The sequence below is a fragment of the Ursus arctos genome, unplaced genomic scaffold, assembly GCF_023065955.2.
Source record: "Ursus arctos isolate Adak ecotype North America unplaced genomic scaffold, UrsArc2.0 scaffold_4, whole genome shotgun sequence".
NCBI lineage: Eukaryota > Metazoa > Chordata > Mammalia > Carnivora > Ursidae > Ursus > Ursus arctos.
The window spans coordinates 18,642,232-18,704,475 of NW_026623056.1; the positions used below are offsets into that span (position 1 = coordinate 18,642,232).

At 45.9% G+C, this 62,244-nt stretch overlaps 2 protein-coding genes and 1 long non-coding RNA gene across 4 annotated transcripts in view; 2 read left to right on the plus strand and 1 right to left on the minus strand.

The window, feature by feature from the left end:
• Nucleotides 1-2,409: 2,409 nt before the first annotated feature.
• Nucleotides 2,410-10,225, minus strand: LOC123000933 (uncharacterized). Its single transcript, XR_006409347.3, has 3 exons — nucleotides 8,937-10,225; nucleotides 8,378-8,448; nucleotides 2,410-7,598 (listed from the first exon to the last, which is right to left on the minus strand). It is a non-coding gene; the product is annotated as an uncharacterized LOC123000933 (long non-coding RNA).
• A 2,977-nt stretch (nucleotides 10,226-13,202) lies between these two features.
• AHSG (alpha 2-HS glycoprotein) lies at nucleotides 13,203-21,098 on the plus strand. Of its 2 annotated transcripts, XM_044383512.3 has the most exons (8): nucleotides 13,471-13,838; nucleotides 16,088-16,198; nucleotides 16,555-16,639; nucleotides 17,008-17,171; nucleotides 18,447-18,548; nucleotides 19,684-19,767; nucleotides 20,376-20,717; nucleotides 20,871-21,098. In XM_044383512.3, exons 1-7 carry the CDS (start codon nucleotides 13,626-13,628, stop codon nucleotides 20,709-20,711), a joined length of 1,095 nt encoding a protein of 364 aa, XP_044239447.3. In that variant the 5' UTR covers nucleotides 13,471-13,625; the 3' UTR covers nucleotides 20,712-20,717; nucleotides 20,871-21,098. The 2 variants fall into 2 exon arrangements, with proteins under 2 accessions (XP_026352812.3, XP_044239447.3); XM_026497027.4 differs by having other exon boundaries at nucleotides 13,203-13,838; nucleotides 20,376-21,098.
• Nucleotides 21,099-59,029: 37,931 nt separating this feature from the next.
• Nucleotides 59,030-62,244, plus strand: part of FETUB (fetuin B) — a 12,568-nt gene continuing 9,353 nt past the window's right edge. The window contains exons 1-3 of the mRNA XM_026497016.4: nucleotides 59,030-59,460; nucleotides 59,796-59,906; nucleotides 61,596-61,683. Coding sequence (XP_026352801.3) covers nucleotides 59,239-59,460; nucleotides 59,796-59,906; nucleotides 61,596-61,683 — 421 coding nt within the window. The 5' untranslated portion in view covers nucleotides 59,030-59,238. The remainder of the gene's footprint in view (nucleotides 59,461-59,795; nucleotides 59,907-61,595; nucleotides 61,684-62,244) is intronic.

The following is a 62,244-nucleotide window of genomic DNA, read 5'->3' on the forward strand; positions in this document are numbered from 1 at the left end:
CACTTTGGAAAACAAACAGGAGCATCGCTGAAGGATTTCTGCAGAGAACCAACTGGAACTGGCACTACATTCTCAGTCAGCTCCCGGCGCACAGAGGAAGGTGCTAGGAGGGACATGTCCTAAGTAGTAAACGGTGGAAAAAGCAGAACACCCCCAGAGCCTTACAGGAGATAAAAGCAGGTGTCTCCAGAACCCACCTGGACAAGTGCCGACCGGCAGGGCATTTACACAGCAGGAAGCCTCGGGTCTCTTGGGCCTTCGCTTCCGCAGCTGTGACAGGCAAGCCCCAAAGTACGTGGTGTGACTCCCATCAGCACTGGGGTGACCAACTCCTCCCTATTTGCCTGGGCACTGGAAGTCCCACATCCCAGAAACCCCTTAGTCTCAGGCAAACCAGGATGGTCGGTCATGCTAAGGTCCAGCACTGAAGGGGCAGCTGGCACAGAAGCCTCTGCAGCTCATGTCATTTATGTCGTGGGCCGGTACAGAGGGACGGCTGAAGGGACCGGAGGGACTAGAGCCAGGCTGAGTCCGGAGAATGCTCCCTGAAGGCGCAGTCCATGAGAAAAGTGCACGGAGGCCCAGGGAAGCAGGGCCAAGGTCAACTAGTACGGGGCAGGTGTGTGCAGGGGCCGGCCAGTGGCGTGCCCCTCCCGGGCCTGTTCAAAGATAGGCATGCCTTGAAAACTACATTCCACTTTGGATGATTATATAGGAAACGGAGAAAGTGACTTTCTTTCATAAAAGTTATATATTCACCTGGTCTATTACATTGACGATAAAGGAATAAATTGTAAACGTCATTGTCTTTCATTTCCCAGTTTTCCATTTCTTTTAATCAATAACTTTATCCGTTTATGCCAAGAATATAGGCCTCTTACGTGGTGCTGGGCTTAAAGTCCTCTAAAAATATCTTTTTAAAATATTTTTTCTGATTGTATGTTGGTGCAGTTCTCCCACTTTCGCTTGTTTTATTCTCTTTTCTGTTTGTTGTGTGGTTGTTTTGTGAGTCTTGATCCAGGCATCTGCTTAAGACACATATTAAGGGTTTTAATTTCATGTAATGAAATACAGTAGCTGTTGCTGGGAACAGTGTTATTGTGTTTAGAACAGCAGCCCGCTCTGATTGCTGACGCAAGCGCCGGGCTTGCGGGTTGGTCTTAGAGGCCCGGTGGCCGTCTGAGCTTGCGGGCACCTGTTACAAAAACCCTCCAGAGGGGAGAGCCCAGCACCCGCAAGGTTTCTTCATTTCCACGGGAGGGCGCTGTCTACCGCGGGGGGATGGGGCTGTGGTACCGCCGGAGGACTAAGGAGTCGGGCCTGGAAATTCGGACTGACTGGCTGCCATTGTTTCCAGTTTGTTCTAGGTCATTTTAGCTGTCCTGCCCCGCCCCGTGAGACCCCGGCAGGGGCTGTGTGTGCTCTCGTCAAGCCCGAGACAAGCCCACTGGTGTCTGGTGGCGAGAAGGAGTGGGCAAAATTACATGCAAGGGAGAGAGCGAGCTGGATCGCGGAAGACTTCACAGACCTCATTTGGTATAAAAACAATTAGGACTAATTGCAGGCTTTGTCCGAGGGAAACAGGAGAGGAAAACAATATTGATTCATTACAGTTATTAAGGAGCTACTGTATACATGAGGACCTTTGGAGGCCTTGGGGCGCAGGCACGGTCAGGGGCCAGCCCCTGGAGGAGGAGACCCAGCCATGGAGGGTGGGGGTGCAGGCTTGTTCCCTCCACAGCCTCCCCACTGAGCCTCAGCTCAGACTCCCCGCCAACACAGAGCTTCCCCGGGAAGGGAGGGGGCGTGCCAGTCCCCAAGGGCATGGGCACACAAGGAGGCACCTTGGGCCAGTGTTTGCTGAAGACCATTCAGCTTCTGGGGAAGACCGTGCCTAATGACACACTGAGTCCGCTCCTGGACCATGGCCTCCATCACCCGGTCCCTCCTCCTTCTTTGAAAATGGTATTGCGTGCCTCTCCTGTGTGTGGCTCAGAGCTAGACCCTGCCACTGCCTTTCACGGCACAAAAAAGCCTCCCTGGGGGTACGGCTGTTCTCTTCACCCCAGTGGGGACATGGGCTCCGGGGCGTTCCTGACACCATCAGAGGGGCAGAGCGAGGCGGGACGGAGGCTCGCAGGCCCTGCGGGGTCACACTGCCACTCAGCAGTGGGGCTCAGGGGGGCCTGACTGAGGCGAGACGGAAGGCGGCTGACATGTCACGAAGTGGAACTCACGTCGCATTTGATGGCCTACAGAGGAGACCGCAGTCAGGCCTATCAAAGGAAGGGGGTCGCTGATGGAGGTCAGGCTCTGCCCCCCACCCTCCCTGTCTCAGGCTCTCTGGTCAGTAACTTTCCCCCGCACTCGTCTCTGAGCCCATGGACAGAAGACGTATGAATAACAAACTGACTTCCGACCTACATTTTATTACATCAGAAAGTAAATCAGCCTTGAACTGTTAGTTTTGGATTTTATACAGAGAGATAATGCAGCCACCCCCTCTCTCTCCAGTGTCCTGGTGACATGCTCTCTGTTGGTTTAAACTGCCCTGGGTAACCACTTCCTATTCCTATTCCTTTTTAAAGGAATGTGATACTCCCACATGTCTTTTGTTAAATATCATATTGTTTGTCCACTTCTCAAAACATACCGTCTGATAGTGATTTGGAGTGAGTGGACATTGTTTTCTGACAGTGATCCAATGACACGGGCTCTGAGAGAGCAACACTCTTCTGCAAGACACCCCCCCTAGCACCGCTGGCCCCCAGGCACCACTGGCCCTCTTTCGGGGCACCCCAACTGCTAGACACCAGCCTTTCCTGCTCTCAGCTCTGTTCTGGGAGCATCCAGGGCCCCAGTGAGTTCTGGGCAGGGTAGGAAGATCTCTTTGCTCTTCTGTGTTACAGGCTGTCAACAGGCATCAAAACAGAAATGCTTGAACTTCCTGAGGTCTTCTGGGGACAGCCCCTCTTCAGTTCTTTCTCATAATAGGGCTCAGACAATGAGTTCAAAGCAGGACCAGGCGGAAGACAGAGCTGACTGACAGACAATATTTTGTTGTTCCCTTTGACCAGGGAGGAAGCTTCAGTACCAGGCAGGCCTTTCAGTCCTGGCTCTGTTCCAGGGAGGTGGGCTCAGTTGGCCCCAGAAGGCCCCCCACCCCTCCTACAGATGGTGTCCTGTTGTCTGTCCCACCAGTCTTCGGACAGCCTGGGAGAAGGCTGAGGCTTTGGGGCCACACGGAACCCACGAGCTATCTATGGAACTCTTTCCCATTGAACTTGAGAGAGAAACCTCCAACTTTTAGAAATCATGGGCAAAGAAAAATCAAAAAATCAATCAATCAATAAACAAAAAATCAAAGCATGTTGATCAAGGGGCAAACTTTAGTCTGTATGCAAATCACACTGGAATACTGCAAAATGTATATTGGCATGTCATTCATGATCCATATGTTAACAGAAATAAAATTTTAAATAAATGCCAATTTTAGGGTAGTAAGGTTGAGGACGAGACAGAAGTTTAAAAGAAAACACGTTTTTCCTTTCGTGTTGTCCCTTATCTGTGTCGTGGCAGGACTCTAGGTGATTTTATACATGCCAACACCTGCATTGTTTCTGGACCACTCCAGGCTTCTCGTTGGGGCAACCCGTTGCTATGGAATGAAATGGGGGCCATGGCCGTGTGGGGTAGTGGGCAGAGGACAAGACATGGACCCTGGTCAGAATTCCTCCTCCACCATTAGCCTGCTGTGCAAATGCCCCCGCAGAATTTGCATTATAAAAGACGGAAGACAAGTTAGACAGCGGGGATTCCAGATTGGATTTTCTCTTGGTCTGTATTTGATCTATTATTTTACTTAAGTATTTTTATTTCTATAACCATACTTTTCAATTACTAGTTTCTATTTGATTATTTGTTATATCTGCCTCTCCCCATTCCTGCCTCTCCCTTGCTTTCTGGTTCCTACGAATAACATGGCTAGATTTCGTTTACTGGTTGGACATCCTGCTAGATAGCAGAATGGCGTTTGGAGGAAATACTAAGAAAGGCCTCGGGGAAAAGGCTGCCCCTGAAAGACCAGCTGAGCGTGGCACTGCCCCTAGGAAGAGGCGCTCCGCATTTACAAGGGTTCTTACCATTCCCTGCACACAGCCCATCCGTCTCCACCTCTTGACTTGGCCAGTATACTTCCAACCAGACAGCCATACTCTCATTTCTACCTGTCTGATCCCTGTCCATCCTTCAGGGTCAGACTCAAAATGTGTCCTCATCCATGACTCCTCCTTTCCTCTCCCCTGCCCACCCTCAGCTGGGAACGAGTCTCCCCTTCTCCCGTGAATGCTGATAGCACTGGGTTCTCCTTATGTCCGACTTACCGTTAATAGGCCCGGCTGCACGATTTCATGGCTCGATGTGAAGTGAAGGTACAGGGCCCCTTGTTCAAAACTCACTAAGACTTTTCCGGAGGGCTGCAGCAGAGTATTATACCGAGGGCAGGGCCCTTCGAAGTGCTGGTCACGTGCCACTGTACCGGATTCTCGCCCAGCTAGCTGGCCCAATGATGACTGGGACTCTCTAGGGGAACCTGTGACGCCCACTGGACAAACGTGATTGTTTAAATGCCCATTCAAATCCCCCCCAGGGAACTCCTGAGCTGTCTGCCTCCCTGAGCTCGGTGTGGCGCCCCAGCACCTTCCTGCCTGGCTCTCCGCCTCTCCAGCACTTAGCCGAGGGCACTGCTCCCTGAGCCCCCCCAGCCACTCTGTCCTATGCCTACTGCCCTGGTCCTTCAGTCCTGCCTCGTTGACTTCCCGGGTTGACCACTAGCACCTGGAACGGGGAAGAATCCATTGGTTATTTTCCACAATACCACTACGTCTCCCTGTCTCTTTCCCTTCCCTCCTGTTGTCAGAAGTTGCCAGCACACACTCTCTCTGCCAGCATGCTGGGGCAGAAACGCAGTCACACTCTTCCACCTGTTCTTATTTTTTTTTTTTTTAAGATTTTTGTATTTGTTCATCTGAGAGAGAGAGAGAGTGAGAGCACGAGCAGAGGCAGAAGGAGAGGGAGAAGCAGACTCCCCGCTGAGCAGGGAGCCCCAGGCGGGGCTCGATCCCAGGACCCTGGGACCACAACCTGGGTGGAAGGCAGCTGCTTAACTGACTGAGCCACACAGGCGCCCCCCAGCTGTTCTATTTCTTTACTCTAAGTGATAATATAGATACTTACCTGCTGCAGGAATGTGACGTGTACTGTCTCATTTAATGATCTTAATCCTTTGAAGTATGTGCTGCTGTTATTATGCCTTTTACAGATGAGTAAACCAACTCAGAGAGGTTAGGCAACTTCCCAAGATGATAAAGTTAAGGAGTGCTTACTCTTAGCCACTGGGCTGCCTCTGTGTAGGCTAATTGAAGGCAAAGACCATATCTTGGTCTCTTTTCCCCCACGGCACCACTTTTTGCATTCAGTGGGCTATTGGGGGTTATTAAGAGCCCCCATTTATTGATAGTTCCCCGTGCACTGCCCTAGGCTGAGAATTTGCAAATGTTCTCATTAAATCCTTAGCACATCTCTACTAGCCACGTTTTACTGCCCACATTGCACAGATGGAGAAGCTAAGGCTTAGCAAGATTAAATCTCTCGTTAGGTCACATCACTAGTAAATCGTGGCACTGGGGTCGGTCCTGGCTTCAAAGGCAGGGCTCCTGATCAAGCTAAGCTGCTCCCGTGTCTTCCCCTCCCTGCTCCCTGCCAACCTGGCCCCTCTCCACTTTACTCAGCCTTACCTTCCTGCTTGTATCCATCCTTACATGACTCAGCCTCCATTAGAATCTGAGTCCATTAACCCGCCAAATGATTTGGCTGCCTGTTGCAGAATCCCAGCACAGAAAGAGAACGTTGCCCACATTACCTGCCCCGGCCATAGGATCAGCACCTTCTCTATTTCAAGTTGTGGCCTTCTAATGTTCGAACAAGAACGCCAGAAGCAATGACGTTCCATATCACCACATGACTTCTAGAGATCTAGATAGCGAGTGGTGAAGACCTGCTACCAGCTGAGAGCTTTGTCAGATTCAAGATGAATGGAAACTCGTTCCCCTCTTCCAGGCCCTCCACTAACTAACCTCATACAGTTTCCCTCTCAACTTTCAAGAAGTCTAATCAAGGCAATCTATGGAGAAGAATGGCCTCTCTGTTTCTTGGTCTCATGCTAACTCTTTTTGAGAGTCCGGATTAAGTTCCCGGAAACCAGGAGAAATCCTCCTGTCATATGAGTGGCTAGTGGCCTCTCTCCTTGCCTAGTAATTGCCGAACTGTCCTTCACCTGTGCACACAGGTTCATGCACAAGTCCACCCCCACTCAGATCTCTATGAAATTCATTTGACCCCCAATCACAGGACGATTCATCCTATTTTTAACCACTGGTGCCAGGCTTGCCTCTCCAATAAGATGATGAGGTGGTCTCAAAACTAAGTCACCTGAGAAGTACCTGAAGAAAGAGATGATGGAGGTCAGAGAAGGGTAGCGGGATACAACATGGATGCTTCTAAATGCCTAAAGCCCAACAGATGGACCAGAGAACTGACTTAGTCTGTGTAGATCCTGAGGGGAGAATCTGCATCCGTTGGTGAGGTTACAAGGTAAGCAGGTGTTGACCCAATATGAAGGAAAGGCTTCCTGGTAACTAGAGCGATTCTGTCATTACCAGCATGGCGGAGAGATTCCTGTATCTAAATGCCCTCAAGCAGACACCACACAGTGGAGGGTGCCTCTGAGCTGAGTGGGAAGCTGCCCCAGTGCCTCTTGGTCAGCAATCATGTGTGCGAGCCCAGTCTGCGCTGGGCAGGTGGCAGGAGGCGGGTGGCAGGGATATGACATTTAAAATCACGTAGACACTGCTGTCCTGTGAGAACCTTTCCAATTCAGGGATTGTGTTCCTTGGGATTTAATGCAGGCTGAGGGCAGGAACAGCTTACGTTTCTCTTGTGTGTTCATAATAACCAACGTGGTCCTATAGAGCCAGACCCAGCGGTGATCAGCTGAGGACAAGAATTGTATCTCCCATCTGTGCATCCTTCGCACGTCGCACAATGTAAGTGTCCAAGAAATTGCTTTGAAGTTAATGAATGTGTGTCATTCATTGAGTGCCCTTTCTTACTGTTCACCGTGGTCTTGAGTGCCCCACTTTTTCCATACTGAGTGCCACAACACCCCCACACAAGGCAAGAAATGGATCCACAGAATCTAAAATATTGACTCACTGCTGAAAGGACTCATTCCAAACCCAGTAATCTACATGATAGATAAAGAAACGCCCCGATTTTCTAAGGTGCGATGAGTTACTTGACTCCAGTGGCCTCACTCGAACCACCTGACCCTCCAGTGGTAAAGCACAGCTCTTCTGAGCATGTCCATTTCCAAGAGCCCCAGGAAGCACACCGTGGGGCCTGTTAGAAGATGGCCATTTCACCTCTCACCTTCCGTCTCATCTGAAAGTACCACTCACCTTGTTTTGAAGATATCAAAAGTTGATGACAGAAACCAGCAGAAGCGATGGATGTGATTTCCTCCATGGACTCACATTCCCCTGGAAAACATTTAACCAGAAATAATGTAATATCTTACCTTTTATTTACCTTCTAAGCCTGAAGTCAAGATAATTTCAACACCAGCTGAGTCATCACTTCAGGCAATAGGTCAAAGTCTCTTCTGCAAAATTGATTTCCAGATATTTTCCACCGACTGAAATTATGGGAATAACCTAACTACTTATTCTTTTCATTGTTAATCAAACTCAGTAGAGTTTTCTATTTTTTTCACCTTTCTTCAACTACAGTACACAGCCGGGTTTTCTACTATTAAAAATAATGATTTGCTCACTTATAAGCAAGGCACAGCGGCCAACCTTCCTAGCTCTCTTTGGCCCTCTATTCTTTTGGTTTGGGGTTAATAGAGGAAAAAATGATTGGGCTAAATCCAGGCTTCATCACTGTGTGATGTGGTCAAGTTGCAGAACCTCTCTGAGCCCCTGTTTCTTCCTCTAAAGGAGGAAAGATGAGAATAGTACAGCTCTCAGGAAGTCATGGCGATTAAAGCACAACGCTCTCTCCGCAGAATAAGGAGTCACTAACATTAGCGAGGATGATGACATTTTCCTGAGGAAGAGCTATTCCGTCCAGCCTCAGAAAGCCCAATCTCCTGATCCTTCCTTTAACCCTACAGTGGTTAACCCTGCCTCTTGTGAGACAGGACGTTTGCATGGGTGTCAAGCCCACAGTGAACAGTAAGAATGGTAGGAAGTCTTCCTTTGAACAAAAGAGAATGGAAGGTTCGCCAGAGTTCCTTTTGTGATAATGACAATCTTACCGCAAGGATCACTGTGCTTGAGGCAGATTTCACACACTGCATCACCAGACCGAAGGATACAAGAACTTTCCCTGAAAGAGTAGAGAGATGTGATGAGGTATAAACTTCTCTTTCTGTCCTGGGTTTAGATTAAGCCTCTTCCCCAGGGTTGGGACTAAAGTGTGACACAGGCAAGGCCTAGGGCATAAAATTGAAGGAGATGCCACCCTGAGAACGAGCACCTCCTTAAACTGTGCACCTCTCCCTTGCCCCACCCTAATCCAGGCCCTACCCCCCCCCCCCCCCCCCCCCCCGCCGCCCAGTGGTCCCCTCAAATACAATTTCTTCTCGGGATTTAGATCTGCAGAGGCTGGTCATGGTTATGAGAGCAGGATTGGGGGAGAGCTCGTAGAACCCTTTCTCCACCCAAAGAAAGGGAGTAATTAATCACCTCTGGTCACTGTGATTTAATAATTTTGGCCATGCTGTAGTCAGGTCCACATCTCCCAATTCTGGTGGGCTGGCACCAGATACAAAGAGCTTTTCCAAATTACTCCCAGGGCAACTGGGGCTAAGTTACCTTCACAAAAAACCTGATGGGTCCTTGGACAGGGGTAATTTGCATTCCATTGACCGACGTTTTTACATTGGAGAAATAAATTCCAGTCTGTCTCCACAAGACAAATGTTATGATAATTTTGTATAAGAATTTATAGTTCTTGGCTGGTCAGACGTTGCTGGGCCACATGAGTCCAGGTGAGCTCCTTTAGGGCAGATGGTGTCTTCTTCTCACTCTGCGCCCAGGCCCCTGACATCACAGGTAGTGGGTGTTCGATAAACATTTGTTCAATGCCCATATGAATGAAGAAACACCAGGATTATCAGAAATTAATGCTCAGCCTCTCAGGGCCTAGGCCCTTTAAGTACCAAGAAGGGCAGAGCCAGAAATCCAGCCCAGGGATTAAAGCACCAACCACTGTGACTTCCTCTCTGCGAAAACCAATTGTCCCTCTGGCTTCTGCTGACGTCCACTTGTCATGTTCTGTCCTATGAGAGGGTGCGTTTCTAGCTTTCACCTCCGTTCTCAAAGCTTGACTTGGTATTGTAGCCCCTTCTAGGTCTACACTTCCTCTCTAAGACCCGTGTCTGCCTGCAGGGCCCCCAACATGACTGACCCCCAGCAACTCCGACCCCAGCTCGCCACAATCCTTCTCTTCTTGGCTTCTGATTGGTAATTCTAAACACAGAGTCAGCCTCAGAAGAGTTCACATGCATCGCTGCCCTTGTGGAGAGCCCTACTTTTGACTTCAGAGGACCTGGTCCCATCCTCAGCTGCCATCTTGAGAACTCCGCCATCAGCCGCATGGGGGCTCCAGCCAGCAAGCTCTGCCCAGCGCCCTGCGGTCATGTCCTGCAGGTTGTTGACCCTCTTCTGGCCCTCGGGCCCTTGGGCCTGGTCTCCTCAACCAGCTTGAACAAACTTCTGATATCCTCAATACATTCAGACATAGTGTAAAGGGAGGGATTATTGCTTCAGTACACTGATGTGGACCTCACAGATAAATGCACAGAAAAGGAATGAAAATTGTGAGACTAATGAGCAGAAAATGGAGTAAATGCCTATCTCCTGCTGGCATGCAAAGAAGTTGGAGCCAGGTGGATGAAGCTAACCCAAGATCACTTACAAGAGCCTGCATTCGGCATGCGAGAGTCTTCCCCAGTTTGAAATCGGTGCCATCAGGCACAGCGAGTACCTGTAGCCTCCCTTGGACACCCTTTGCTACAAGTCTCTTGGAAAACATACCAAAATAGTGTCTATTTTCTTCTTCATTGTCAGTAGGTCAATGGCAACATTTTTATCTAAGGAAACCGAAAAAAAAATTTAAGGGACAATTTTATTCAGCTTGACTCTAAAGGTATTTCAGTTTCTATGTATTAGACATATGGAGTCGTTGAGATATAACCAAAGATACTCATAAAATACATTTAAAAAGAGTTTTGATGATTTTCCCATATCTGAGTTCCCACACAAATCAGTATGGAAAGAGTAGCAGAGAAAAAGAGACAATACCCAACGTGACCTACGCCAGTTGAACGGTAGAGACCTAAATCGGCACGGTCTTTCTGATCACAGGCAGTGATTGGGCCAGAAAAACCGAGAGCTTTAAATATGTCCAAATTATTTGAATCGATGATTCCACTAGTAAGAATCCATCCTGCAAAAAGAACTAGATAGCCAAAGATTCCGAGTACAAAAGTTCATTGCAGTTCGTATGTGATACTGATCAGCTGAGAACAAAGAAATACCCAACAATAAGCAATAAGCAAGTGGTTGCATACATTATGACACACACGAGAGAATCCTAGGCAGTCATTACGTTTTCAAAGTCAGTTTCATGACGTGGGAATATATTCAAGTTACAATGTTAAATGAAAAAAAGAAGACAAAGTTGTATGTGCCGTGTGATCTAAATTATATATAAAATAATTCTTTGCATAGAAAAAAAAGACAAGATGGAAAAAAAGACTATATAACAGACCACTGACACCGTTAAAAAAGAAAGAAAAAGAAACATGGACGTCGTTACCTCTAGAAGATGAGATTGTGGATGAGCGCTGTTCATATGGGATAGGGTGGCAGGTGAGGTATCAATTACTCTTTACTACGGGCTTTGTTTTTCTAGCATCAGTGAAACAAAACAATACCTTGTGCTTTAGAAACTGTCACCCGTGGAAGATCTAAGACCAAAGATACCAAAAGAAAAAATGAGCAAAAAGAATGATCAAAGGGAACTCTTTTCTCCCCCCTCTCCACCCTTAGGTTGGGGTGGCAGCGGAGTCCCAAGGCAGAGGAGACGTGAACCTCGCTTCAGAGGTGGGGGGCAGTGGAGGGGCGCATGGGTAGCGTGGGGAGACATCCCAGTGCAGGGATAGCAGCAGAGCAGTAGGGGGGCCACGACTGCAGTGTCTGCGTGGATGGGCTTGAATGCAGCTTCATGAAGCCCCTCACGCCTGGGGTGGGCACAATAGCCAAATTTTCCAAGGTTTAAGAAGGAGGTGGTACTTAGCTGAAAAAAGGCCTTTTTTGGTCTAGAAAGTGTCCCAGGGCTGAGATAAAGGGACCCCTGATTAGAGGATGCAGGAGGGATGTCTTGCTATAGACCAGATGGGGGCAAGCAGGACATTAGCTTGTGGGGCCAGGGGGACATGTCAGGTGGATATACTCGAGCACCAGCAGAGACGGTTACCTGGCAGAAGGGGCCAGCACAGACCCCAGCCGCACAGGCAAAGGCAGACACCACTCTCTGCCCCACTAAATACAGTAAAGTGGTATTTGCATACGTCTCCCCCTCCCCACTCCCCTCCCCAGGCTTCCTTCTGACCCCAGGGGGCCAGCCTAAATGGGACTGGATTGCAACCAAACATCTGGGAGATAAGGTTACCTATAAGTGACTAGATTAAATTTCACAGAAGAGGGCTCAGACTCAGAAATTCAAGTGTGTGTGGAAAATAAAGGTGTATTTTATACACCTGAGCTTATGACCTCTGAAGTATGTACTCCCTGCATATATTTTTGTGACTCCCAAATTTTTAGTCATGACCACATTTTATATCTTAAAAGATTACTTTAAAGAAAAGCATTGCATCCACACCAAGGTGCAAAAGGATGGAAAGTCACCGTGTGTCCTGAGGGTCATCCTGCTAGACGGCCAGAGCTTGTGGGTCCCGAAGAGCCAGGAAGTCACTCTGAGAGAGAACCTGGAGCCCCAGCCCCAGGTGCTGAGCCTCCGTCCTTAAGATTCCAGATGACCATAGGAGCACCTGCAAGTAAATATGAAAACAGTCCTCCCATCTACCTCTTTGGCCCATTGCACTTCCCCCTTGCTTACCTTTCGGCTCCCAGCAAATCAATACGATGACACCTTCTTGTAGAAAGTGTCCCTCTTTTTTTCAAGATGCAATATTATTCTCAATATCAGAGAACAGAACAAGTCCATCTACGCTCAATGGTGACCTCTAAATCTTTGAAGAACATGTGGGACTTCATGTTAGGGCTTCTTTGCTCCCGGCTAAACCAAGCCAGGTCCTTCTCTGATTTTTTCCAAGCCTCTCACTATCCTGCCCACCCTCCTGTACGTCACACCTGGGATTGTCAAGGGCCACTCACAAGCCGTGCCTGGAGCCAACACTCTGGCCCCTTGCTCGGGCCGTGAAGACTCACTCTAATCCTGCTAGGGCTTCGAAGGGCATTGCGGAGGCCTTCGTGTTCTTAGCCGCCCCCAGAGCATCTCAGTCTGCAGTGAAGGACTCGAACCCAGAGCTTTGCTAAGGGAGTGGCTTTTGGACCAGGGCCCCCCTCTGCTGCACTGATGGGGGGCACCAATCACACCCAGCCATCCAGCAGACCCAGGTCAGTGCCCGTCTGTGCAGAGGCCCCGGCAGTGTGGTCTGCGGGAGCAGAGCAGCCCACCCAGCCCTGCCTCGGGAAACTCCTCCTCTCACCCCTGTTCCACACTTCAGGCAGAAATCTCCTTCCTTCCTTCTTTTCTTCAAGGCTCTTACCCAAGATCTTAGCATCCCCACTAGCTCTGTCCTGCTTGCTCTAGACATCTGTATCTTTGCTACATTGGCGGGCCTTGTTTTCCCTCCAGGAGGAGATCATTCTTCCTTCCTTTTTTTTTTTATTTAAATTTTTCATTATGTTCAGTTAGCCAACATATAGTACGTCATAAGTATTGGTTGTCATGTTCAATGACTCATTAGTTGCGTGTACCACCCAGCGCTCCTTCTTTCTGACGTTAGAGGATTTTATCAAATTGCTGCCTCTCCCCGCTCTCCCCTCACAGACCCTACGGCGTGCCCTGGTCCCAGCAGGGGCCACTCCCTCTGCTGCCCACGTCACAGCACGACAGGCTGGCCGTGGCGGCCCCTCCTCACCGTGGTGCACACTTTATCCCCTCCATGTTCCAAGCCGACTTTGCAGCACCTCCCCACCCCCACTCCACCTGCCCCCAGCAGCATTGACTTTGGCAGATTTCTTGGGGACCCATGATGTCCTAACCTGTTTGCTTTTCCAGAGCTGATGATTGCAGGGGTTTACTTGGAACCAGAACAGAAATCATCCCACGTCCTGATGCAATTCCTCCAGCAGGCTCCTACAGATAAATAAAGCCCTCGGCCCGGCACCAGCCTACTTTTTGGAGCACCTGGGTTGGTTTCTGAAGCTTCCAGCCATCTGCCCAGCTGCTAGGGCCTCTCTGGAGCAGCCATGAGGTCCCTCGCCCTGCTCCTTTGCCTGGCTCAGCTCTGTAGCTGCCGTTCTGTCCCACTTGGGCCAGCTCTGGCTTATAGGCAACCGAACTGTGACGACCCAGAAACCGAGCAAGCAGCCCTGGCGGCCGTGGATTACATCAACAGCCACATGCTTCAAGGCTATAAGCACACCTTGAACCAGATTGACAAAGTCAAAGTGTGGCCTCGGGTAAGTGATCCTGCTGTGCCTGAGCCCTGGCTGCGTGCAGAGCTCCGCTGGGTGCCTCAAAGATCACATCTCCCAGTACCAGGGACCTGCGGAGGGGCAAACTCTCTGGTTTCTTCCCAGGAGGGAGGGAGGGAGGGAGGGAGCAAGGGGGGCGGGGGACAAAGAGGAGACGTTCTGGGCTGTAGTCATGGGTCTCAGGAGGGTGCTGGACATGGGTGAGGACGTGTGCAAGACAAGAAAAGGCTTCAAATGATATTTTGAACACCACAAATAGAAAGTGTGGCTTGCTGGAAAACCGTACGCACAAGATACGGGATTCTAGCTGACTGGAACTCACTTCTCTTTTTTTCTTCTGTTTATCTGGATGAAGACTGAGAGTGAATGGAACTAGCATTTCACAACCACCTACTAAGTGCCAGGCCACTCCTCACACACCATCTCCTTGCCCCCTCCCGTCCCCCGGTCCTGGGTGGTAGGTACTGTCCTTGTCTCCCATGAGACGAGACCAAGCCTCTGACATACTAGGACGTTTTGTTGCTGTTCAAGATCTATAATTTGGAAGCATCGGGCCGGGATTTGATTCTAGACCCATGTTTCTTCCTCTACACAAGTTACCTCCCAAAGAGAGGGACCCACATCCCAGAAAGAAACCTCAGCCTGAATGGGGTTTACCTCTTCACACACTAGACAAGTAACCAATGTAGTCTGGAGCCCGTGATAATAAAGATTAAGCTGGAAAATATATATGCCTTGGGGGTCAGTTGAGAGCTTTGGAGCAGTGAGGAAACGTGTATGTCTACTGCCGACTTTGAAATTCGATTTTATAGCTGATGAGGGGTAATTCTTTCAGCAAACATTGATGACCAGCCTTCCATGGGTAAGAACCGTGTCGGGTGCCACGAGAGATATTAAGGTGAACCATATGAAATTGCTATTTCTGTGTATTAGATGCAGTCCAATATTGGCATTTTAATGGTTCGACCTGATACAAAAGTGAGAAAGACATAGTGCCCACAAGAAATTTACGGTCCAGAGGGGAGAATAAGGTAAACATCAGGACGTCTGGACTAACATCTGATCTCACAATGGGACAAAAAATTTGAAATCAGTGTGGATTTTAGGAGTGCTGCAACCATCCTGTAGCCCAGGAGGGGGGTTTGGAGGAGACATCTGTTAATTTGGGGAGGGGGGGGACATACACAACAGGTGTATTTGCGGGAAAGTCATGAACGGACATTGCAATTTTCGCTGACGGCAGAGCTTGAGAGGTGCTTTTCTAGAGAAACCAGGAGTACCTGGTCCTAGTCACTGCAGCTGTGAGTGTTCTCAGGGTTTAACCTGGGCATGTCTGCACATCATAAACACAGCTTCCTCCTTGACTACCCTTCCTCGGGTACTAGTAAGAACCTGAATAAGAGGCAAGCAGAGCTGAACTAAAAGAAAAACCACAACAACAACATACTTGTAACTTCTGGATTTTCCAGGCTTTGGAGAGGATACAGAAACAGATGAATGGCCAAGAACAACGACAAGGATTTACCAAGCTCCCCTGTCTCTGCCTTCCCTGCTACTCTTCCCCAACTCTACCAGTGACTTCCAGTTTCAACTCAGGGTCAAAGGGAGGCGCGCTCTGCCCTCTCGTTCCCAGCAGGGGACAGCAGAGAGCAGCAACTTTGCCTCCAGGCATCTACAAGCCCAAAGACAAAAAGCCAAGGACAGCCTTTCTGTTTAGGAAGGAAAAGAAAATGGGGAAGGAGGGAAAGCAGACGATGAGAGGGAAGGCAGAAAGAAGTAGGGGGGGGGGGTGGAGAAGACGAAGAAGAGGCACTAAGATATTAACCTACATCACCCGACTTTGCCACTTGACTGAAAAAAAGAAAAATCCAAAGCTGATTTTTGCAAAGCACTGTTTGAAGGGTGAAATTTTAAAAATTAAGTAACAGTGCTCATTTTTAGCTTCCAAAGAGAGCTCAGAGTGATGGCTGTGGTTCCATCGACCCATGGCCCTTTCTTTCTTGCAAACACCATCCAGAGCTTGCCCAGCCAACAGGAGAAGCCCTGAGAAGCCCTGGCCATCGTCCTGTCCACAGGCCAGGGCAGAGCTGGGGGGAGGTGCCGCCTAACGGGAATGACTGTTCCCTCACCTCTCCGACAGGGCCAACTTCAAGCCCAGTAGGGGCTCCCACTTTGACCGGCTCAGCGGGACCGGAGGAATAGGCTGCTCACCGCTTCATTCTGTGTCTCCACAGCGGCCAATGGGAGAGGTGTTTGAGCTTGAGATAGACACGCTGGAAACCACCTGCCACGTACTGGACCCCACCCCCCTGGCCAACTGCTCCGTGAGGCAGCTGGTGGAGCATGTGAGTGCCCCTCCTAGGGTGACTGCAGGGGGCGCCCCAGTCAGTTCCCCGGTGGTTCTGCGAAGTGCAGGCCCATTTTACCCAGCTCTCCCTACATGGCTAGCCCGTGTGCAGTTGCTAAAATTACCATTTGATGCTGACTGCCCAGGGGTGGATTTTTACAACAGTGCAGCTTTCGTGTAGCCCTTTCTGAAACCAGAGAGCATCATGTTTCAGTATCACTCAGTCAAGGTGATTTCACGAGGCTCATCTTTGACAACATGTCTGAGGGACCCCCACCCCCACCCCCGGACTCCCAGTGAGCAATGAAAGGCCAGTCCCCCTCCCGAGCCCTCACTGTGGGTTTATTTCTCCAGGCCGTGGAAGGGGACTGTGATTTCCGGGTGCTGAAACAGGATGGCCAGTTTTCTGTATTGTTTGCAAAATGCGATTCCAGTCCAGGTAGAGATGATGATTATTATTTTTATTTTTACCCTGCGGAGAGAGTGAGGAAGGGACCTGAACTGTTTTCAGTGTAAGCAGTTTTAGCCACTCTGCTGGCGAGGAAAAGAAGGAGCCCAATTTCCGGGGATCTGGAATTGTAAGACTGTTTTGGTAAGGAGCTGTTGTCGTAGGAGGTGAAAATTCCCGTCGATGAGAGGGGCTCCTGCAGAAATGTCTGCAGGACAGGAGCCACCTGAAAGTTTAGTAAGAAGCAGAGACAGCAGCTGAAGCCATTTGGAGCATGTCCTAGGCCTTTCAAAATAAGCAGAGCCGGGGTGAACGCCGTGGAGAACGACGACCCACGTGCCTTTCTTCTCGGTGCGCAGACTCCGCGGAGGACGTGCGCAGGTTGTGCCCAGGCTGCCCCCTGCTGGCCCCGCTGAACGACACCAAGGTAGTGCACGCCGTAGACGTCGCGCTGACCGCCTTCAACGCTCAGAGTAACGGCTCGTATTTCCGGCTCTTGGAAGTCTCTCGGGCTCAGCTTGTGGTAAGACTGAGACCTTTGGACAGACCCTTGGGCGGTTTGGTGGCACCTCGGGAATGGGGGTGGTCAAACAGCTGTGGGGGACAGAGCAGGTGCAGGGGCAGCGACAGGAAGGCAAGGCGGGCGGTGGGAGAAAAGGGAAAGATGGGGGCCTTAGAGGTATGAGCGGTAGGAGGACACCGAGTGTCACGAGGATCCAGAAGGAACCCTCAGCACCACACGCATGTGGAGTCACCCCAACATAAAACAGCCAGCCGCTGCCTGTCCCGGGTTGCTCGGCTCTCGTCACCGCCAGGGCTCGCCGGGCAGCAGGTGGGAGTTCGGCATCATCCAGAAGCACGCGCTGTAATTCACGGGTTTGCACGTGCGTGTCGTGCACCACCACGGATCGTCAGCACGCTCATAACTGATACTTGTAAAGGCGTGAGCCTACTTAGAGATAGGCAATAGTGGCAGGACCCTAAAGTGCCTTTTGGATCATTGAAAAAAAATCGAATTGTATAGTGGATTATTTAGCACATTTGACTACAACAGAATTCTAATATTTAAGAAAACCGGTCTTCTGGATACCAGACATGGAATACTTGGAAATGCACTGTACGTGTAGCTGGTGATTCTGACGAACCAGAGTGAGGGATTCTCAGAAACCCCCACCCCAGACGATTTTATTGTTGTAAGCATCCATATACTACAAGAAAGAAAAGCGCAAGTGTCTTCTCTACTTTTCTTTAGATTTTTCATTTGATCCTGCTCTCTATGATACCGTAGGTGGGAGAGGTGTTAATCTCTTCACTTGCCCACCCCATCTTGGAGTAACCTGAACCTTAGGACTCAAATTGCAGCCCCGAGAGGGAAGGCCGTGTATCACAATATTGTACACCTGAAACTAATATTACACTGTATGTTAAATGACTGGAATTAACAACAGCAACAAAAAAACTTAAAAAAAAAAAAAAGAGGGAAGGCCAGAGGAGGGTGGGGCCCTGGGTTCCCACTCAGGTCTGTTAAGGTGGGTGCTCTGGACTCGTCTCTGCTCGGAAGGGTGGGCCGTGGATCCTTTACCTCCTTCAGCTCTGTATACAAGCACTTCAGAGCACAGTGCCCCAATAACTGGCCTGTGGCAGCCGCTGGGGCCGAGTTTCCTGGCCACTCGGTGTGTTCTAGGGATACAGCGCTCCCTGGAATGCGCAACCCCAGTGCCCTTGCTCCTTCCCTCCAGCCTCGCCTTCCCTGGTGAAGTCGTGTTGCCTCATAAGCATTTTCCTTCATCCTCCTCAGCCTCTTCCATCTTCCACGTATGTGGAGTTTGCCGTGGCTGCCACTGACTGCGCTGCTAAAGACGTCACAGACCCAGCCAAGTGCAACCTGCTGGCAGAAAAGGTGAGCAGGCCACGCCATGGGGGCAGCCACACTGGCCGTAGAGCGGGGCGGCCTTACAGCGAGTTAGTATGTTGGGGCTTCGGAGAAGAGATGACAGTGAAAAATCCCCACTCCCCGTGGGGCTGGGTTATGCCAGGCCTTCCTCCCCACTCAAGAGCGGCCACCAAGTCATCTCCCCACTGGAGGCCCCTGGAGTTTGGAGAAAGACAGAGGCTGTTTCCTAATTAGGCCAAGTCATCCCCAGGTCCCAAGAGTGCATTGTAGATTTTCTAGATACACCTCTAACATGAAATCTTTGAAGTCCTTGGTGCTATAATGTCCATTTCTAGAAATCTGGCCTAAAGAGATCATCAGAGATGTTTGACAGAAATATAGCTAATGAGATGATTTATTATTGATTCAAAGTGGCCCAAAAGAGACCCAAATATCCAACAGGAGGGGGTCATGAATACAATATGGTACATCAATAAATAGAAAATTATATAGACCCTAAAAATTATGTTTTGAAAGAATAAAGAGTGATATAAGGTGTCATCATATTATAGTGAGTGAAAAACACAGGGTATGAAATGGTATAGTCACAATGATCCCAATCTTTAAATGATTTTTAATATGTTTAAAAATAAAAAAGAAATACATGTATGTTAACAGAAGTTTTCCTGGGTCACCACAATTTCTGGGATGATGGGTGATCTCTCTCTCTCTCTCTCTCTTTTTTTATAGATTTATTTATTTGAGAGAGACAGCATGAGCAGGCGGGTCAGGGGGAGGGAAAGGGAGAGAATCTCAAGCCGACTCTCCACTGAGCGTGGAGCCCGATGAGGGGCTCAATCCCATGACCCTGAGCTCACAACCTGAGCCGAAACCAAGAGTCAGCCACTTAACCGACTGCACCACCCAGGCGCCCCTCATGGGTGATCTCTCACGACCCCAAAGCCTACTTGTATTTTCTGCCTTGTATTTAGAATTACATATTGTAATAATCTTCTCTAAGCAGAAACTAGAAACTTTAGGGAAAGAATTTTTTTAAGGAATTAAGAAAGTTTTTTGTCTTCAACTTGGAGTATCAGTGAAACTGGGGGACAAAATCCACTCTTCAAACCAGTGCAAATAACTCTTCTCTTTCTGTGGGCAGCAATATGGCTTCTGTAAGGCAACCCTCACTGAGAAGATTGGTGGGGAAGATGTGGCCGTGACCTGCACCGTGTTCCAAACACAGGTAAGGTCATCGTGGATACAGTTGCCCTCATCCTCAGAATACAACGATCCTTTAACATGTATGCAGTGTGTTGACAGGGCATGCTGCCCTGTCCTTCTGAGCCCCACATATACCCAGAGCTCTGGGTATATGGAATGGTCAGCAAGTGAAAGGATACTTCCGCTCCCGCGAGCTAGTGGCTGCAGGGAAGAGCCAATGCTAGTGTGAGGTTGACAAGTCCATCTTTCTATCCGCAGGGGGCGGGGGTGGAATTCTGAGTTGCACAGGTGGCCAGACATGCCCGGCAGCTCCCCGTGGCTGCAGGTGTAGGTGACAAGCAGGCGATGCTGCTGGTGGAAGCTATAAGGGGGGGTGCTTTTGCTCGTGGGATGTATGTGTCAGTCCACCGATCCCAAGACCACTGGTGAGAAAGGGGCTACCACAGGCCAGTGACCCCTCCCTTCTGGCTCTGATGACAATCCTTTGCACCCAGGTGGTTCTTTTTTGCCAGACTCCTTGCCAATAAAAATTATTACTGTGAGAGAATTGGGTGGGGCTCCATCCAGAAGCATGAGTGGCCTTGCCTGTGAGGAGAAAGGTAGCTAACCTGGACATGGTCCTCTCTCCAGCCTTTGCTCCCGCAGCCCCAACCGGAGGGCCCCGATGTAGTGGCCGTCGACCCCGGGGCAGACCCAGCGGTGCCTGTGCCTTCCCCGCCTGACGTGCCGGTAGCCTCCCTGGTGGTGGGACCCATGGTGGTGACGGTTCCCAAGGCCCTCCTACCGGGGCACCGGACTCACTATGACCTGCGCCACGCCTTCACGGGGGCGGCCTCCGTGGAGTCGGCCTCAGGAGAAGCAGTGCACGTGGAGAAAGGCCCCACGGTGGTGCAACCTGGCATTGCTGTTGTTCCGGATCCAGTGCTCCGCCCTTGCCCAGGGAGAATCCGATACTTCAAGGTCTAGCTGGAGGTCAGAGATGAGAAGGTTTGGCCCAGGAACACAGATAGCCACCATTTTGTCTAAGTCTGGGTGTGGGAGGGGCCTCGTTTGCTATCAAAGCAGGTGCTACACAGGTCTAGATGAATATCAAGTCTTCAATTCCAACTTCTCTTCGTTCTTCAGGGGATGGAAGCAGAGGGGCAGTGGTAGGTCTCACGGAAGGTATAAGGCTGGCAACTGGATGGCCGTTGTTTCGATGCTAAGTCCCCACCGTTGTGTCCTCTGCCGTCTTTGACCTCACAAAAACAGTTGGGACTGGGACTTTGAGTGGTGCTCTTGCCAACCTCATATTTTCTTGTTAATAAAAGTGACTGAAGGACCTTCCTTAATAAAGAAGGTTCTAAGCTGAAATGTGATCTTGATTGTTGCTTATTCCCTCCAAGCTCACACGTGATCTGTCTTCAAAATAACCATATCACAAATGTCCCTAAGCAAAATCTAAGTGAAAATAGAAATAAAATGGAACAAAAATCAGCTGTATTATTATACATAGGGGGAAAAAATTAGACCAGGATCTGCTCACAAGCCATAAAACGAGCCCATTTCCTTAAGAGAAAATCCTTCTTTTCATTTCATGAGGGTCAGAAAATATTGTGAAAGGAGGACACAGTGCCTGAACTTTGTACAAACCAACCGTTGGTTTTCCCCAATATCCAGGTAAGGGGGGGATTGGTAATTAACACAGGAGCCTCGCTTTAATTATATCCCTTCATTACGTATGTTTACAAAAACTGTTGATTGTATTGTCTACACTTCATTCCATGATAGAGGATTGGTCTTTCTAGCCAATCCATTTTAACACCTCAAGTTCAAGCTCTGGTTTAGAGTATGAATAGAGGAGGGCTACACAGGTAAATCCAGTGGACATTTGTAGGTGCTCAGATAGCATAAAGGAATAAACAGCTCCTAATATAGAATGGTGTCCAGACAATTTTACTGTTGGGCAACTAACATGAAGTTGTTCTGAGCAACCTAAAGGATAGGCCCTTTCAGACGGAAATTTGAAGAGGTGGGACTAACAACCAGTCGACTGGGTTCAGTTGAACCAAGGGTCAAGTGCTGATACCTGATTACTGTCACCTAGAGGTTTTGCCAATATTCCAGTAACCAGAAGGAATGACCAGGAAGGTAGGACAACCACTAGGTATCTCAGAAGCCAGGACAGATGAGGAGGTATGGTCGGCTGGGCTAAATGCTGCTGAAGGAGCAATGAGAACGAGGACTGAGCAAAATCCATGGGTTAGTTGACTGATCTGGAGGTCATGGCAGATGCAGTTTCACTGGGAGGATAAGAGCTACTTGCAGGGCGTTAACTGGTGGTAGAGGATGAGGAAATGGAGGGGCTCGTGTGTTCTCCTCTTTCAAGCAGTTTGATGGTGGCTAGTAGGAGAGAGAGGATGGAATCCAAAAGGATAACTGGATCCAGGGAAGATTTCCTTTTCTGGAAAGAGGATTTTTAAGCATACATAGAGCAAAACATGGGAAAAGATGGAAGAGAAAGAGAGAGGAGATGATGGAGCAGGATGCTGGGAGAGATAATTTAGTAGAGAGCTGGAAACGGGAGGGTTTGAGCACCTCTGGTCCTTCCTTCAGGGAGCTCGAAAGAAGACCCTGAAAAGGCAACTTTCACCCAGTACTAAAAGAGACTCATGCGCTTTGCCCTTTGCGACACACAGGTGTCCATGAACACATGGAGTATTAGTCTGAGTGTTTTTGAGGGCAAGTGGGAATTCAAATAGATGAGCCCTACCTAAGGCACAGCCAGATCCAGGAGTTCGAAAGATATCATCTCTCTCCCATCTCCATCTCTCAGCAAGGCCTGCCTTCAGTCTTAGCCAGGATGGCCACTGGCAGCCTCACACCTCCATCAGCATTAGAGCCTAAGCCTGGAGAAAGAGAGAAGGGCCAATCAAGAAGAGCCAAAGGAGGAGCTATTCCAGGGGACCAGCAGGCACAAAGGCCTAGAGGCAGGAGATAGGTTGATGTGGCCAAGGATGAGAAAGGAAGCTGGGCCAATGCAGGTAAGAGGAGAAGAAGGAGGGTTCTAGCAGATGAGGTTGAAGAAGTAGGTGGGGCCAGGACACGAACAGCTTTGCCATCCCCGGAAGGAACTGGGATGTTATTCTCAGTGCAATGCGAAACCCCGAAAGATTGTAAGCAGGTCAGTGACATAATCTGATTTATGTTAAAAGATCACCCAGCCTCCATGGATCTCAACCTGGTGATGGGTGAGGTGGGGCTGACTGGTATCACCTTTCCCCCAGAGCGACATTTGGAAGTCAGTGGAGGCACTCACTTGGGGGGCTACTGGACGGAGGCCAAGGATGCTACACACTCTGAAATGGACAGGTCAGCCCCAGTAATGAAGCCTCAACAATGAATAATGATTAGCTAATGCCCCAAATATCAATAGCATTTATTTATTTATTTATTTATTTTTTGCTGTAGGGAAAATGGGTTGTAGCTGGGATAGGAAGAGGACTAGAGCTTTCTAGGGGAGGGATAAGTGTGTACTTTAGGCAGGAGACGTGGTGAAGCCAGGATATAATTTTCAGGTAGAAATCCTAGCAGCTCCTGACGGGTTTGATGCGGGGGTGAGAAAGAGGGAAGGGAAAGATAACTCCTGGATTTGTGGCTTTGCAGACTGGGTACGTGGTGGTGCCATTCACTAAGAGAGAGGACACGGATTCATTTCATTTGAGTTACCTTTCCTTCTCTCCTCTCTGACTTGAAATTGTGCAGTTGGTTCTCCTTTCCTTTCCTTTCCTTTCCTTTCCTTTCCTTTCCTTTCCTTTCTTTTCTTTTCTTTTCAAGATTTATTTATTTATTTTAGAGAGAGAGTGTGTGTGCGCGGGCACATGGGCGAGCACAAGCGGGGGAGGGGCAGAGAGAGAGGGAGAGAGAGAATCTCAAGTAGACTCCCCACTGAGCACAGAACCTGACTGGGGACTCCACCCCAGGACACTGAGATCATGACCTGAGCTGAAATCAACAGCTGGCCCCTTAACCGACTGAGCCACCCAGCGCCCCTGCAGCTGAGTTTTCTCTGTCAGGCTTACCCATGCCTTGATCTCATGCCTCTCAAGGAAGCATTGAATCCAACAGACTTGAGTGACCTGGGTCGAACTGCTTCACCTCTCGCTTCTCATTGCCCTCATTCTACAACCAGGTGTATGCAGCAGCCTGGCAGGGCGACAGCAAGGATTCAATGAGATGCCAGAAGTATATGCTTGGGACTTTCTTGACATGTGCTAGGTTCTCAGTAAGTGTCCTCCCTATCTGCCTCCTGTCCTCTGATTTTGGTGGCTTCAGAAGATTATGTGCTTGACCTTCTCTTAAAGGTGTACTCTCTCCTGAACAAGTCTCATGATTTAAACTCTCAGTCTTGAACAGATAACATCCAACTCTACAGCTCCAGTTTGGGTCTCTTTTTTGAATTCCAACATTGCGTTTCCAGAAGTCTCCAGGATTTCCTCACTTGAATTTACCAAGAACAATTTCCTATGTGATTTATTTTATCTAAGAGATGCAGACCTGAAGACTCAGCATTATTCAGAACGTGCACATTCTAGAAAAATGTCTTCACAAGAATAAACACAAATTGGAGAGGATGAGTTATGGAGCTGTGAAGTCTCCTGCACTTATAGCACATTTTTTGCATTCACGTTGCTCTATATTTTCTCAGCACTCTCTTCAATATTTTGCAGACGGCTCTCTCCTAAATTATAGCATTGCATGCGTCTCACTTACTTGCCATCTTAGTGGCTTTTTAATCACATCTAACTCTTGTTCCAAGGTTATTGAATTTCAGGTGTATTTTTCAGTACTGGTGCCACCACCACGAATTAACAATGTTTGGTGAATATTAGGATGATACCAATATTTGCAACTATGATAACATTGAACATTAGAATAAATGAAGAGCAGTCATCAAAATCACTCTTCGAAATTTTGCTACTCATGGAAAAAGTGTGGTTCCCATGATACTGACAAAGGGTGCTGGGTATTTCTCTTCCATGGGACAGTCATACGGCAATGTCATAAATAAGGCTTACAATGTACTTACTTAAAAAATACTCAATCTTTGGCTAATTTTTTTTATCTTTTAAAAATAATTTTTTTGAAAGGCAGAGAGTGCGTACACATGCGTGAGCCAGGGTGAGAGGTGGGGGGAAAGCCAGAGGGAGAGGGAGAGACAGCATTTTAAGCAGACTCCATGTCCAGTGCAGAGCCTGACACAGAGCTCAATATCATGACCCTGAGATCAGGACCTGAGCTGAAATCAAGAGTCAGATATTAAACTGACTGAACCACCCAGGTGCCCCAATCTTTGGCTAATTTTTAAAATTGGGGGAATTCAAGTTGTTTCTAATTTTGTATATAAGGTGAGACTTTATTGCTATTTTAATATCCCACTGCTGAAAATTTGCATGATTCAAAATCATGCGATGTCACTATCATAAGATATAACTATTTCGTATGTGCAAACTTCAACCGGTCCATTTCTCTTCCAAACTGACTCCCATCCCTGCATCTTTCCCATTTTGTTTCCTAACACCTAGTCACCCAACAATTAAAATTTTATTCATCAAAAGGTAAATTCTGGTTTTTTTAGTCTTTAAGATTTAGGGCAAGTATATGTAACCTATATAATATAGCACTCTTAACATTGTTTCCCAGTTAATTGCTTTCATAAAATATTGCTGGTACTAGCATATACTGCTCCTCCTGCTTCTAGCCCTTTCCCTACCCACCCCTACCCAGGCCCCCAAGCCCCCAAGGACCACTAGGAATATGTGAAATACAATGCTGACTTACTAGCATTCTAATCACTATATATATAGAGAGAGAGAGAGAGAGAGAGAGAGAAAATAAAAAGGGTTCATTCAGTAGGTGGTGACTCTAGCCCTCCTCTCATGGCCTTCCCGAGCTGAGAATATTCACAGTGTTTATCACAGCATTATTTGAAAAAGCAAAAATTGTAAACATCATACATTTTCTGTAATGATGACTGACTAAATTTTGTTACATCCATTCCATGGACTACTACACAGAAATTTAAAATCATGTTACCAAAACATAACAATTCATATAGGAAATTATTCATTATATATTTTGAAATCACAAGGCAGTTTTTAAAATTAGGATCCTAATTTTGTATATAGGCATAATCATATTTACACACAGGCGTGAAAATTACAAAATAACTGAAAGAAGAACACTAAAATATTAATAGTGATTGAATCTAAGTTATGGAATAATGAGTTGTTTTTCTTTATTATATTCTTTTCTATAGTTTCTAAACTTTCTATAATGCTCATGTATTAATTTTATAGAAAAAACTTTTTATTTTATTTTGTTTGCTTAGAGTGGGGGTTAGGAAACTTCTATCAAGGACCTGCTAGTACATGTTTTAGGCTTTGTGGGCCATATGGTCTCAGCTACTTGACTGTGTTGTTGTAGCAAGAAATAGCCATAGACAATACCTAAACACAGGGGCATGGCTGTGTTCCAATAAAACTTTATTTACAAAGTTAACAGTGAGCTGCATCTGACCCTCAGATCGTAGTTTACCACAGTGTCCTAGAACAGTAGAAACAAAGAGAAATGGAATTGGGAGACCAATGGTGTTCCTAGAGCAGGGTGATTCCCTGTGGAGTTGGGTGCTGGTCCCTAGAGTCCGCGTGGTCAAGGAAGAAAGGAGCTAGACTGTTGCCATGGGGATGATGAATTTGTCTGAACAATAGCAGGGTGAGGGTGGAGGGCAGGAGTGTAAGCCAGGGGCGAAAAGCTTCCCAGCAGAGAGGGAGTGAGTGGAAGGTCACATGACCGTCACCGAAAGTGGGAGGCTGATGCAGCCATGTGACATGACTCTCAGAGAAGCAGGGTTTACAGAGGTAGAGAGGCTTAACCATCTGGAAACAGCACTGGAAATGGGGAGGGTGCCAACGCTACCAGATGTATACATCTATCCCACAGTTTTTATGGAGCAGCTGTGCCTTGCCCAGGAACTGGCAAGCTTAATAACATAGGTAGGTTTATTTACTAAGGAAAGGGCATTTCAGAAGGCACAGTGGAAAGAAAGATTTAGGCAAAAGAGGGATGCTTGATGGTATATCAGTTTGCAGGAGATGACACAGAGAGCACAAAGATGACACTACCAAGAGAGGACAGATAGCAAAAGGGGTTCTGTTGAGGGCACGTGGGACCTGTGAGGTTAGTGTTGAGAATGAGTAGGCAGTAGTTTGGTGATTCAAGGGCAGGCCATGAGACGAGTCCATTTCCAGGCCTTCAATACAGGAAACAGCAGCAATCTCTGGAAGATGCGAGGCCTTTCCCTCACGAGGTCACTGCCGTGCCCTCCTCCACCAGTCTCACCTTACCCACAGTCCATCCATGACTCTGTAGCCTTTAGTCCCCACTGACACAAGCCCCGATGTAACTGGACTCAATAATGTGTCCATCATCTCTATTGCCTCCTCCACTGTATTCCTTTCTATTTACTTTACCTCCTCTCGGGGCATTGCCTAGAGGAAGAACTCAATGAGTAAGTAAAAAAAGATTGACCTCCTAACAGATCTTGTCAGCTCCAGCCCGCCTCCTTCCAACAGTCTCATACTGGGCTGCCAGAGGCCCATGCACAAAGACCAGGTTGCAGGACTAACCTGCAAACGGAGGATTCGTATGACCTCAGGTCTCCAAAGCGAGGGGTGCACACCCCCGGGAGTGCACAAGATAAATCGCCGTCTTGTGGGGGACGAAGTGTCAGAAATCTATTTCTCTGGCTTTTAATACTTTACTCTATTTATTGGCTGTGTACATTTGGTCATATGAGAGTGAATTTTATTATTTTTTCTAAAGATTTACTTATTTATTTATTTATTTACTTATTTTAGAGAGAGAGATAAAGAGCAGGGGGAGGGGCAGAGGAAGGAGAGAGAGAGAGAGAATCCTCGAGCAGACTCCCCACTGAGCATGGAGCCAGACATGGGGTTTGATCCCAGGACCCCAAGATCATGACTTTAGCCAAAATCAAGAGTTGGATGCTCAACCGACTGAGCCACCCAGGCACCCCATGACTTTTCCTTTTAAACAGACTTTATTTTTTGGAGAAGTTTTAGGATCACAGCAAAACTGAGCAAAAATACAGAGAATACCCAAAGGCCTGTTCCCACAGGGGCCCAGCCTTCCCTACTATCAACATCCCTGACTAGAGGGTTACATTTGCTGTAATGGGTGAACCTATGTCGACACATTATTTTCACCCCGAGTCCACAGTTCATATTAGGGTTTACTCTTGGTGTTGCACATTCCATAGGTTTAGACATGTGCATAATGACATGTATTTAGCATTATGGTATCATACATACATTTCACTGCCCTGAAAGTGTTCTCTCTCTTCCACCTCCCCGCCCCCAGCAACCACCGATCTTTGTACTGTTGTTTCCACAGTTTCACCTTTTCTGGAATGTCACATAGTCAGAATCATACAGTATGTACGAGCCTTACATCGAAAACTGGGGATGTACTGTATGGTGACTAACATAATATAATAAAAAATCATTATAAAAAAAAAAGAATCATACAGTATGTAGCCTTTTCACATTGGCCTTTTTCACTTAACGATATGCATGTACAATTCCTCCATGAGTTTTCATGGCTTGATAGCTCATTTCCTTGAGTAATAGTAATATTACTGAGTAATAGTCCATTGTCTGGTTGGACCACAGTTTATCTGTCCATTCACCTATGGAAGGACATCTTGGTTGCTTCCGAGTGTTGAAAATTATGAATAAAGCTGCTGTAAACATCCCCGTGTAGGTTTTTGTGCGAACGTTGTTTTTGTTTCATTTGGGTAAATACCAAGGAACATGGCTGCTGGATTGTTTGTACGGTAAGAGTATGTGAGGGGTGAGGGAGGGGGAGAGAAGCAGACTCCCCACCGAGCGTGGAGCCTGATGTGACTGGGGGCTCGATCTCACAACCCTGAGATCATGACCTGAGCCAAAATCAAGAGTCCAACACTCAACAGACTGAGCCACCCAGGTGCCCCTGCCATTTTTCAATCAGGTTGTTTATTTTACTGTTCAGTTTTAAGAGTTCTTCGAATGTTTTGGATGCAGTCTTTTATTAGATTTATCTTTTACAAATATTTTCTCCTGGTCTGTGACATCCTTTCTCATTCTCTTAAAAGAATGTTTTTATTTGTTTTTACTTACAAAGAAAGAAATTAAGCTTTGCTAATATTTAATATATTAATTGTTGATATAAACACATATAATAAATTGTCATACATATATTGGGGATGCATATTCTAGCATTTTACTACTAACAGGGTGCATGATTTAAAAAATTTAGAACCCCCTAATGCATGGGATAAAGTCTAGATTCCTTACCTGGGCATTCAGGTCCTTCCAAGATTGGCTCCCTCCTCTTCTATACCCTATTTCCTGTACATACTATGTTCTAACCAAACTCAGCTACTAGATCTCATCTGAACAAACCCTGGGATTTCTGGTTCCTGTACCACCTCATGCTACTCCCTGTCTTCTCCCCAACGCCCCCAAACCATATGTCTAAGTGCTATTCTAAGACCCATCTCCAATACCCTCTTCTTCAAAAAGCCTTCCCTAAGTCCCAGCCGAAAAACCCCACCCTTTTCTGGACCTATTTTATGGCACAGAGCCCTTTCTATTCATTTTTGTGCCTATTCGTTTGCATGTCTCGGATTGTCTGGTTCATTTTAATTCGCCCTTTTACTCTTCAGCCTGCATAGCACGTTGCCTTGTCCCTAGAAAGGCTCAAATAAAATCTTTGTTGAGATGACACATGGTAAATGATACCACTTCCCTCCCACATCTTGACCCTCAACAGATTGAGATTCCTAGCTTCCAAATAAAATAAATGTTCCCCAGTGAAAAATCCCTCCACTTCCCTCCAGTACATTCCAGAGTTGCCCATTCTTACCTCCTCTCTTGCTCGAAACAGATGTCTTTCCCCTCTCTCAAGCTACTCTCTCAACCCGACCACCATCTCCCCCTCACCATCCCTGATTACTGTGTCCTTCTCCTGGCATCTTTTCTCTCCTAAATCAGCCTCACCCTTCCCCCTGACCACAAACCCTTTCAGATAATCCCCATCCTAAAAACCCACTCCCTCTCTCAAGCCACTCTCCTCCCCCTCCCCTTCCCTTTACCACCAAACCTCCTTTTAAAAAATGCTTAAATTTTTTTTTAAATGTTACATGTTCACGAAAGAAAACCCAGAACATCCTGAAAACTGAAAGAATAAAAATAGGGATCTCCTATATATAGTCCTGTATCTCTGATACAGGCACTAGTAGCATTTTCCTATATTGTATTCATGCAACCCCTGCCCCCGGCATAGAAATGCTTTATAAACACTATATAATTACCCTGTAGTTTCAATGGTCTATCCAGCTCTGTAATTTAACATAATAACATAAACATCTTTCCATGCTATAGGGCTCACTGACATAATTTGTGTTAACTAGTCAGGATTTTAGCAAACGAACATACTACAGTTTACTTAACTCTTCTCTCTTGTCGGAAATTTAGGTGGCTCCCACATTTTTGCGGTTATAAGTAGGCTGACAATAAATATTATTAGGCATAAATTTTCCAATATTTATGAATACCTTCTAAGAGTAGAGTCTTAGAATACTCCAAAATATGAATATTTAAAGTTAATGGCACTTACTGTCAAATTGCTTTCCAAACACAGTTTACCGAACTGCACTGCACCAGGGTGCCCACTGAACTTCTGCCATCACTCGCAGTGATCTCCCACAAAGTGCTAACTTAGGTCAAATAGAAGCGACTTTATCACATTCTATCACAGCTCAATCCACCACACTTTGGCTGAGGTTCACCCCAATATAATGAAATTACTCTGGGAAAAGATTGCCAGTAACCTCCTTATTTGCTAAAACCATGGATGCACTGGGTTGTTTCTCCTTCTTACACGGTTTATTCTCTCCGTGAGGCTGTGGTCTACCTCCCATTCGGAGCTCCTTCTCCGTCTCCGTCTCCTCCAGCCATCTCCAAAGCGTCCCAGGGAGTTTCCCGTCCACTCTTCTCACTTTGAAAGCTCCTCCTGACAAGTTGATCCACAATGTCAGGTCATGGAGTGGGGTTCTTCCATCGTTCCCCCCCTTTTTTTTAAAGATTTTATTTATTTATTTGAGAGAGAGAGAGAGAGAGACAGCCAGCGAGAGAGGGAACAAAGCAGGGGGAGTGGGAGAGGAAGAAGCAGGCTCCCAGCAGAGGAGCCTGATGCGGGGCTTGATCCCAGAACACCCGGGATCACGCCCTGAGCGGAAGGCAGATGCTTAACGAACGACTGAACCACCCAGGTGCCCCATCATCGTTCCCCCTTCTGCTCTCTTTCTAATCTTTCCTCTCAAATGGGCCCATACCCTCAGCAAACATACTCAGATCTTTTCCATTTCTAGAAAGGTCCTTCCTCAATCCTGTATTCCTTTTGCTCATGTGTTGCTTTTTTCTATCTACAGCCAAGCCTTTAAAGATAGTGGTCCTGTCTCAACTTCTTGAACTCCCATCTTATTATTTTTTTTCTGCAATTTGGCTTCCACCTCCACCCCCACCCCACTGAAACTTCTGTCAACAATGGTCACCAGGAACCTCCTGGGTGCTGAATCCACTGGACCCATACTTAGCCCTTCTTTTGGTTCAAGCTCTTAATGGCATCTGACCGTCTGACCCCTCTTTCTTTTCTGAATTCTTCCGCCCTCATCCGTGGAGTCTGGATTTCTCCTCTGCAGCCTCTCAGACTTTATTCTTATTATTTTTAAGCTCACCTTCCTCTGCTTATCCCTTAAATATTAGTTTTTCCAGAGTTCCACCTCGATTCTTATTACCTGACCTGCCTTCCCAGAGGGAGCTCACCCATTCCCACGGTGTTAGCCTCCGTGTGGTACTGATGATGGTCCTGCTCAGCCCCCATGAGCTGTGGGTCCATGTATCCAACACCTAGTACAAATCTCCACTTAGAGATTGTCAAGCTTTTCCGATTTAGCAGTCTCAAATGCAGGTCTCCAGCTCTCCCTAACCACCCCCCACACCCCTAGCCAAAATCCCTCCACCCAGTCACCTCACCTGCAACCTCTGGGGTCATTCTTGAGCCCTCCCTCCTCCTCATTGCCATTTTTGGTGGGTCGCCAAGTCTTGACTCCCTACATGTTTAACATCTCAGATCCATCCCTTCCTCCCTGGATGCACTGTCACTTCTGTCTTTGTAGCAGCAGCACCTCCGATAGGCCCCCTTTGTTCAGGATTGTCAGGGGTCAACCAGAAGAACGGAATCAGTGGGAGGTATTACAGGGAACTGACTTATGCAATTATGTCCCCCCATTATTGTGGGGGCTGAATAAACAGCTCCTGTAAGACTGTGTTCATATCTGCTACTGGAGCCTGAAGTCCATGGGGCAGCTGTTCAAGAACAGAAGATCAATTGTGAAGTGGGGTGGGGGAGCAGGCTGGAACCCACAAACATGGGCTGGAACCCCATTAGGATGGATGGACACGCAAGTCCATTCTTCTGCCTCTGACATTGGTGACATGGGTATCCTGAAGAAGCTGGGCCTTCCATCACTGCTACCTTGAATGATCTTTATGAGAACCAAATCCTTAAAACCCTTTCACTTTAGGAAATGATGAAAATTCCTTTCGTCCAGGAATCCCATTTCTAGGCATTTGTACTAAGAAAATAATTAAGGGCATGAACAAAGACTTACCCACAAGAATGTTAATTGTAGCATGTTCATAACAGCAGAAAATTGGAAACACTCTGCATATCCATCAAAGACAATTGGTTTGGGTAGCTGAATCCACTGTCGATGGACTACTGTGTAGTAATTAAAAATTAAGTTGTGCAAGTGGGTTTATTTATATGTTAAGGTGCTCATGATCTATTATTGGACTTTAAAAGCAAGTTACAATATAGTAACTCAGTATTATGTTATCTGTATATAACATGTTTATTATATGTGCATAGAAGAAAGTCTAGAAAGATATCCATCAACTATTAATATGCAGTGGGATATTGTCATCTTTTTCACTTTCTGTCTTTTTGATTTTTCTATAATGTGCATGAATTGCTTTGATTATATTCTTTTCATGAGAAAAAAGTTTAAATAACTTCTGGTGAGTTCTCTAAGCCTTTCACCCAACATCATTAATAGGCATAAATACCTTTTAACCAAAAAGAAGGAAAAGGAGGAGGAAGAGGAGGAAAAGATGACCAAGTATTAAGACTTAAAATTGATGGAACATGCATCACACACATGATCTCATTTAGTCCTAGAAAATATACATGTTGTTCCCATTTTTACTGAAAAGAGAACTGAGTGTTGGAGAAAATAAATTGTACCTGTGCCTGAAATCACACAGTGACCGATTCCATTCAACGGGCCTACCCAGCTAGAAGTCTTGGGCCTTTCATGCAGTGACAATATTCCACTGCATGTTAATAGTTGATGGATATCTTTCTAGACTTTCTTCTATGCACATATAATAAACATGTTATGTACAGATAACATAATACTGAGTTTCTATAGTGTAACTTGCTTTTAAAGTCCAAAGCAGAAGGCCCACTTGGAAGCACCCACCCTTGAGGCCAGTGCCCGCACCGAGAAGGGTGAAAACAAATTAGTTCCCGAGGTCATTGTCCTCTGATGTAAGCCCACTGGAGGCCAGGGAACCTTGGATTAATAGAAGTTAGATCAAAGCTAGGGGGTGTATATTGGTTTTTCCCTGCAGTTAATGGATTATTAGTCTATCTGTCTGAGTATTTACCCAACCAGATCCATGATGAAGGAGAACAACAAACACCACCCACTCACTGAGGAAAGCACAGGCGTGGAGGGTTGGTGTTCAATCCCTGGCTGGACACATGGTCTTGGGCAGGTCATTGAATTTCTCAGGATTGTGGTAGATCATTTAAAAAAAAGTGGAGGGTGGTCTGTTCAATCTCTAAGGACACTTCAATACTGTGATAAAAGGTATATCACACAACATGTAGGAAAGGCATCTTCTTACAGGTAGCAGAACAGGAACAAACATTTCCAATGTCTCAAAGACCCCAGTTTCATCAAACCTCGGAGAGAGTTTTTCCTGTTCTTATTTTCTTTTTTTTCTAAGATTTATTTGTTTATTAGAGAGAGAGAGCATGCACAAGTGGGGGAGGGGCGGGGGGGAAGCAGACTCCCCTCTGAGTGCAAAGCCTAACTCCGGGCTTCATCTCACAACCCTGAGATCATGACCTGAGCTGAAACCAAGAGCCAGACACTTAACCGACTGAGCCACCCAGATGCCCCTCCTATTCATATATTCAAGATGAGAAAACCGGTTCTTTAAAAAGATACAGGGACAATTTCTTGAGCTTTTGAGTATCTTCCTGCATAGAACTTCACACTCTTGGGGCGCCTGGGTGGCTCAGTCGTTAAGTGTCTGCCTTCGGCTCAGGTCATGATCCCAGGGTCCTGGGGTCTAGCCCTGCATCAGGCTTCCTGCTAAGCAGGAAGCCCGCTTCTCCCTCTCCCACTCCCCTGCTGGTGTTCCCTCTCTAGCTGTGTCTCTCTCTGTCAAATACATAAAATCTTAAAAAAAAAAATCTGCCTTTGGCTCAGGTCATGATCCTAGAGTTCTGGGATCGAGCCCCACGTTGGGCTCCCTGATCAGTGGGGAGCCTGTTTCTCCCTCTGCCCCTCCCCCATCCTCATGCTCATTCTCTCTCACAAATAAATCAATAAAATCTTTTTTAAAAGTGGGGGGCACCTGGGTGGATCAGTTGGTTAAGCATCTGCCTTCGGCTCAGATCATAATCCCAGGGTCCTGGGGTCGAGCCCCACATCAGGCTCCTTGCTCAGTGGGGAGTGTGCTTCTCCCTCTCCCTCTGCCTGCCTCTCACCCTGCTTGTGCTCTCTCTCCCTCTCTGTCAAATAAATAAACAACCAAAATCTAAAAAAACAAAAACAAAAATTTCATATTCTTTCTTCCTCTCCCCACCCTTTCCTTCTTTTTAAGAATCTGTGATTATGATAACTTCCAGGTTTTCTAGAAAATGAGTGAAGGATAAGTTAACACTTTTGCCAACAGAGTAGCAAAGGGCTGACACACCTTTTTCCTCTGATGGTCCCATGGAAGTCTCTGCCCAGCTCAGCCTCACTTCCCCTTCGGCCTGGCTCAGGGCGTGCAAGAACAAATCTTTAAAGGGACATTCCTCGAAGCTGATTTATCATTTCTTTATTTCCCAGAAATAAACTCTGAATGCTGCAGACTCTTGTCTCCACCCAGAAATCTCTCACAGCCTCATTTTCTCTGGATGCTTGAGGAGCGGGATCCTGAGAGCTCACACATCCAGTCCTACCGATGGTACTGCTCAGAATCTCCCAAGACTTCTCCACTGAAATTTGAAAGTGAAGGAAATTAAACAAAGTTTTCCAACATTGAAAAGTGGCAAGGTAATGCTCATAATTTAGAAAGAAAGAAAATGACTTCAGAAATTTTGTTCTCTGTTCATGTCCTAACAGGAAGATACTGGTGCAGTGGGAAAGAGGCAGGAAATGTAAAAAGATCCCCCACTCCCTGAAGATTCATGGTAAGAGTTTTCAGTCTTCCCTCCGTCTCCGCTAACCCACCCGTGTATTCTCATCCCTCTTCCTGCTGCCTTCTTCACTCTCTTTCCCACCCACGCTTACTCTTCCAGCATCAACAGGAACTGCTCAGCTCAGCAAGTACACGGTCATTACCAGCAACAGGCGTAATTGAGGTGTCACATCCTGGAGGACATAACCCTCGTCCTGCCTCCAGTGCCTTGCAGACAGGGTTTGCTGCCTTCTCTCCTCTGTGCTGCCGCAGCATTGTGTCGGGGTGTGTGTGTGTGTGTGACAGAGAGACGGAGACAGAGACAGTGAAAGAGGGAGGCAGTCTTCATTACGTGGGGATCCTGTATTTGCGAGTTCACCGGCTCACTAGATCTCATTGTAACCCCCACAGTCATAGCCCTACGATCTTCGCAGTCGTTCCAGACGTGCGCACAGTGGTGAACAAGTCGACTCTCCCGAGGCCGCCTGAGCGCCTTCCTGGCTGAAGTCAAACAAAGTGCGTGGCTCCTTGTTTCAGCTCTCATGCCGCACGCAAGCGTGCTTGTCACCGTCTATTTAGTGCCACGTGCTGCACGGTTTTGTGCTTTTGTTGATTTTGCTGCTTGACATGGCCCCCGAACATCATGCCAAAGTGCTGCGTGGTGTTTCTAAGAACAGGAAGGCTGGAAATGCGTGTGTCAGGGAAGCGCGATTCAGGCATGAGTTACAGTGTCGGTGAGCCCGGTGTTAAAGAACTGACAGTGTGGAGGAGTTAAGATGGCAGAGGAGTAGGGGACCCCTTTTTCAGCCGGTCCCCTGAGTCGAGCTGGATAGGTACCAGACCAGCCTAAATAACCACAGAATCAGCCTGAGACGCAGGATGATGCATCTGGATCTCTACAAATGAACATCTCCAGCGCTGAGTATTGAGGTACCAAGAGGGGAGCCCTAAAACCGCGCACCGATATCGGAAGATAAACGGAAGGGGGAGGGAGCCGCCGCGTTTGGGCGCCGGGAAGCGGCAGCCACCTGCACGGGGGAGCGGGTGGACTCACGGAGGGCACCCGCGAGAGAGCGGACTGAGACCGGTGAGCCGTGAACACGCGCCACCAGGCATCTCGGGGAACACCGGAATCCCGGTGCGCTCACGGGATCCAGACTGAGACCGGGAACTCCCGGAGCGCGCGCGGGGCGGCTGGCGGCTGGCGGGCCACCTGCACGGGGGAGCGGGCGGACTCGCAGTCGGCACCCGCGAAACAGCAGACTGAGACCCTGAACCGGGTGCGTGCGCCACCAGGCTTCTCCCGAAACTCCTGAACGAGGTGTGCTCACCGGGCATAGACTGAGACCGGGAGACCCGGGAGCGTGCGGGGCGGCCGGTGGCTGGCGGCATTAGAAACACAAAGGACAGAGACGAGCCGGCCCTGGAAGTGAGGGCAGGGACGCCGGGCTGGTGCGCACATCCCGGGACGCTGCAGGGTTGAGCAGCACCAACAGTAATAGAGTTAAAGTGGCCAGAACATCAGTGGAGAACGGGCCGCAATCCCTCTGTTCTGCGACAATGCAGCCTCTGCTGCTCTGACCCTCAGAAGAGGCATAGCCGGCCGCCAGGGAAAGCCGCCAGAGAACAAAAGCCTGGAAATACCAGCTCAGAGAGTGCCCATCCCCATCCTCCCTTGCAGGGGACACGGAGACTCTAACCAAACAGGGTTGCCTGAGTATCGGCGCGGCAGGCCCCTCCCCCAGAAGGCAGGCTGAAAAATCAAGAAGCCCACAACCCGGGCGCCTGGGTGGCGCAGTCATTGAGCGCCTGTCTCCGGCTTAGGGCGTGATCCCAGCGTTCCGGAAAGGAGTCCCTCATCGGGCTCCTCCGCTGGGAGCCTGCTTCTTCCTCTCTCACTCCCCTGCTTCTGTTCCGTTCTTGCTGTCTGTCTGTCTCCCTCTCTCAGATAAGTAAATAAATAAAATCTTTAAAGAAGAAGCCCACATCTCTAAGATCCCTATAAAACAAGGGGCACGGCCTGGGACCCAGTCAATAATTTGGGCTCTGGACAACCCCACAACCTCTCCTCATCAGAATGACAAGAAGGAGAAGCTCCCCCCCCCCCAGCAAAGAAAAGACAGTGAGTCTGTGGCCTCTGCCACAGAAGTAACGGATATGGATGTAACCAAATTATCAGAAATGGAATTCAGAGTAACAATGGTCAAGATGATGAGTAGACCTGAAAAAGGTATTAAGGAAAATGTTACTGAGAATATAGAATCCCTAAGGGCGGAAATGAGAGCGAATTTCACAGAAATTAAAAATTCTATGAGCCAAATGCAGGCAAAACTAGAGGCTCTGACGGCCAGGGTCACGGAAGCAGAGGAAAGGGTTAGTGAATTGGAGGATGGGTTAATAGAGGAAAAAGTGAAAATAGAAGATGGTCTTAAAAAAATCTTGGGGCGCCTGGGTAGCGCAGTCGTTAAAGCGTCTGCCTTCCGCTCAGGGCGTGATCCTGGCGTTCCAGGATCGAGTCCCACATCGGGCTCCTCTGCTGGGGGCCTGCTTCTTCCTCTCTCACTCGCCTGCTCTGTACCCTCTCTCGCTGGCTGTCTCTCTGTCACATAAATAAATAAAATCTTAAAAAAAAAAAAATCCACACCCACAAATGTTGGCTACGGGAGATTACTGACTCAACGAAACGATCCAATGTTAGAATCATCGGCATCCCCGAGGGGGTGGAGCAAAACAGAGGTCTAGAGGAGATATTTGAACAAATTGTAGCTGAAAACTTCCCTAATCTAGCAAGGGAAACAAACATTCGTGTCCAAGAGGCAGAGAGGACCCCTCCCAAGCTCAACCACGACAAACCTACACCACGTCACGTCATAGTGCAATTCGCAAATATTAGATCCAAGGATACAGTATTGAAAGCGGCCAGGGCAAAGAAATTTCTCACGTACCAAGGCAAAGGTATCAGAATTACGTCAGACCTGTCTACACAGACCTGGAATGAGAGAAAGGGTTGGGGGAGCATATTTAAAGCTCTTTCAGAGAAAAACATGCAGCCAAGGATCCTTTATCCAGCAAGGCTGTCATTCAGAATTGATGGAGAAATAAAGACATTTCAGAATCGACAGTCACTAACCAATTTTGTAACCGCGAAACCAGCCCTACAGGAGGTATTACGGGGGGTTCTATAAAAGTACAAAGGCCCCAAGAGTGATACAGAACAGAAAGTCACAGCCAATACAAACAAAGACTTTACTGACAACATGGCAGCATTAAAAGCATATCTCTCAGTACTCAGTCTTAACATTAATGGTTTAAATTCTTGCTTAAAACGCCACAGGGTTGCAGATTGGATAAAAAGAAATGACCCATCCATTTGCTGTCTACAAGAGACTCATTTCGAACCCAAAGATACATTCAGACTGAGAGTAAGGGGATGGAGTACCATCTTTCACGCAAATGGACCTCAAAAGAAAGCTGGGGTAGCAATTCTCATATCAGATAAACTGGATTTTAAACTACAGACTATAGTTAGAGACGCAGAAGGGCACTATATTATTCTTAAAGGAAGTATTCAACAAGTGGATATGACAATTATAAATATATATGCCCCCAACAGGGGAGCAGCAAGATACACAAGCCAACTCTTAACCAGAATAAAGAGACATATAAATAAAAATACATTAATAGTAGGGGACCTCAACACTCCACTCTCAGAAATAGACAGAACACCCTGGCAAAAACTAAGCAAAGAATCAAAGGCTTTGAATGCCATACTCGATGAGCTGGACCTCTTAGATACATATAGAACACTACACCCCAGAACCAAAGAATACTCATTCTATTCTAATGCCCATGGAACATTCTCAAGAATAGACCATGTTCTGGGACACAAAACAGGTCTCAGCCGATACCAAAAGATTGAAATTATCCCCTGCATATTCTCAGACCACAACGCTCTGAAATTGGAACTCAACCACAAGGAAAAATTTGGAAGAAACTCAAACACTTGGAGACTAAGAACCATCCTGCTCAGGAATGACTCGATAAACCAGGAAATCAAAAATCAAATTAAACAATTTATGGAGACCAATGAGAATGAAAATACAACAGTCCAAAACCTATGGGATACTGCAAAGGCAGTCCTAAGGGGGAAATACATAGCCATCCAAGCCTCACTCAAAAGAATAGAAAAATCTAAAATGCAGTTTTTATATTCTCACCTCAAGAAGCTAGAACAGCAACAGAGGGACAGGCCTAATCCACGCACGAGGAAGCAGTTGACCAAAATTAGAGCTGAAATCAATCAAGCAGAAACCAGAAGTACAGTAGAGCAGATCAACAGAACTAGAAGCTGGTTCTTGGAGAGAATCAATAAAATTGACAGACCACTGGCAAGACTTATCCAAAAGAAAAGAGAAAGGACCCAGATTATTAAAATTATGAATGAAAAAGGAGAGGTCACGATGAACACCATTGAAATTGGAAGGATTATTAGAAATTTTTATCAACAGCTATATGCCAATAAACTAAGCAATCTGGAAGAGATGGAATCCTTCCTGGAAACCTATAAACTACCAAGATTGAAACAGGAAGAAATTGATTTCTTAAACAGGCTAATTAATTATGAAGAAATTGAGTCAGTGATAAACAACCTTCCAAATAACAAAACTCCAGGCCCGGACGGTTTTCCTGGGGAATTCTACCAAACATTCAAAGAAGAAATAATACCTATTCTCCTAAAGCTATTTCAAAAAATAGAAACAGAAGGAAAGCTACCAAACTCATTCTATGAGGCCAATATTACATTGATCCCCAAACCAGGCAAAGACCCCCTCAAAAAGGAGAATTACAGACCGATTTCCCTAATGAATATGGACGCCAAAATCCTCAACAAGATACTTGCTAATAGAATCCAACAGTTCATTAAAAGGATTATCCACCACGATCAAGTGGGATTCATACCTGGGATGCAAGCGTGGTTCAATATTCGCAAATCAATCAGCGTGATACATCATATCAACAAGAAAACACCCAGGAACCATATGATCCTCTCAATCGATGCCGAAAAAGCATTTGACAAAATACAGCATCCTTTCCTGATTAAAACGCTTCAGAGTGTAGGAATAGAAGGTACATTTCTCAATCTCATAAAAGCCATCTATGAAAAGCCTACTGCAAATATTATTCTCAATGGGGAAAAGCTGGAAGCCTTTCCCTTAAGATCAGGAACACGACAAGGATGCCCACTCTCGCCACTATTATTCAACATAGTACTAGAAGTCCTTGCAACAGCAATCAGACAACAAAAAGGGATCAAAGGTATTCAAATCGGCAAAGAAGAAGTCAAAATGTCTCTCTTCGCAGATGACATGATACTCTATATGGAAAACCCAAAAGAAGCCACTGCCAAACTATTAGAAGTTATAGAGCAATTCAGTAACGTGGCGGGATACAAAATCAATGCTCAGAAATCAGTTGCATTTCTGTACACGAATAACGAGAACGAAGAAAGAGAAATTAGGGAATCCATCCCATTTACAATAGCACCAAAAACCATACGTTACCTTGGAATTAACTTAACCAGAGACGTAAAGGACCTTTATTCTAGAAACTATAAATCACTCTTAAAAGACATTGAGGAAGACATAAAAAGATGGAAAAATATTCCATGCTCATGGATCGGAAGAATTAACATAGTTAAAATGTCCATGCTACCCAGAGCAATCTACACTTTCAATGCTATCCCGATCAAAATACCGAGGACATTTTTCAAAGAACTGGAACAAATAGTCCTTAAATTTGTATGGAACCAGAAAAGACCCCGAATCTCCAAGGAACTGTTGAAAAGGAAAAACAAAGCTGGGGGCATCACAATGCCGGATTTCGAGCTGTACTACAAAGCTGTGATCACAAAGACAGCATGGTACTGGCACAAAAACAGACACATAGACCAATGGAACAGAATAGAGAGCCCAGAAATGGACCCTCAGCTCTTTGGGCAACTAATATTTGATAAAGCAGGAAAAAACATCCGGTGGGAAAAAGACAGTCTCTTCAATAAATGGTGCTGGGAAAATTGGACAGCCTCATGCAAAAGAATGAAACTTGACCACTATCTCACACCATACACAAAAATAAACTCCAAATGGATGAAAGACCTCGATGTGAGACAGGAATCCATCAAAATTCTAGAGGAGAACATAGGCAGCAACCTCTACGACATCGGCCAAAGCAATCTTTTTCATGATACATCCCCAAAGGCAAGAGAAACAAAAGATAAAATGAATTTATGGGACTTCATCAAGATTAAAAGTTTCTGCACAGCCAAGGAAACAGTCAGAAAAACTAAGAGGCAGCCCACGAAATGGGAGAAGATATTTGCAAATGACACTACAGATAAAGGACTGGTATCCAAGATCTACAAAGAACTTCTCAAACTCAATACACGAGAAACAAATAAACAAATCAAAAAATGGGCAGAAGATATGAACAGACACTTTTCCAATGAAGACATACAAATGGCTAACAGACACATGAAAAAATGTTCAAAATCATTAGCCGTCAAGGAAATTCAAATCAAAACCACACTGAGATACCACCTTACGCCAGTTAGAATGGCAAAAATAGACAAGGCAAGAAACAACAATTGTTGGAGAGGATGTGGAGAAAGGGGATCCCTCCTACATTGTTGGTGGGAATGCAAGTTGGTAAAGCCACTCTGGAAAACAGTGTGGAGGTCCCTTAAAAAGTTAAAAATTGAGCTACCCTATGACCCAGCCATTGCACTACTGGGTGTTTACCCCAAAGATACAGATGTAGTGAAGAGAAGGGCCATATGCACCCCAATGTTCATAGCAGCAATGTCCACAATAGCTAAATCGTGGAAGGAGCCGAGATGCCCTTCAACAGATGACTGGATTAAGAAGTTGTGGTCCATATATACAATGGAATATTACTCAGCTATCAGAAAGAATGAGTTCTCAACATTTGCTACAACATGGACGGCACTGGAGGAGATAATGCTAAGTGAAATAAGTCAAGCAGAGAAAGACAACTATCATATGATTTCTCTCATCTATGGAACATAAGAACTAGAATGATCAGTAGGGGAAGAAAGGGATAAAGAAAGGGGGGTAATCAGAAGGGGGAATGAAATATGAGAGACTATGGACTATGAGAAACAAACTGAGGACTACAGAGGGGAGGGGGGTGGGGGAATGGGATAGACCGGTGATGGGTAGTAAGGAGGGCACGTATTGCATGGTGCACTGGGTGTTATACGCAACTAATGAATCATCGAGCCTTACATCGAAAACCGGGGATGTACTGTATGGTGACTAACATAATATAATAAAAAATCATTATAAAAAAAAAAAAAGAACTGACAGTGTGTATTACATACGATGTCTTTCATCAGAAACACAGAAAACGAGGCTATGTATTATTGATCAGTTGATGAAAATGTGGCCAGAGGCTTCTTGGTCTCACACACACACACACACCCCGACAATGTATTGTATTTTCTCTTTACAAATAGCTCCTCTCCTCCAGGCTCCAAGTGCTTTATGAGTCGGGACTCCGTCTTATTCACAGCTCACCTCCCGTGCTACTTAGTCCCTGGTACATGTAGGTCCTTGGGAGGAGTTTGGTGAATGAAGCACCAATGACCATCTTCTGGAGCTGTTTGAACCACACTGGAAAATCCCCAGTTCGTCGGACACTTCCCACAGGCTTGAAGCCCCGTGTGGGTTGTTCCTCAGTTTTCTCCAGGTGATGAGTGTGGGAGGTGTCAAGATAAAGTCATCTGTAATAGCACCGACTGAATAAAACCAATGCCAGCTTTGTCCCTTCAGTTGTATTCCCTGTGCACCTGCCGTAACACATATTAATTATAATATGAGCAAGCCTTGCTTCCCTAGGGTTTACTGGCCCTGGGAGAGTAAATACTGACCAGATAGATAGATAGACAGATAGATATGTAGATATGTAGATAGATAGATATAGATATAGACATGATGGGCTGGCATCTTGTAAAGGATGGGTCCATCTTACAAAAGAATGAGTCTTTTTCCTTAGAAAGTTACAGGAATGTATAGAACTCTGACATCCAGTCTATAAAATCCGCACAGAGATAGTACAAAAATATTGTCCTTGACTCTTGCCCTAAATTCAGCCCTGGTGGCCTTATTGATCGTCAGAGCTTCCACCGTCACCCCCAAGGGGTTGTCTTGCAGCCCTCCCACTCAGTCGGAGAACACTGAGCAGCTGCTGTCTGGTAAACATACCCGGATATCCTGCCGCAATATTTAACCTCATACTTATTCCAAAATTCAGCTCCTCGTGTCTTTCCTATCTTTCCCTCGAAGCTGCTCTCCCCTCTGGTACCTCGTTTCCATGGTGCTCCTTGCCCACATTTTCCCCAGACCACAACTCTGCAGCCGTGCAGCTGTTTCAGGTCCTCTTCCTCCCTCGTCCCCCATCAGCTGCCTGCCGAGGCCCCGCACACATGTGGGATGAATGAACAAACTAAGGAGACTAGTGACTCAGTCCTGGGTTCAAATTGTTGAAACCTTCCCTCCTTGATGGTGTCAGGCTCTGGAGTGTGAGGCAGAGATGATCAGATGTGAGGGTAAGGAGGAAGGCACAGGGCTGAAGGCTGGGTCAGCACACGCAGCATCTGGCTTCTGGACCCAGGGCCCCAGAGGTGGTGTGGGATCCCCTGCGCGGTGAGTCCCTTTGTAGAGAAATGGGCGCGTGCACACATGACGTGCTGGTGGGAGTGGGAATTGGGCACTTTGGGAATCCATGTGTACTGCTGTTGGACATGTTGTCTCAAGGGCTATGCAAGGGATAAGAGCATATCTTCCCCTTGGGAGAGCACCTGGGTTTCCTGTTATTTGGTGCTTAGTCAGCTAGGGTTGCTGGAACAAATCTCACAGACTGAGTGGCTTAAACGGCAGGAATTTACTTCTCACAGCTCTTCATGCTAGACGTCCACGGTCAGGGCGCCAGCATGGTTGGATTCCTGATGAAGGTTCTCCCTGCCTTGTCACCTCATGGTTGCATCCTCCCATAACTGAGAGAGGGAGAGAGTTCTGGTCTCTTAATCCTTTAGGCGGGCACTAAACCCATCTTGAGGGCTCCACCCCATGATGTCGCCCAATTCCAATCATCTCCACAGTTCCCGCCTCCAGATACCATCACACTGGGGACAAGAGTCTCAGAATATGGACTTTGAAGGGACACACACATTCAGTCCATAGTATTCGGGGATTTATGGTAAACAATGACATTAATAATTTCCTCTTCCTAACCATTATTCAGCACTTATATAACTAGCAAATTTTAATTTTTATAGTATTTCTAACTTTTTATTTTGACTATATTCAAAAGTGCAGAATTATAAAGTACCATATGCCCTTTGTCCAGATTCACCAACCACTGATATTTTGTTGCTTTGATATTTTTTTGATTTCCCTCTCTCGCTCTCCTTCCCGACATACACACTCACAATCTAAAAACTTCATGTCTGTTTCATAAGAACAAGCACATTTTCTTACATAATCACATTATAGTTCTCAAATTCAGAAAACCTAATACATACATACTATTATATAATTTACATTCCATATGCAAAATTTGCTAACTATCTCAATGGAGTTCTTTAGAGCAATCTTTCCTCCTTATCCCAGGATTCACATTGGAATGACACATTGTACTTAGTTATAAATTCATTTTTTATTATTATTTATTATTTTTTTATTAAGTAATCTCTGTGCCTAACATAGGGCTTGAACTCATGACCCCAAGATCAAGAGTTCCATGCTCCGACAACTGAACCAGCCAGGTGCCCCAGTTATAAATTCTTTTTAATGTCCTTTAGTCTAGAACAGTTCTTGAGGCTTTGTCTTTCATGAATTGCCATTTTGGAAGAGTATAAGCTACTTGTTCTGTAGAATGCCCTTCAAATTTGGGTTTGTCTAACCTTTGCTCATGATAGAGTGAGTCTATGCTTTCCCCTCCCCCCAGGAATACAAGGGATGTTGTATCCTCAGAGAAGCACATCAGGAAACACATAGTATCTATGTGTCCCATTATTGGGCACCTCAACTCCGATCCCTTAGTTAAGGTGATGTCTTCCAGGTTTCTCTGCTATTTAATTATAATTTCCCCCTTATAATGAACAAGTAGTTAATGAAATCAATTAATTATAGTTAATTAATTATTAAGTAGTCTGTAGGGAGATACTTTAAAGAGTGTATAGATACCCTATTCCATATAAAATTTTTCCTCACTAGTTAATAGACTGATGATTCTTGCCTCAGTTCATTATTAGAACAATGATTACAGTGTTAATTTTCTAACTCTATCGTTTCATTGATGTTTTTAGTCATCGGCATTTTATTGTGAGGAAAGTTTTGCCTTTTCCCTTCTTTAGTTAGTACTAATATGTGATCTCTATTTTATTCAACAGATTTGAATACTCTCATTATACTCTCTCTCATATATACTCTCAAAATACTCAAAAAGTAATTTGCTACTCTCATTCCTCGTTGTAATGCCCAGGTCGTGCCAGATTCCCAAGTGGCTTCTTTTTGCAGCCCCTCGTCATTCTTCGAGTGCTTTCTTACTTCCCGGCACAAGCTCATCTTGTACTTCCCTTCCCCAGGGTCAACCATTTCTTGCAGGAGCTTTGGCTGCTCCTAGTGGGGAATCCCACCTAGGAAGCGAGACCTGGGTACTAAATGGGCTGAGTGCTCTCGCTTCTAGGCCTCCACAGTGGATGAACATGGGAAGAATAGTCATTTCATTAGGTCCAGCGCTCATTCATGCCATCCACGTAAAATTATGAATTTGTACTACTCCCTCTAGCACCAAACCAAACTCCCAACTCAGAATTTTCCTTGTCTTTCCCTGTCCCCACTCTCCTCCTTGGTGAGAATTATGGTTCCCTAAGTACAAAACAACAGTATCATTTGCTCGATATTGCAACACACAAAATAGTTTCAGGAACTGCTACACCCATTCCGCTATGAAAAACAAGCCTACTAAGTAGAGTTCAACATTTGTTTGTGTTTTTTTCTTCAGACTGATGATAGACAATCAAAGAATTGTGTTCAAAAGTTACTTGGATTAGTCCACATTTCCCCTTTCACTGTGTCTGGTATTCATTTGAAACACAGGCTCATTTGTTTCTGTTCATAATAAGTTTTCGCTTTCTCCCCCCAGCTTTATTGAATTAATTTTATTGTTTTGAATAATTAAAACATTAACATAATTCCAAAAGTCAAAACTCCACAAAAAGGAATATTTAGAAAATAGTACTGGCAATTTTGACTGATTTTTTTGTCTCTTATTTATATTTATTTTATTTTTTTTAAAAGATTTTATTTATTTATTCGACAGAGATAGAGACAGCCAGCGAGAGAGGGAACACAAGCAGGGGGAGTGGGAGAGGAAGAAGCAGGCTCATAGCGGAGGAGCCTGATGTGGGGCTCGATCCTATAACGCCGGGATCATGCCCTGAGCCGAAGGCAGACGCTTAACCGCTGTGCCACCCAGGCGCCCCTCTTATTTATATTTAAAATTCTCTTTTAATTACCAGTTATGCCTCCCTTTAATAGGATTTGGTGAGATTTCCCCTTGAACGCGCCTCCTCCTTGCTCCACTCAGCCTTGGCCGTCTCACATCCCTTTCCTTTCCAGCTTTATGGACATATAATTGACATGTAACATTATGTAAGTTTAAGGTTTACCACCTTAACCATGATGACTCGTACACGTATATATTTAGAAATGATCACCGCAGTAAGGTTAGTTAACACATCCGTCACCTCACATACTTACCATTTGTTTCCTTGGGGGGGGATGGGCATTGTGCTGGTGAGAACATCCAAGATCTCCTTTCTTAACTTGCAAGTATACAGTACAGTATGGTTGACTGTAGTCACCATGCTGAACATTATAGATCCTCCAACTTTATTCATCTTTCAGCTGCAAGCTTGTACCCCGTGACCACCTTCACCCATTCGGACCACCCTCGAGCCCATATCCTTTTATCTCTTCATCAGAATCTCCTTAACCTCCAGCATTCAAGCTAAATCCGGAAGAGAAGTCACCGAATCGAAGCTGAGCTTCCACTGAAAGCGAATGTGCCAGAGCCGCCACGCCTCCGCGACCGTGTGTCCTGGGGCGAGTTCTGGTTCTGTGACTCTGGGAGATGTTACCGCACAGGGAGTATAGGAAAGGGCACATGCCCTGGGGTGACACAGTCATCCGATGGGGATAAACATACCTTCCAACAAAGTCTGAGGCTTGAGTGTGAGACCTCCCACCGGGAGTGCTCCCTCCCCTCCCTGCTTCGGTCAGTACTGGTTAGGATGGAGTACTGCAGTAAGGCCAGCCACTGGCAGTGAGACCCGTGAGAACCGGCACTTCTGGGAGAAGGGAGCCATTTGCTCCACGTTGGCTCGTACAGGTGTTGGTGAGGTAATGTGGGAAGTCCCAGGTCTAAGCAAGGTGCTGGGCAGCTCCTCAGAAAGAAACCGCACCTAGTTAAAGAGGAGCCTTCTGCCCCCAGCTCTAATTTGGGAACCAGTGGAAGGCAGCTAATGAGGGCTGCAGCCCAGCCAAGTGCATCGTTGCCTGGCCTGCCGAAGGGACAACGCGGTCTGTTTGCAAGATGTGAAAGGGGGATCGGAGGGAAGAACTTGTCAGTGTCTGTCCAGCCTGCTGGGGAGATGCTGGAGAGGCATCCTTCTCCGGTGTAAATTAACCAGCAGGCTTCTGGTTTGTACATCAGTTGCTTGTGCATAGAGTTAGTGTGAGTCAGCCCCCATGTCTCAGTGACTCTGGGTCCTTCAGAGAGCCTGAATGTGTGGCCTGCACAGCTGACCATGCTTGACATCTCTTCATAAACCAGCGCTGCTCCCTTTAACTCATGCACGATGGTGAGTAGGAGATGTGCGTTTGGAGATCCTACCTGCTTTTCCTTAGGGCACTTTCTTACCTTTTAGAAACCCTTTGGAGAGGGTTTTGTTTGTTTGTTTGTTTGTTGTTTTTTTTAAGATTTTTTAAATTTATTTGACAGAGAGCGCACAAGCAGGAGGAGTGACAGGCAGAGGGAGAAGCAGGCTGAGCAGGGAGCCTGACGCTGGGCTCAATCCCAGGATCCTGGGATCATGACCTGACCCGAAGGCAGATGCTTAACTGACTGAGCCACTTTCAGGCACCCCTCTTTGGTGAGATATTGAGGAAAACTGTGTGCCAGGCACTTTATTTGTGTGTGGGAACCCACCTAACCCTCACATCCGTCCTATGGTGTAACTATGGCCTCATTTATCAATGAGGAAGCTGAGATTCAGAGGGCGTGAGGAGCCCATCTTTCGTCACATGACTGATTAGTGGTAGAGCTGGAGTCCAACAGAGGGTTGTTCGAGCCCAGCGTCTGTCCTCTTGGCTACAACACTATACGGGTTATTAGAAGAAATCCCACTCGTGATACTATAAGGCAGGTTTGCCCTATGAATATTTTTGATACTGAAGAAGGTGCCCTAAACATTCTGAATTTTCTCAAACATTGCTTAAATATGATTGATGGAAGTAAGGGAAAGAAAGAGGTTCCAGATGTAGGGTACTTTAGGAGACAAACTGCCAAAAGTTAACAGAGGCCACTGAGTGGGTTGGGAGAACAAATACCATTCAGTTTATAGAGGAGACAGCTGAAAGGACATGGAGGATAAACTATGTAAATCACATTTTAAACTTTTACTGAATCCTGATCCTACTTGCTTGGGCTCCCTTCCTATCGGGCATACTTTTACTCATCCTTCAAGCCCCGAACAGAATGTCATCTCCTCCGAGAAGCCTTTCTTGACTTCCCCAGCAGAGCTAGTTTCTCCTCTGGTTGCTTTTCTGGTACCCACTCAAGAGGGCCTTCCTCTCCGAAGCCACATAGGCTGGATGCAAACCCTAGCTGTAAGACTTCGGGCGACCTACTTCCCCTCTCTGTTCCTCAGTTTCCCCTGTCTGAACAACGAAAATAATAGCACTCACAGCCCTGGGGTGGCTGTGGACTTGCAATGAGAGAAGGAGCACACAGTGTTTAGCACGCGGCTGGACACGTCCTGAGAACTCATTAGTGTCGTTTATTATTTATAACGCTGGGCGTTGGCAGCATATGGAATAAATGTTCATTCAGTATTTGTGGAAGGAAGAAAAGATACAGGGAGGGAAAGAGAGGAGAGAGAAGAGACCCAGCGGCCATCTTCAGCCAGGGCAGTGCCGGCCTGGCCTTTGGAGCTGTGGGTGCCGCCCAGTTCCCCTCCATACACACCCTGCCCTCCCAGGGCAAGACTTGGTGCCTGTATTTCTAACTCCCCAGAGACCTAATCCCATGCACTGCGCCTCTCCCAGCTCTGCGGCGAATAATGACTCACCCGTCTGACCTCTTCCTACTCTCGAACAATCACGAATCACACCTGTGTCAGCGGGTGGATGGGAGGCCAGGTACCGCCCCTCCTAGATCAAGGAAAACCAGCCCTGTCTCTCGTGACCTGGCCGGCTTGGCGGTGACTCCGTTCGGGTGGACCCAGACAAGGCGACCAGCAGAGTGGCACGGGATCTGCAGTGTGTGAGACAAGGTGAGGGCCGCAGGGGACATTGCAGCACTGCTAGCAGAGAGGGTCGCCGTGCTTCCCAGGGCCCCGGGCTGTGCCAAGCACCCTGCACGCACCGGCCCTGAGTCCGGTCCTGACCGCAGCCTCAGGCGGCCTCTGCCCGGGAGCAGCCGTACGGCCTAAGCAAGTGGCCACAACAGACCGCTGAGCCCCTTCACTGAGGTCTGCCGCAGTGTGAAACGGGGGCCGCTGGCTCAGCCCCAGTGTTTCTGTTAATTACAGATTGAAATGATGGTGTTTTGAATACACTGGGTTGAGGAAAATATTAAAATGAATTGCATCTCTTTTTTTTTACTTTTTAAACGTGGCTGCTAGAAAATGTAAACTTAAACTTGGGCGTGGCAGGTTAGGTGGTGACCCTAAGCAGACCCAGGACGAATGTCTCCATGGCCCCGCTCTTCACTCTGATGCTGAAACCAAACTCCGAGGCCGCCGCTCAGATCATCCCCACACGTGATGGGGACCAAACATAAGTATTACCTGGGGTGCGGTTCCTGGGGAGATGAAATATGTTCCCCTCTTTCTCCAAGGGGGTGCAACTGCGTGTGTGTGTGTTTCTGGAGAAAGAAACTAAGTGTTAGGGCACACCCACAGCGTCTGAGGCCCTCCGCCATGCAGATGGTAGAAGGGGAACTTAAACCCAGGTCTGTCTGCCTCCAAAGACTGGCCTCTTCCCCGAGGCCTCTCCCAGGGCTCCCGTACTCCACAACCTAGAAGGAGGCTGGGCCCAGCTTGTTTGAAACAGAGTTGAAACCCAGATCCCATGGAAATGGAATGCTGTCGGGTAAAGAGAAAGGCAGGAAGGCCTTCACGCAGCTGGAAGGGCTCTAGGAGATCGTGGGACCCCAAACCCAATTTCACAGGTGAGGAAACCGGGCTTCAGAAAGCCATGCCTCTCCCTCTTGGTTACACAGCTAAGGCCTGAACCGGGACATCTGGGTCAGAGTCTGCTTTACTCTCTGGTCAGTGCGTCATCGGATTTTAATCTGGTTTTTGGAGCCCTGCCTTTCATTCCGGTTGCAGTAGCGGCCTTCAGCTGTGCACATCTGATGCATGTCCTCGGCCTCAGACCGCCTCCTCCTGTCCTGTGTCCTCCGTCCTTCCCGACCTCTTTCCACCCGTGGCTCAAGCCCTGTGAACGTTTGTGCACTCACTGGCTGGAAAGCTCTGTTGGACCCTGGAACTTGAGTATCTAGTTTCCATGCCCATTTTCTGGCTTCCGTACCCCCTTCCTACCCATTTTCGCAAACAATGCCCAATGCCCAGGTCTAAGGAGTTGGGATCATTAGATCTGGGTTTGTAAATCAAGCCTCAAAAACTCTGTACTTGCTTGCAGAAATCAGCGAGGGGCAGTATTTTATTAATCTAATTAGTCTGATTAACTCTTGATTCCAGAAAGCCTCCCACAGTCCCTGGCATTGTAGGGGTGCTCAGTAAGTGCTTGTGGAATTTCAAGGAACAATCATGATCATACTGACAGCAATAGCTCCCACTGTGTGCCAAGTGTGGGTCTAGCCCTTAGTGTGCTTGTAATCTCCTATGAGGGAGATGTTATGATTAGCCCATTTTATAGATTTGGCTACTGAGGCTTATAGTGGTTAAGTGGTTTTTCAAGTTCATTTAGCTGGTAATTAAAAGAGTTACAGTTAGGCCATTGCTATGTGTGGTTTAGAATTCTAAACTGGAAGGTTTCTGTACTGGTTCTACCGCCAATTCGTTTATGAGTTTTGTTTACACACGCTGCATTCCTAAACCTCGGTTGTCTCACCTGAGAAGCGTGCTGGTTAGATCCACCCAATTTCCATTACAGGCACTTCTCAGTGAGGCTGGATACTACCACCAGGTGACCTACAGCACCATGATTTAGCTAAGAGCATGGTTACTAAATAAGAAAAAAACTATTTGGGGGGCGCCTGGGTGGCTCAGTCGTTAAGCATCTGCCTTCTGCTCAGGGCGTGATCCTAGGAGAGTCCCGCATCGGGCTCCCTGCTCTGCTGGGAGCCTGCTTCTTCCTCTCCCACTCCCCCTGCTTGTGTTTCCTCTCTCGCTGGCTGTCTCTCTCTCTGTCAAATAAATAAAATCTTTAAAAAGAAAAAGAAAAAACTGTTTTCCATTCAGCTTTTAAATAAAAGTTTAAAATTTATCACAATAGCTAATTACAACAGTCCTAACCAGCAACACAAATCATTATATTTAAGTTTCACATGAAATCAAAGTTTTAAACCCAGGTCAATTGGAATGCCTTGCTCCCATTGAATTTGCTGTTATCAGCCATGGCTGACCGTATCCTGAATTTTGGTTCAGGCCAGAGGGACATTCCTTCAATCCATCTGAAGTATCTCCCCCTCCAGTCAAAATCTTCACACCTCTCACCAGCTTCTTAGCAGAAAACCTCAGAGATAGCTATCCTTAGCTGCACATACAGCAATTGCAAAGGCGTATTTTGTGAATTCTTATTAAGGTTTACAAAAACCTCTCCTACAGTCAAGTAAGTATAGGAAACTGTGGTATAAGGAGGTTTCTTCCCCTTAAAGGTTTGGAGAGCTTTCCACAGGCTAATGTGTGTTGTGGATGCAGTTCCTGGAGGTATCTGAGCACAGAACACTGAGGCCAGGGGTGGGGGTGGGGACACATTTCCTGGACTAGCGTTCTACGGAATACCTTCTTGTGAAATCCTAATCTAGAAGCTTCCTTCCAGTCCTGCCTCTTTTCTCTTGCAACAAACTACCTCTGATGTGTGTGGGAGGTTTTTTAATAGAAAAATTAAAATGATATTTGTGTTTTGTACAGTTTCAATCTATAGAAACTTCCTGAACCCCAAGCAGAAGCTGCAAGAAACAAAGCAAGAAACAGTGTATTACTGGCTTTCCAGCCCACCTACTAATCATTAGCTGTCTCTTCTTTATTGTTTGATGCTTGTACACATAAGTTAATTTTTTTAAGTTTTCATTTTAATTCCAGTTAACATACAGTGTGATACTAGTTCCAGGTGTACAATATAGTGATTCGACCCTTCCATACAACACCCGGGGCTCATCAGGACAAGCGCCCTCCTTAATCCCCATCACCTGTTTCACCCATCCCCCTGCCCACCTCCCTCTGGTAGCCGTCAGTTTGCTCTCTGTAATTAAGAGTCTGTTTCTTGATTGGTCTCTCTCTCATTTTTTTCCCCTTTGCTTGTTTGTTTCGTTTCTTAAGTTCCACATACAGTGAAATCATATGGTGTTTGTCTTTCTCTGATTGACTTTTTTCACTTAGCACAATACGCTCTAGCTCCATCCATGTTGTTGCAAGATCTTATTATTTTTTATGGCTGAGTAATAGTCCATTGTATATGTGTACCATATCTTCTTTATCCACTCATCAGCAGTCCACAGACACTTGGGCTGCTTCCATATCGGGGCTATTGTGAATAATGTTGCTATAAACATAGAGGTGCACGTATCCCTTTGAATCAGTGTTCTTGTATTCTCTGGGTAAACATCCGGTAGTGCGATTGCTGGATCACAGGTAGTTCTATTAACTTTTTGAGAAACCTCCGTACCGTTTTCCACAGTGGCTGCACCAATTTGCATTCCCCCAACAGTGCATGAGCGGTTCTTTTTCTCCACAGCCTCGCCCACACTTGTTGTTTCTTGTGTTATTGATTTTAGCCTTTCTGACAGTGTTGATTTCCGTTTCCCTGATGATGAGTGATGTTGAGCATCTTGTCATGTGTCTGTTGGCCATCTGCGTGTGTTCTTTGGAGAAATATCTGTTTATGTCTTTGCCCACTTTTTAATTGGATTATTATTTTTTGGGTGTTGTGGTTTTTTAAAATTTTTTATTATTATGTTTAATTAGCCAACATATAGTACATCATTCGTTTTTGATGTAGCGCTCAACTATTCATTAGGTGCATATAACACCCAGTGCTCATCACAAAATGTGCCCTCCTTAATACCCACCACCCAGGGTGTTGAGTTTTTTAAGTTGTTTGTGTATCTTGGATAATAGCTTTTATTGGATACATCATTGCAAATATCTTCCCCCGTTCTGTAGGTTGCCTTTTAGTTCTGTTGATTATTTCCTTTGCTGTGCAGAAGCTTTTTATTTTGATGAAGTTTCAATAGTTTATTCTCGCCTTTGTTTCCCTCGCCTCAGGAGACATAGTTAGAAAGAAGTTGCTATGGCCAGTGTCAAAGAAGTTACTGCCTGTGCTCTCTTCTAGGATTTTACAGTTTCAGGTCTCACACTTAGGTCTTTAATCCATTTTGAATTTATGTTTGGGTGTAGTGTAAGAAAGTGGTCCAGTTTCACTCTTTTGCATGTGGCTGTCCAGTTTTCCTAACACCATTTGTTGAAGAGACTGTTCTTTTCCCATTGGATATTCTTTCCTGCTTTGTTGAAGACTAATTGACCGTATAATTGTGGGTATATTTATGCGTTTCCTATTCTGTTCCATTCACCTGTGTCTATTTTTGGGCCAGTACCGTACTGTTTTGATTACTGCAGCTTTGTAATATAACTTGAAGTCCAGAATTATGATGCCTTCAGCTTTGCTTGCTTTTTCAAGATTGCTTTGGCTATTCAGTGTCCTTTATGGTTCTCTACAAATTTTGGGATTGTTCTAGCTCTGTGAAAAATGCTGTTGGTATTTTGATAGGGATTGCATTAAATGTGTAGATTGCTGTGGGTAGTATGGACATTTTAACAATATGTTTTTCCAATCCATGAACATGGAGTAATTTTCTATTTCTTTTTTTTTTTTAAGATTTTATTTATTTATTTGACAGAGATAGAGACAGCCAGCGAGAGAGGGAACACAAGCAGGGGGAGTGGGAGAGGAAGAAGCAGGCTCATAGCGGAGGAGCCTGACGTGGGGCTCTGATCACGCCCTGAGCCGAAGGCAGACACTTAATCGCTGTGCCACCCAGGCGCCCCTATTTTTCCATTTCTTTGTGTCATCTTCAATTTCTTTCTTCAATGTTTGTAGTTTTCAGTGTACAGGTCTTTCACCTCTTTAAGTTCATTCCTAGGTATCTTATTATTTTTGGTGCAATTATAAATGGGATTGTCTTCTTAATTTCTCTTTCAACTGTTTCATTATTGGTGTATAGAAATGTAACAGATTTCTATACATTGATTTTGTATCCTGCAATTTTACTGTATTCGTTTATCAGTTCTAGCAGTTTTTTGGTGGTCTTTTGATGTTTTCTATATAGAGAATTATGTCATCTGCAAATAGTAAAAAGTTTTACTTCTTCCTTACAGATTTGGATTCCTTTTATTTCTTGTCTGATTTCTGTGGCTAGGACTTCCAGTACTATCTTAAAAGTGGCAACAGTGGACATCCTTGACCTGTTCCTAACCTTAGGGGAAAAGCTTTCAGTGTTTCCTCACTAAGGATAACGTTAGCTATGTGTTTTTCATATATGGCCTTTGTTATGTTGAGGTATGTTCCCTCTAAACCTTCTTTGTTGAGGGTTTTTATCATGAATGGTTGTTGTACTTGGTCAAATGCTTTTTCTGCATCTATCAAAATGAGCATATGGTTCTTATCCTTTCTCTTATTGATGTGATGTATCACAGTGATTGATTTGGGAATATTGAACCACCTTGTATCCTGGGAATAAATCCCACTTGATCACAGTGAATATTTTTTTAAGGTACTGTTGAATTCAGTTTGCTAGCATTTTGTTGGGTATTTTTGCATCTATCTTCGTCAGGGATATTGGCCTGTGGTGAGTTTTTTATGTTTTTTTTTTTAATGTCTTTATCTGGTTTCAGTATCAGAGTAACGTTGGCACCATAGGATAAATTTGGAAGTTTTCCTTCCTCTTCTATTTTTTGGAATAGTTTGAGAAGAATAGATAGTAACTCTTCCTTAAATGTTTGTTAGAAGCCTGAGACCATCTGGTCCTGAACTTCTGTTTGTTGAGAGTTTTTTGTTTACCAATTCAATTTCTTTGCTAGTAATTGGTCTGTTCACATTTTCTATTTCTTCCTGTTTCAGTTTTGGTAGTTTATATGTTTCTAGGAATTTATCCATTTCTTCCAGGTTGTCCAACATGTTGACATATCGTTTTTCATAATATTCTCTTACAATTGTTTGCATTTCTATGGTATTGGTTCTTATTTCCCACTCTCATTTGTGACTTTATTTTTTGGGTCCTTTCTCTTTTCTTTTTGATAAGACTGGTTAGGGGTTTATCAATTTCATTAATTTTTTTCAAAGAACCAGCTTCTGGTTTCATTGATCAGTTCTATTGTTTTTTTTAGTTTCTATATCACATGTTTCTGCTCTAATTGCTATTATTTCCTTCCTTCTGTTGGGTTCAGGCTTCATTTGTTGTTCTTTTTCTAACTCTTCCAGGTGTAAGGTTAGGTTGTTTATTTGAGATTTTTCTTGCTTCTTGGGGTAGGCCTGTACCACTATGAACTTCCCTCCTAGGACCACCATTTTTGCTCATCCTAGAGGCTTTGGACTATTGTATTTCCATTTTTATTTGTTTCCATGTACTTTTTTATTTCTTCTTTTATTTCCTGGTTGCCCCATTCATTGGTTAGTAGCATGCTGTTTGACCTCCATGTATTTGTGGTCTTTCCAGATTTTTTCTTATGGTTGATTTTTAGTTTCATAGCATTGTGGTCAGAAAATAAGCATGGTATGGGGCGCCTGGGTGGCACAGCGGTTAAGCGTCTGCCTTCGGCTCAGGGCCTGATCCCGGCATTATGGGATCGAGCCCCACATCAGGCTCCTCCGCTATGAGCCTGCTTCTTCCTCTCCTACTCCCCCTGCTGTGTTCCCTCTCTCGCTGGCTGTCTCTGTCGAATAAATAAATAAATAATCTTAAAAAAGAAAGAAAGAAAGAAAGAAAGAAAGAAAGAAAGAAAGAAAGAAAGAAAGAAAAGAAAAGAAAAGAAGCATGGTATGATTTTGATCTTAAATTTGTTGAGGTTTGTTTTGTGGGCTAATATGTGATCTCTTCTGGAGAATGTTCCATGTGCACTTGAAAAGAATGTGTATTGTACTGTTTGAGGCTAGAATATTCTGAATATATCTGTTAAATCCATCTGGTCCGGTGTGTCATTCAAAGCCATTGTTTCTTTGTTGATTTTCTGTTTAGACGATCTGTCCATTGATGTAAGTAGGGTATTAGAGTCCTCTACTATTATTGCATTATTATTGAGTAGTTCCTTTCTGTTTGTTATTAATTGCTTTATGTATTTGGGTACTCCTATGTTGGATGCATAAATATTTGCAATTATTGTGTCTTCTTGTTGGATTGTCCCCTTTATTACCGTATAGTGTCCTTCTTTGTCTGTTGTGACAGTCTTTGTTTTAAAATGTTTTGTCTAAGTATTGCTACTCCAACTTTCTTTCCAGCGACATCTATTTGCATAATAAATGTTTCTCCATCCCTTTACTTTCAACCTGCACACGTCTTTAGATCTAAAATGAGTCTCTTATAGGCAGCATATAGATGGGTCTTGTTTTTTTATCCACTCTGTCACTCGATTTCTTTTGATTGGAGTGTTTAGTACATTTACATTCAAAATTATTATTGATAGGGACACCTGGGTGGCTCAGTCAGTTAAGCCTCTGCCTTCAGCTCAGGTCATGATCCGGGGGTCCTGGGATCTAATCCCACATCAGTCTCCTTGCTCAGCAGGGAGTCTGCTTCTCCCTCTGCCAAAAACAAAAACCAAAATTGTTATTGATAGATATGTATTTATTCCCATTGTCTTCTGGTTGTTGCTGAAGATTTTCTCTGATCCTTTTTTGTCTTTCTCTCACATCTTGCTGATTTTCTTTAGTGATGTATTTGGATTTCATGCTCTTTATTCTTTGCATGTTTATTAGTGGTTTTAGATATACAGTTACTATTAGGTTTGTATATAACCTCTTCTTCAAATAATAGTCTGTATTATGTTGATGGTTCAAGTTTGCACCCATTCTTTTCTCCTCTCCTCCCCACATTTTAGGTATATGTTATTATATTTTATATCCCTCTTTTTCAAAGATTTTATTTATTAGAGAGAGAGAGAGCATGAGAGGGGGGAGGGTTAGAGGCAGAGGGAAAAGCAGACTCCCTACCGAACAGAGAGCCTGACGTGGGACTCGATCCCAGGACCCCAAGACCATGACCTGAGCTGAAGGCAGATACTCAACTGACTGAGCCACCCAGGCACGCCTATATTTTATATCCTTTATCTCGTGTGAGTTCCTTGACTGCTTTTTTACAGAAATACTCATTTTACTGCTTTTATGTTTCCTACCCTTATACTTTCATTTTTGGTCTCTCCTTTCCACTCAAAGAGTCCCCTTTAATATTTCTTGCAGGGCTGATTTAGTGGTCATGAACTCCTTTAGTTTTTGTTTATCTGAGAAACTCTTTATCTCTCCTTCTATCCTGAATGACTAGCTATCTCTTCTTAACCATAGTGTTTAACGAGTTTGCTTCCATATAGATCCACAGAAAGAGAGGTAGACTTGCAATATGATGAGAGAACTATTGATGTATCATTCACTTCTTTTTTCTTTATTTAAATGAAGACTGTTTTGAAAAACTTAAATAAGGCTAAGTAGAATACTTTCTAGCCACGTCCCAAATGCATTAGGAATGTCAGTGGTGCTTTATGCAGGTGATGTGAAGTTAGAGCTCTTTTCCTGATCTAACAAGACTGGTGAACACGGGAAGTCAGGCAGGAAACCTGAACTCACTGAACACCATTGGGACCGAACCCCAGGTTCCATGCCTGAGATAACTATTCCTGTGGCCCAGGACATCGGCTGGAGGGCAGGTGCCAGGGGAGAAGGAAGAAGGTGACAGTCCACATATTCTGGTTCGGATGGAGCCCTGGACACAAACCAGAATCCAGTCATGACCTCCTAGGAGCCTTGACCCAAGTGTTTATTATCGTTTCTTAGGAAAAGGTTAGGAAACAAATTTGTTTACATGACACATGAATATGAGATTGCTCCGGGGTCTAAGGTTAGAAGCATTGGCAGATCCCATCCAAAGTATTGACTAAATCCACATTTAGAATTCAAGGAGATAAGATGGAACATCGGGTTTCAAAACCTGGTTACTGGTTCAGGCTGTGATTACAAAACTGCAAATTGGCTTTGCAGAGAGAGTGCTGTGAGCAGCCTGATCCCTGAAGCTCTACATCCTGACTCATCCTGGACCTTGTTCCCCACAGAATGGGTCTGCTCCTTCCGCTGGTGCTCTGTGCCCTGGCTGCATGCTGCAGGGCCAGATCTCCAACCGCGCCGCCCCTCCCCTCACCTGTCCATCCCCGTGGCTGCAATGACTCAGATGTTCTGACAGCCGCAGGCTTTGCCCTTCAGGACATCAACAGGGACCGGAAGGATGGCTACGTGCTGAGCCTCAACCGAGTGAGCGATGTCCACGAACACAGACAGGCAAGTGACGGTCCCCTATCCTGGGCAGGTGCTTACACAAGCTAAGGAGGCCAAGCAGGGGATGGGACCCCAGAGACATGCGCTGACAGGTGCTTTCCATATTGGAAACCCTGCTAAGAACGTTCCTTTCTTCTCTGCAAGGGTGTGCTACGTGTTCTTGTTAGTGTGCTAACAGTTATCCTACTCTGACGTTTGTCTGGGGTCCCCCAGGTTATCCAAAGTCTTCACAAACACCCCAGACTTTGGTTCTGTCATAAAACAGAGACTTTTTGGCCAGCCTTTAGGGGTTTCTGCTTCCTGTGGGGTGCAGTGCATTTCTCAACCCCCTCTCACAGGTTGGCCTGGGATCTCTGTTCTATCTCACGCTGGACGTGTTAGAGACGGACTGTCATGTACTCAGCAGAAAGGCGTGGAAGGACTGTGGGGTGAGGCACCTTCATAGATCGGTAAGTGCTTGTGCGAGGGTTCTCTGACCTGGGAGAAGGTTGCTCAATGGGAGCCATCTCTGTAATGCCCTTCATTATAACCTCTCGGGCACGGTGCCCGTGTGGTTTTGCCAATGCTGTAGATCAAAGAGTTTAAGCAAAGGCGTTTCTGAGGGTCCCACTGGGAGTCATGACCTTAACATTGAAGTTGCCCCCAAGTTGTTTCCTACCTTCAAGACCCTGAGGCTCTGAGCTAGGGTTTGAGGGGTGAGAAAAAAGAATTGAGATGTAGTGCTCTGGATGTGTGTGTGAGGAAGACTATCGGAGCAAAGGCGAGACAGCTGCTTTATTGGTTTTATTTTGCTTTGTTTCATTGAACACTGATAGGAGATATGAGGCTGGGGAGAGGGAAGGCTTACAGTCTGGAAGCTCCCAGAGGTGTCATGGAAGGATTTCCTGGAATTCTAGAACCTAAAAGTCCTCAGGATTCAACCTTTTAAAGGCGACTATTGAAGAAGCTTGAAAATAACATTGTCAACTATCTTTTGATTCCCAATTATCCTGAGGTTATATCCATTAATTGATACGAAACTTTACATTTTGAGTGCAGAACTGTGTTTAGAAGTAAACTATTTGATCGATATATCTTTTTTAATCATTTAACCAAATCTGTCAAATTACACCTATCTGGTTTTGAAGAGCAAAGAGTGTCCTTACCCTGTTGTGAATATTTGTTAAGGTGACACTAGCTGCTATAATATATATACCCTAAAAAATGTATACTGATTCCAACATGATAGAAGTCTATTTCTCACTCTTGTAAAGTTCAAAATAGAAATTCCTGATCAGGGGCGCCTGGGTGGCACAGTGGTTGGGCGTCTGCCTTCGGCTCAGGGCGTGATCCCGGCGTTCTGGGATCGAGCGCCATGTCAGGCTTCTCCGCTGGGAGCCTGCTTCTTCCTCTCCCACTCCCCCTGCTTGCGTTCCCTCTCTCGCTGGCTGTCTCTGTCAAATAAATAAATAAAATCTTTAAAAAAAAAAAAAAAAGAAATTCCTGATCAAGAGGGGGCTTTCCTCCAGAAGTGATACAGAGACCCAAGTTCCCTCTCCATTGTGGTTCTAGACTGCCACCTTCAACTCGTGCTTTCTCTGACCGCGGTGCTGATTTGCATCAGGCTAGGGAAAGAGAAAGAACATGGCGGACAGGTCACATGTGAGAAAACTTCATGGGCCACTTGGAAATGGTTGCAATCACTTCTGCTCACCTTCCTGTGGTTGCAGCTCAGTTATACCCAGTCACACCTAATCTGGAAGGAGGCTGGGAAGTGTAGACTAGGTGTGTTTCAGAAGAAGCGTGACCTATTTGTTGATTTGCTGGCAGTTTCTCACACCCCAAACTGCTAACACTGACCTTAGTTTTTCATTATTTAAAAAGAAAATGTCCGGGGGCCCCTGGGTGACACAGTGAGTTAAGCATCCGACTCTTGGTTTCAGCTCAGGTCGGTGATCTCAGGGCTGTGAGATCGAGCCCCGAGTCAGGCTCCGTGCTCAGCGTGGAGTCTGCTTGAGATTCTCTCTCCCTCTCCCTCTGCCCTTCCTCTCTCTCAAGTAAATAAATCTTTAAAACTAAATGTCCAATCTAATTTTGGAGATATTTTTAAAAGTCAGAGTTTGTTCCACCATCTCATAAAATGTGTGTGTTTGTTCCAGGTTTATGGTCAATGCAAAGCATTATTTTATGTTAACAAGCCAGCAAGGGTTGTCTACTTACCTGCTTATAACTGCACTCTTCGCCCAGGTAAGAGAGCGCTCTGATTTTGTTCGTTTTAATAAAATATGGAAAAAGAGCATTAAATAGGGCTATGCCTAGAGTATATAGGATTCTCCCAGCCTTACTGCCTATTCATACCAAGGCCATGTTCTTATACCCAGTGTTTGCCCCTCCTGTGATGTTCAACCTGTACTGCTCCTCTTCCCACAAGGAATCTTCTTTAAAAACCTGCTTAAATCCTTTATTATAGAGGGCTGCATTAAATCCTAAATTTTCAGTCTGACGTAAATGGCTTAATCTCTACTCTGGTCCCCAGGCTCCCTTTCTAGCTCTCTCTGACGTTATTTCCCAGACTACACCAACTCCTCACTTTCTGCAACTGGACGAATGCTTTGCTATTTTCCGAACACACATTGAACTTTCCAATCTCCATATCTACTGTTGGCCTCCTTCTCCCCTGAGGATGCCCTCGCCTGACACCCTCTGCCCTTAGAACTTACATTCTTTGAGGACCCCTGCCAATGCTGCTGCTTCTACCATGTTCTCCATTCCAGAAAGGAAAGGTGTTCATCTGTTCTCACTCCTATA

What these genes read in the sequence shown, in the direction of transcription:
- AHSG (XM_026497027.4), top strand. Translation starts at nt 13,626, where the DNA reads ATGAGGTCCCTCGCCCTGCTCCTTTGCCTGGCTCAGCTCTGTAGCTGC. An exon ending in TCTCTCGGGCTCAGCTTGTG is followed by an intron (nt 17,172 to 18,446) that starts GTAAGACTGAGA and finishes CATCCTCCTCAG; the next exon opens with CCTCTTCCATCTTCCACGTA. An exon ending in GCACCGTGTTCCAAACACAG is followed by an intron (nt 19,768 to 20,375) that starts GTAAGGTCATCG and finishes TCCTCTCTCCAG; the next exon opens with CCTTTGCTCCCGCAGCCCCA.